The sequence below is a fragment of the Zingiber officinale genome, chromosome 4A, assembly GCF_018446385.1.
Source record: "Zingiber officinale cultivar Zhangliang chromosome 4A, Zo_v1.1, whole genome shotgun sequence".
Lineage (NCBI taxonomy): Eukaryota > Viridiplantae > Streptophyta > Magnoliopsida > Zingiberales > Zingiberaceae > Zingiber > Zingiber officinale.
Genome location: NC_055992.1, coordinates 120550230 through 120622083, shown reverse-complemented (window position 1 = coordinate 120622083; position 71854 = coordinate 120550230). Strand labels below are relative to the sequence as shown.

General features: G+C 41.1%; 3 protein-coding genes and 1 pseudogene across 5 annotated transcripts in view; 2 read left to right on the top strand and 2 right to left on the bottom strand.

The window, feature by feature from the left end:
• The window catches only part of LOC121970812 (alpha-soluble NSF attachment protein-like), a 10602-nt gene extending 70 nt beyond the window's left edge, over positions 1-10532 (top strand). The window contains exons 1-9 of the mRNA XM_042521782.1: positions 1-111; positions 6417-6466; positions 6557-6629; positions 6786-6865; positions 7235-7386; positions 8436-8595; positions 8674-8721; positions 9199-9279; positions 10236-10532. The exon at positions 1-111 is cut by the window's left edge and continues 70 nt beyond it. Coding sequence (XP_042377716.1) covers positions 1-111; positions 6417-6466; positions 6557-6629; positions 6786-6865; positions 7235-7386; positions 8436-8595; positions 8674-8721; positions 9199-9279; positions 10236-10316 — 836 coding nt within the window. The 3' untranslated portion in view covers positions 10317-10532. The remainder of the gene's footprint in view (positions 112-6416; positions 6467-6556; positions 6630-6785; positions 6866-7234; positions 7387-8435; positions 8596-8673; positions 8722-9198; positions 9280-10235) is intronic.
• Positions 10533-11656: 1124 nt separating this feature from the next.
• On the bottom strand, positions 11657-17495 carry LOC121970811. 3 transcript variants are annotated; one of them, XM_042521781.1, is made up of 7 exons: positions 17340-17495; positions 16805-16913; positions 16478-16647; positions 15940-16388; positions 15585-15840; positions 12927-13373; positions 11657-12827 (listed from the first exon to the last, which is right to left on the bottom strand). In XM_042521781.1, the coding sequence occupies exons 3-7, from the start codon at positions 16583-16585 to the stop codon at positions 11895-11897; spliced, it is 2193 nt and encodes a 730-aa protein (XP_042377715.1). In that variant the 5' UTR covers positions 16586-16647; positions 16805-16913; positions 17340-17495; the 3' UTR covers positions 11657-11894. The 3 variants fall into 3 exon arrangements, with proteins under 3 accessions (XP_042377715.1, XP_042377713.1, XP_042377712.1); XM_042521779.1 differs by having other exon boundaries at positions 11657-13373; positions 16805-16937; XM_042521778.1 differs by having other exon boundaries at positions 11657-13373.
• Positions 17496-20309: 2814 nt separating this feature from the next.
• On the bottom strand, positions 20310-33700 carry LOC121972709 (annotated as a pseudogene).
• A 394-nt stretch (positions 33701-34094) lies between these two features.
• LOC121970810 (F-box/kelch-repeat protein At1g55270-like) lies at positions 34095-41846 on the top strand. Its single transcript, XM_042521777.1, has 2 exons — positions 34095-34359; positions 40052-41846. The coding sequence occupies exons 1-2, from the start codon at positions 34294-34296 to the stop codon at positions 41303-41305; spliced, it is 1320 nt and encodes a 439-aa protein (XP_042377711.1). The 5' UTR covers positions 34095-34293; the 3' UTR covers positions 41306-41846.
• Positions 41847-71854: the final 30008 nt, after the last annotated feature.

Below are 71854 nucleotides of genomic sequence, written 5' to 3'. Positions count from 1 at the left end.
TTCAGAAGGCGGAGAAGAAGCTATCGGGATGGGGAATCTTTGGATCCAAGTACGACGACGCCGCCGATTTGTACGAGAAGGCGTGCAATTGCTTCAAGCTCGCCAAAAACTGTACTTTTTCGCCCTTTTTCGTATGGCTCCCTTCTTTTTCGTATAGGATATTTATGCTTGCTTAGAGAAATGGGATTTCAATAATTCTTCTTAGGAATACCTAGTTGTTTTATCTTCTGTGGATTCAATGGAAGCTTTAGTGACGAACGAGAAGATCATAATCAGGAATCAATCCCGATTCTGGTGGACGAGCCGAGTACGGCCAAACATTTCTTGCATTCTCTAATTGGACTCTGCTTTTGCTTTCCACTTAGGGCCCGATAGGTAGGCAAATTTCTAGTTAGGGATCCTTGTCAATCCAAAAGTTTTGCGGATTGAATTACTAGTTTTAACCAATTGGCTTCATCTTGTTGTGGTCAACTGGTCATTTTTATGTGATCACCCCGATCAGCACTTTCTTGTTTTCAACCCTAATTCAAGGAACGCCTTGTTGTTGTCCTGTGTTAACTTGGCTCTTGAATGTGTGATCCATCTGCTGGTACACATCAGATCCTGTAAGTGAAGGCAAAGGAATCTCTGATTATATGGTTTCTCCCTTCTTGTTGGTCATATTTCGGAACTAAATGACCAGATACTATTAATTCCCTCATTCTTAACGAGTTTTGGAAAGCTTATGCTGCATGTATTGAAGAGGACTTGTTTGATAAACTTTGGAAAAACATGCTGTGCATATTCTATCTGCTACAAGCGTAGTCCAATTTTCTAAATGAAGTGAAGAAAATAATATAGTGTAGGAATACAAATGCTATGCCTCTTTGAGTTGTAGCCCAAGACATGGAAAGAGATATTTTTATGTCAACAACAAAAGCTCAATCTCACGACATTTTTGATCTTGTTAGGGTGGATCCTGAGGATTTCGAAGATTTTTTATTGTAAATCTATTTCAAACCGTAATTGAATTTTATGTGATTTTATATTGAATAGAAAAAATTGATAATCATTAATTATCAAATTAATTCTTAAGATCGATCTAAATCAACCCACACACACACGACATGCCAACTATTAAACAACTTATTAGAAATGCAAGACAACTAATAAGAAGAAAGGAAAGACAAATAAAAGTCTATTATTGCTCCTCCCAAAATATCCAAATTTTGATGCCTAATACTCCATAAATAGTTCTAATTGTATAGGAACAATGATCAATTTCAGTACGAATTGTTTGTAAGGGAGTTCTCCCCTCTCTGATCCATTGGACATGTGCAATTTCTTTTCTGTTGATCTGCCCTATAATTTGCACTTTAATACCTTTTGTATCTGTTTGTTGAGCTCATTCAATAGATTTTTTTCATTGCCTTTTGGAATGAAACTCTATTTTTTAATTGTAAAGCTATATATTCCGCAAGAATATTAGGTTGTACTAGGAAAGAGAGAAAAAAAAAGAAGATAACAAGTGTGTTTATTAGAAGGGGCATTTACATATTTATCCTTGTGAAGTTGGGGAATTTCTCATTTGCCACTAAAAACAATTGTGTAACTTTCTATATGCTTGTAAATTAGCTCAGTTTTAACATGTGCAAGTACCATCCTAATAAAATTAAGTTTCAAAGTTAATGCAGTTTAATGCACACACCATTTGCCCTTGCATTACAAAAAACTAAATTAACAAAAAATAACTTTAAAAAAATAACAAATTTAATACTCTTACTTAATTGCTCTTCATTTTATATAAATGGAGATTTGTTTTTTTTAAAAAAAATTCACGTATTTTTTCTAAAATTCAATTGAAATTACTTTATAATGTTTAAAATTCTAGATATAATCTCTTAAGAATTTTAAAAATACTATTTTCCACATGCCTAACTTCCATTAGTATTGTTGTATATGTCATATGCGGCATTATGAAATTCTATTTTATTAAAATAGCCCTGTGCCATAAATCAATTCAATAAATAATTAGCTTATAACCTTTGCATGGACCAAAATGTTAAATGATGCCATCAATATTTTTATTTGAAAAAACAAGGAAATAGGGAACATAACATTCTCAATATATATTAACATAGGAACCCAAGGAACATAACTGAGAGAGACTTAGTCCCTAAAAAACATAGGAGCCGAAGTGCAGGATACAAAAGCCTACAAGAAACAAAGCAAACCAAGAGACTAATATATATAACAAAAGCGTGACTTGAACAATTTGGCTATTAGATAACTCCAAACTGCACTGATGGGATGAAGAGAATTTGCATAGTTAACATCAGCTATTACTCAGAATGTCTTGTGTCAGAAACATCCTTTGCACCAGCCAAAACAAGCAACTGTTTAACAGCAGTGGGTGAGGACTCCCATGGCTGTTGCAATTATCCGTTCTACTGCCTAATGCATTACGTGAGACATTTTAAGGAGGTCTGACGTTATCAGCAATCACCCTCTCTAGTTCCATCACGGTCCTCCTAATCACATTCTGAAATCTGGTTTTGCAATAATTGGACCATGTGACAATCAAATTTCACAACATGTCAATACATCTTGTATTTGCCATGGCTCCCCTCTGCTTCAAATAATCTTGAATTTCTCTCCTTTTAGATTACCCAAATCCAGCATCAACTTAAGCTTCTTAAGAAGATGCAATTCACAGGGGAGCTATGTTCAGATGGTTGTATTGAAAACCACTATGCGCATGTGGCAGATTCTTCAGCAACGTGGACAATGAGTGCCCATACTTGAAGGACCACCCTAAACTTAAAGAGCAGATGGTCCCTATCCTCATTAACCTCACCATAGAGTTTGCATCTAGGATCCTTCACTTGGAACCTTCTTCTCATTAGCCTTTCCACTGTACTGATCTTGTAATGTAGAATAAGCCTGGTTGAAACTCTGACTCTGGATACAGAAAAGGATTTCCAAATGTTTTCTGCTACATCATTGATCATGCCTCCATTAACTAACATAAGGTTTGTTGAATGAGTTGAGAGCTGACCTGACCATCCCCATCGCTATTGAGATTCTTCCTCTACGTCAATGCATATTTTTCCTTCTGAAGGATGCTCTGATAAAATCTATCCCTTCTGCATTATCCTCATAGAGAAGATCCCCTCTCTGAGTGAAATGTAGCCAAAGCTCCTGAAAAGTGGCTTGCTGATTAATTACATACCTGTAGAAGGTTGTATTAGATAGCAAAATCATCTGCTCATCAGCCCATTTGTCCAACAAAAATCTAGCAGTTCAACCATTTTCCATCCATAAATTGATCCATACCTTAAGGAATTCCCTTAATGGGGCCCTCCATATATAGGACTATTGTCTACTTCTATTAGTCTCTGTCCAGTGTTGTTTATCAAATAAGGTAGACTTAACCAGCTTTTTCCATACAAGCTCTGGATCACCCTGGACAAGCTTCCATTCGAGTCCTCCAGATTTGCCAGGTCTAGACCCCCAACAGCTTAGGTCTGATAACGCTACTCCAAGGAGCTAAACCAAAGGATCTTTGGTTTTGCTTCTTTCTATATAAACCATAACAACTCCTTTCTTAGCTTGTTTTATCTCAAGAATCAACCGTTTCTGTACGAGGAATATACTTGTTTGGTATAGAAGTAAATGTGCCATGGTGCTATTGGTTAAGGTCAGTCTTCCTCCAATGGATACATATCTGTTCTGCCATGTTCTAAGATTGCAGGCTGTCTTATCATTTATGCCATGGGCTAAGGATTGATACACTCCGAGTAGGCCTTGAAGAATGCTAGTTAGTGCCATATGGATCTGGGGATTTATTGATAGCCATCTAACTAAGAGCTTGTTGGATTTCACTAATACTGAATGCATTGTTAATTTTAATAGCAGTTACAACTGAAACTGCAAGAGTGTCTCTGAAGAAATAAGTGAACTGACTGAGGATGAGCTTTTGATCAGTGATTTCCCTACAATTGGTATGAGTTTCTAGGATAATGACCCTTCTAAATCTTCCCTGAACTATCTAATGGAAGAAGGATGTATTCTCATCCACTAAATTTTTTCCGGTTTACCTTGGCATGTTGCATAGATTTCAATATCAGGCTCAATTTAGAATTAAGCACTCTTCTTTCTTCCAACTCTGCCAATGATAGGGACCTACCTTGACTATCTATATATAGCTAAGCCAATCTATTCCTTATCAAGTTTCATTGAGGTTTGCCCTCTTCCACCAAGAGCATCAACTTCTGACACCTCTTCTTAGTTTCTTGACCCAATTAGCTGCAGTTGAGCTACCATCCCAATCCTTTCTCCACCAGTCCTGTTCACATTCATTGAAACCGGGATGAAGCATTCATTTGTTCTCAAATTAAACAGCTCAGTTGAAGTAGCCAATCTAGTGGTACACTCAAGCATTATAGGGGAATGGTCAAAGAGAGCACCCCTCACAACCTGATAGAAAATGTTCTGAAAGCTTTGCTTTAATTCAGTGTTTGTTAAGAATTTGTCCAACTTCAGAAAGCTGGAATAGATGCTCTACTTTGGCAGTTAAGCATCTCATTCACTGACAGTGTTAAGTTGAACTCCCCTCCTAGTATATATGACTAACAGTGGACACTTCCTCAAATAAGGACCTTCTTCCCCTCGCTAGACATGAGCGATATATGTTAGACACTGCAATCTTATTTTAGAAACTGAGTTGATAAAAAAATGTTTTAGAGTATGCCCCTGCCTTAAAGCCAAAGCATTTTTATCAACTACAATTAAAGCCTAAAATGAAACCATCAGATAATCCTTCAGCCTCCAAACAAAGCCAATCCATAGTTCTAATTGATTTCTGAGTAGTCAGACCATCAATATTATCTTGGCAACACAGTTCCCTGCAGAAGAACAAAGTCACACTTGTAACTCAATAATAAATGCTTAAGTTCCTGTTTAGCCACCCTAGGCAGACCCCTAATATTCCATGGGACCACCCTTAATCTGGCAATCATTAAAGGAAGACATGCTCCCTGGCAACACAACACCTTAGTCTCTGTCAAAAAGCAATGTGTGTTAGCTCGTTGCTGACTGAGTCCTCAAATCCAACCTGCACTGCTATGTTGATCAACTCATTATCAAACATATGGGGTATGCCGAGATTCTCAGTTTCCTCATTGATGAGCACATCCTTTGGTTACCCTGATTACCAATTGAGGATGTCAATTGTGACCTGCCGTCAATACTTACCAAATAGTGCAACATAATTAAATTCAATAATTTGTTAACACATGGACACAACAATGTCTAATTACCTAGTAATTTAATGCATAATTGGCATTGATTTAGGAAGACAATTGTTGAATGCAACTTTTGGATATGTAGTTTAAAGGAAAAGATATGTTGCCCAAGTCACGTGCATGACTGAGAGGGAGAGGCGCCCATGTGGGCCCCTCTGGGCCAACCTGGCACATGGGTACCCCTCTCAGTCGGGCATGGGAGTCGAGCAATATATCATTCCCTTATAGTTTAAATTCCTAAAATGCTCATATATATTTAACCTCACGGTATTTGGTAGTGATATCAATTGAAGTTTTCTTCCACCAATTAACAAACAAACCTAAATTTCAATTAATCTAATCTTTTATATATACAATTTGCAATGCATGTCTTTTATCAATAATTTATCCTAAATTTCCTAATCTACTGATGGCAACTGCTAAACTTATGTTTGGAGCAGAAAATACTAAAATGTGCAACTTTTTGAAAACAAGTATCTTCTATCTCTGTAGCATAATCAACTAACCTTCATCCTTGTTTTGATAAAATTCTGTATAAGAAATATGGATCAACTTAGCATAGTTAAGCAACCAACTTCACTACTAAGTTAGAGTTTACCGTAATACTAGGACTTGATTCAATTAATGGTGATGTAACCAAATCAAATCTAGACTATCTATGCTGTTCAATTTATTCAACTGCTTTCAACAGGACAGTTCAGGCTAGTAACTTGCATCCAGTTAGATGAGACTGATCTCCTAGGACTCATCTTGCTTAGGAGTCATTTCTCTTTCAGACTAAATAAGATAAAGGGCAATCCGGTGCATGAAGCTCCCACCGATACGAAGTCCAGGGAATGGTCTATTATACGCAGCCTTATCCTGCAGCAACTTTACCAATGCGCCAAGTCTCCCCTTCCTTTAACCAGATCAGATGCTAGTTAGATATTGCGGAGTCAAGTTATGGCATTCAAACTCATCAACTTCAATTTATTTATGTTTAGATTAGTGGATTAGTCTGTTAATTGTCGGGTATTTGTTGTTTGATCTGATGTTTTTGAGCTTTTAAGGTATTTTCTTTTTTTTCAGAAAGAAGCTCTTATTTGTGGTATAATTCTTCTTAATTAACTTGCCTTATATTTACACTAACAGGGGATAAAGCTGGGTCCGTGTATATTAAACTTGCTGACTGCCATTTGAAGGTTATCATATTTGTTAGCTTGATAGCTTGCTTAATTTGGCATGTCATCAATCTAAATGGTGTTTAATTATTCTTTGATATCATCACACAGTTAGAAAGCAAGCATGAAGCTGCCTCTTCTTATGTTGATGCAGCAAATTGTTATAAGAAGATCTCAATTCAAGGTATAGTCATCTGAATATAACTAAAACCACTCTATATTGAGTGGCTCCATGTTTCTTGGTTTTTCTAGTTTATGTAACTAAGCATGAAAAGCGAACAACATTTTGAAACTTTCACCTTGCTATTTGGACCTCAGAAACTTTTTCCATTCTATGCAGATGCAACACAGTCATTAGACCAGGCTGTCAACATTTTCTTGGAGATTGGTAGACTGAACATGGCTGCAAGATATTGCAAGGTTATGAACTATCTGAGAAGTTTTTTTTATTGTTTTACTATAAGTTGATTCAAATTAGTAAGAAAACTCAATTTTAGGAAATATTCACAGTTTCTTGCATCTGTAGTTCTGGTATTTAATTACATAGGTGGGGACTTCACTGTTTTACAGCTAAGGTGTTGACATGGGACATGCCATGCATGTGCTATATCGCATATGGTGCTATCTTGGGAATGAAAACAGTTTAAAATTATGTGTTTGGAATAGAATTGTAGTTAAGATCCATGATGATGATTGTTTCCTGATTTAAGTTGATAGTGTGCTTGTATAACTATCAGCTGTTTCAGATTTTAAGTTCTTTTACTGAGATTCCACATCATCATCACACAGGAGCTCGGTGAGTTATATGAACAAGAACAACATCTAGAGAAGGCTATTGAGTACTTTGAACGAGCTGCTGATCTATTTCAAAGTGAGGAAGTGACAACTTCTGCTAACCAATGTAACCAAAAGGTTGCACAATTAGCCGCTCAACTAGAACAGTAAGTATAATTATTTTGTATTTTATTCTAACATATTAAACTGTGAATCTTAATGTTTTGGTTGTTTTTTATCTATTAATTAGCAAATAGGAGTATAACATAAACCTTTTGTTACCAATGCTCTTGGAGTAATCATTTTGCACATTGTATGATGTAATGCTAGAATATGTAGGTTTCACCCTGCCTTTGCACCTTCAGAATTACATTATCTCTTTAACTCATTGATTTACTATAGTAAACTAATACTTCTTTGTGCAAATGTAAAATAAATTACATTTATCTATCTTATTAGTTTACCATAGTTAGCTGTTACTTTTTATGTTCATGTGTAAATTATGTTATTTGTTTATGTGATTGTTTAGTGAGTGAAACTATGACAAATAAATGTTTCAGTTAGACTATGTGAAACTCAAGCGAGGAAGAGGAAGATAAAAAATGAAAAACTTGGTTAGCAACCATAAAATAAGATAAAATTTATTTAAATATAATTGATGATATAGTAAGGGATAAAGTCCCATGACGTACAAAGATCCATATAGCTGGACCCATCTAGTGGGAGAAGGTTTGGTTGTTGTTGTTACTATCATTTAGTTTTTAGCGAGTATATTTGTTACTATCATGACATCCAAGAATCAATAATATTTCCAAAATTTGGTCTGGATGATACTATTTATCCAGGGTAATTTATATAACTTAGTCAGTTATACATAGTAGAGTACCTTATCCACCATTGTTCCTTGTACATTCAGTTTGTCAGAGTCTTATCTGCCATGTGGAAGTTGTGTTTGGTGAACAACTCCCTTTGATTTGACCATAATACCATCTAAACAAAGATTTGCTTTCATTCTGTGTCATGTATTTATCTTTTAATTATCTCAAGGTTCTGAAAATATCTATATTCAGTATTTGCAATGTTCATTGTTGAAGACTTTGCAGATCATAGGACTTCTATATACTTTCTAGAATCCTCATATGCATATGTTAATCTTCAAATAGTTTAAGCTTTCCATTGTAGCTATGGAAAATTTAACACATTGTGATCTTTCCAGATATCCAAAGGCAATTGAAATCTACGAAGCAAATGCCAAACACTCGATCAATAATAATCTTCTCAAGTACAGTGTGAAGGGAATTCTTCTTAATGCTGGAATATGTCAATTGTGCAAAGGTGATATTGTTGCAATTACAAATGCATTAGAGAGATATCAGGTTTGTTTGTTTTGGTTGATAATTGATGTTTGTTTTTTTTGTGTGTGAAATATCATTAACCTGACTGTTCTTGTGCAGGAAATTGATCCGACTTTTTCAGGCACACGGGAATACAAACTTTTATCTGTAAGACTCCATTCTATTTTTGGATGATAAGTTTGTTTGATTTGTCATTTACAGATAGATTCTTTGCCTAGTTGACCAAGTTCCTACAATTTCTGTTTGCCAGAAGACTTGACATAATCTATTTTACCACAGACAAGGTTAACTAAATGTGTATCATAATGAATGCTTATCTAGTTTTGGTTATATTCTCTCAAGGATGCAAAATTTGTTTTTGATAAAACAGCTATAGAAGATACCAACACAATTTTACAGATATTATGTAACAGATTGAGCGTTCTTGCTTGTTTTCTTGCTCAGAAACGCAGAACAAGCTATCATTTAAGAAGTCTTTTATTATTTGTCTATGGTACAATGAATTTTGACTAGTTATGGTACGAAAATTAAGATATAATGTCTGAAGCTTCAAGTTTTAGCTATTAACATGGCAATTAACCTATTCATTTTTCCTCTTTTTCTTTGATACCATTTCCATTTTAGGCATTAGCGGATTCAATGGACGAAGGAGATGTTGAGAAATTTACAGAAGCACTTCATGAGTATGATAGTATGACAAGGCTGGTATGTATTTTCTATTAATGTTAGGTGTTTGGTTAAATGACTGGAATGATTATGGGTATGAGTTTGATAGTAAAGTGGAATGGGAATAGAAATGGTTATGGAAATGAAACCCACCTAGTTATATAAGTTTGGTTGATTCCTATAAATCTAGAAATCATTCCCAAATTATCATTCCTAAACCCACAATCCAAACACGGTCTTTTACTATCATTCCATTCCCTCATTCCTAAACCCACCAACCAAACACCACATAAATTCTTTGTTCTTCTCATTGGTCCGGCGTGTTTCAGGTAGCAAGAACCTAAAAAGTTGATAATTTCTTACCAAATGCGTGAGTAACGGATTTGAGTTCAATACTAACTTGAGATAATAATTGCTTCATTAGAACAATACCAAATAGTTTGAGATTGCAACAGATGTTTGAATTCGGTTTACATATGCTGATTGGAATTAGAACTTATGATTTGTTTTATATATCTATATTCCTCTATTAATTTGTTAAGGAGTTCTGATATCCTACACAATCGTCAATGTTAAATTCAAGAAGCCCTAATTTCACAGATAAATCTTTTCCAACCCCAACTTCTTTCTTTCTCTGTTTGTTCTTTCAAACTACAACTCTAAAGTTACTCCTGATTATGATATATATATATTTATATATATCATTGGAGGCGCCTCCCATGTAGAGAGGCGCCCATGCACGTTGCGCACGGATGTCGTCCATGGATTTGGAATTTTCTGATATACTTTGAAGGCTACAATTTGTTTCACATTGCAATAGGCTCTTTCATCTGATATGCGAAAGCCATTCTATGTTTCTTCATAACCCTACATAAAGCTTTTTCATATTTTCACTATGGCGTTCTTTAGTCTTTACTCTCCTGGCAGCGTTACATAGCATTTTTGCTGTTTAAACTTGTGATTTTGCTGATAATACAAATCTCAATCGACAATAGGATACTTGGAAAACCACGCTTCTCTTACGTGTGAAGAACACCATCAAAGCAAAGGAAGAGGAGGAAGATGATCTCACCTGATTCATTCCTGGAAGAACTAGCATTGCCTACATCTTCGTCTGCACTCGCACATATTATATCTTCCTCGTTTCATTCACTTGTTCATGGTTATGGCAGTCTGAAGAATTTGGTTTCAGTGTACGAGGTTAATACGGTCAGGTCATGTTAAAATTTTACTCTTGAATGTTGTGGATCAACTACTATTAACTCGGAAGATGGGTATTTCCCTACTATTCACATGCATTGGTCGGTGGGATTTCTTTGTTTACTTGGATGTTCAAAAAATAGTATGCTATTTAAATTCTAGAATTAAGTAGGGGGACAAAGTCCTACAAAGACCTTTGATTTTTCAGTCTTATCAGGATTCTTCATGTTTAGAAACTCCCAAGTAAGCCCTTAGTGGTGGACAATCTTCAAAATACTTCCAAGGAACTCTCTTATTTCTTGTGTTCTTTGTATTCTTCATACAATTCTTCTCATTGGCTTAAAGATGTGTGTGTGTTCTTGGTTTAACATCTCACCATGCTTATTGGTAGTTAACCTTGGCCTTTGAAATAGAGAGCTTAGTCCAAGAGGTAAATCCGAACTTAGTGTGGTACACCCAAATTCTAAGAAAATGTGGTTTTGCAAATTCTACTATTGAAACTTCGATAAACATAAACATTGAACATCTGAAGCATTTTGCATAATGTGACTACACAAAATGTAAGGGGAGTTTTAGTACATCAATAAAGTTATTGTCATGTGTCTTTGAGATTACGAATTTGAGTCGTAAAAATAATCTCCGTAAGGTTACGGACAATTAATTCAATGTGCATGTACTAATAGGAGCTTCGTGGATGGATCTTCTTTTTTTTACTACATAAAATCATTTAGTAGCGACTAAATAGATATTTGAAGTAGTTTATTGTGCGCTTCCATTCAAATGCACAGGAGTGTTTACATCACTCAGAAATTTAAATGATTCTTCTCTGTTGCTTATTAAATTCGGCACTAGTGGATTTAGATGGTCATTTTTCACATTAATTCAAATAGAGTTCGAATAAACGATTAAGAGGTGAGCTCTATTTGGATGAAAAGAAATAAGTAGGCATTTACTCAAATTGATGTAAGAGTCCCGATGCTAGAATCTTTGAAGCAATGTGCCTTGTAAAAACATTGAGAAACATTTTAACAATCTTAAATTTGAAAAATACAACAACGGAATTAATTAATTCTAGGAGATATTTTAAGAATACAAAGGAGAAAAAAAAATCTAAAAGCCTGTGCCAAAATAACTGAATTGAAACTTGAGGGAAATTTCCCAAAATATATGAAATTAGGAAGGCAAAAATGAAGTTTTCTGAAAACTAACGCTGAGATTGAGTATCATGCAAACTCCTTGGCATTTCAGGCATCTCGGCATATCAAAGATCACAGTTCGGTTAAGGGTTCAAGAGATAGCAAAATGTTACAACACTTAAGCACGCCACAGCCTTCGAATAATTTTGTTTTGGCAGCTTCTAGGGCAAAATAGACACTATGGTTTCACATCAAAGGTCATAACTTAATATCATAATAAGAACAAATCCTCCTAATGATCAGACATTTTAAACTATACTACAGAGTTCGCATACTGGATTGTGCCCCGTTACCACCATACAAGGAGTACTGATCTTGAGGACGCATTTGGTTTCTTGCATCTGTTTGAGGCCTCGAAACCCTGTCACGAAGAGTTGTTCCCCCTCTCGTCAAGTCCGAGTATGGAAGGGAATATCTACTTTGAGAAGGCTCTTCAATGCCAAAGTGTTCAAAATATTGCCGGTGCACTGAGCTTGCAGATCTACTATGGAACGTTGTTCCATCTCTAATTGGGTTTGATGGCAGGGAATGACGGCTGAAAAGAGGAAGTTCCCTGGCTCGAGGATAACTGTTAAAGTTCTGTCCTCCAGAAGGAACACCAGTTCCATTTGAGAAGGGTATTTGGTCTGCTTTCAAGTATGAGTAAGGTAAGGTACTCCTGGTAGAAGCAGGAATGCCTATAACTGGATGGTAATTACCAATATCAAATTTAGTCATGGAATTCTTGGGCCCAGCTTCAAAATAAGGAATCGCTGTGTGATCATCATCACCTGCGGTGATGGCACATCCAGGGCGTGGATAGCTGGCTGCCAAACTTACTCCTGAACTGTAAAAGTCACTCCCTGAGCTCTGTGCCTGAGGAAAAATATCAGTCGGTAGTCTGAATAAGCTGGAAGAACTGCTTGGACCTTTCAAACTTTCACCAAGTATATTTGTCCTAGTATGGCTAGTGCTTGCTGATGGAAAAGTTGCCTTGATGCCTTGACCTGGCAAAGGTAATTTATGGAGATCTTGTTTTAAGGACATCTTGGCTTGGTGAAGAGCTTCCAGGACTCCTCCGAGGTTGTTGCTGGTTGATTGATATGGTTTTGTGTAAGATGGTTCTTGAGTGCTTGATAATGGCCATTTTTGTATCTCTTTCCAGGAATTAGTGGCAGAATTGCTTCCAATTGGTAGTGAATCAATATGGCTCTGTGCAAGTATATCATTGTTATTACTAGATCCACTGTCAGAGGTTTCATGTACTAGAATATCACTCTTCTTATGAAAAGAGCCGGACATAGTGCTTACTTGGGTTGGAAATGCAATCTCGACAAAACAGGCCTCAATGTCACTAACTTCCACATGTTGACCTATTTGAACCACTGAGCCATCAGCACTAGCCATAAAGTTACTTCTACTTTGAGTTCCAGATAGCTCAGTAGGCAGGAAGGCATTTAATTCATAACCTTTTCCTTTGAGCCTGTTGTCAATATTTCCTGAATGTTCATCATTTGATGCATTACCTGCAGGATGTTCACCATCTGACGTATTAGGAGGTTGCACACAATTTGATATGTCGAGCACGGGATTTTTAGATGGACATTCAAGTTCTTGGCTCCCAGGGAGAATCACAATACCATCTGATTTTGCTTGGTAGTTTTCATATGCTATTTTCTCAAAACATGCAAATGCATCTTTCTGGGGTTCAACATTGATCTCAGTGACACGACACAGTATCTCAGATTTGGAGAGGTCCTAAATATTGAGAAAAAGAATGAGAGAAAAATATCAACAAAACTATTAGCCAAAATGTTCATATGCTCCAAAAAACAATAGAAAAAATAGCATTGGCTCAGCAACGAAAATGCAGCTTCTCTGATCACAATGCTTAGGGCCCATGAGACATGGAGGAAGCTGGAAGCAGTAGTTTAAAGTAGGAAAGCAATTTCAACAAGAATAGCAAAGAAGTTGTGTATATATAATTTCAAAGTGGAGAAAGTGTACAAAACTTATTGGATAAGCATAAATTGTAGTGAAGAAAGATAAAAGTAAAAATATAAGTGCTAGATGATAGACTTCTATTGTATACTAAATTTTCTTCATACTAAAAATTATAGGATGTACTTTAAAAGAATTAGTTCTTGCGGATAAAACTTATCGGATATGTGAGGCAAGCAAAGACACAGATAGGAGAAAGATAGCAAACAAACATGGAAAATAGAGTACTGCATTAGGAAACATGAGCCAAAAGCAATAAAGAATTAGTAAATACAAATAGAATGAAACATCTGTGGCTTCACAGGAGTTGCACTATTGAAGCAAGGAGAATGAGTGGTAAAAAAAAGTAGTGCAAGTTCTAAGTAAAGTTAAAAGATCTTGAAGTCACTGTGGCCACGATTGAGATCCTTTCTAGGAACCATAAAAAATTCATCAGAACAGATCATATAATCATAGCATAGGATCATCAGACTGTACCATTTAACATTTTTGCATAAATTGTATTTGAGATTTAGAATTTATGGTATATATATATATATACTATTAATTTGAACATCTAAAAATTGCATCATTGTAGAAAATAAGTGAAACATGTAATACAACGTGAAGGGTTAAAAATTCCACACTATTTCTAAACATAATTAAAATGAGTGTTGTAGTATCATAAAATATTTTTATTGGTCCAACTTTTATTAAAATAGATGATAATGGAAATGGTTAAAAACTTTTTTTTCTACTTGAAATTTAAAATTAAAGAGATGCTTACTTTTTTTAGTGTCTTTCCAATCAAGTCATGATTTTCCGAATCAAGATTCTATTTAGGAATGAGAACATAGGGTTAGAATTATGCAATCAAAACATAATTGAGATCCTAAGATTTGAGTTTTCTAAATTAAATGATTGTGAGAATCCATGTCTTACATTGGAATACTAAGTGAACATAAAATAAGATTGATAGGATTATGAGATCATAGTTGATACGGTGATGAAGAGAGGCCCCATCAAAGAAGGGTCAAAGAGAGAAAAGGCCTGGTAACATGGAGGTCAATGTCAAAAATAGTCAAAGGCCTTGGTCGGTCGATCAGACTAGACAATCGGGAGCCCCCGGTCGGCCGGGCGAGGATGCCGAACGGCTAACCTCCGGTAGCGACGACTGGAGTTAAGAGGTAAACAACAATCCCCGACAAGCCAGTCCTTGCCGATCGAGCAGCATGGCCGGCCGGACAAAGGTAACCACTAACAGTCAAGAAGTAAAGAAGGAGACAAGTAAAGGAGACAAGCCGGCAGCTCCGAACGGCATGACCAAACGAGGGCAGCTAGTTCGAGCAGGATCCGGTCGGCCTATAGTGGGATCCAACTGCATATCTCATCGTACTCTTTTGGAGGCTTGTGTCATTGACAATGGAGCATGTCCAGCAGCCAGACTGTCCTTTAGAAGCTTCCCGCCTGTCACATCAGAGATTTGCATGCTCGCTTAAGGGAAGGTGTCATGGACATTTTTGACTTGTCTTTTCCTAGGATATTTTGGAAAACGTGTGTGCGCTTGGAAATACGTGCACAAACACTGACACTATAAAGGGGTTCCCATCTACAGGTGGAGGAATGCGTAACTTTTTTACTATTCAACACGTTCTTTACTACAACATTCTTACTATTCTCCACTGTGCCGGAAACTGACTTGAACATTGGCAGGCCAATGCCGGAACCCCTTCCCGACTCGACACTAACGCCTTTTGTGTTGTAGGACTGCGCGGAGTCACCGTTTAGTCAACCCCACAACCACGTCCCCAGCTTGCTACCTTCTCCGCTTTCGGACAGGATCAATAGTCAATTAAGATGCTATTTGAAATTTGAGTCTTTTGAGCAAATTTGGATTATAGGTGGCAAACTTGACAACCAGATTTAAACTAAACTTGCAAAACTCTTTGCAAAAGTTTTGTTGCCTCCATATCATAAGGAAAACCTTACCAGATTTGAGCTTTTATTCTCATTGTATTTCTTCTCCCATTCTTGTTGAGCTTTTTCTTCTGCCTCAAACTGACCTATCAGCTGAGCTTGCTGCTCCAGAACTCTCTCCATTTCTTCATCTCTCTCATTCCCAATTCCATCAGCTTCTTTCTTTTCCAAACTTGCCAAAGATGTCAGACTTCCAGAAACTTTCACAGATAAGTTAGCTAAGTCATCACTGTTAATTGCATAATCATCTCTCATCTCTGCGGATGATCTGGTAGAGCACCAACTCAATTTCATCATTTTCAAACTTGCAAAATAAAACAGGATCTAATATGATTCAAGACAATGACGTAAGAGAAAAGGAGCATACCCCACTTCTTTCCGTTTTATTCTGCGGCATGACTTTCCCAAGTTATATTTTGGAGAAGATTCAACATATGATGTAAAACTATTTCGCCTTTGTCTCGGCCTGTCCTGCTTTCCTTTGGTCTTTCTAGAAGAATCTGGGCTGCTACTATGGCTTTTCCATGACAAGCTCCCAACTTGAGAGGATGAATCTTCGAGGTAAGAATTTGATTGTGTATCTCCAACAACAATCCTCTCTTCATTTGCCTTTGTACATACTTCACTTTCTCCAAAGTCTTCCTCACACCCTCTCTCAGCAATGGGACTTTCATCTTTGTCAGAGCTAGAATCGATTGCATCAGAGAGATCATTAATCCCATTAGTTTCTAGAATGGAGACAGCCTCCATTGCTGCCTGTTCCGCTTTCCTCCTCTGGATATTCATAATTCTAAGTTGCTCCTCTAATTCCATGACCTGAATATGAAACATTAACAAACCCACTAAATCATATAACACCCAAAGCAGATTTCACAGCAAGAAACATGACAGCATATACGGCTAACCCTTTTAGCTAATTGGTCAGCTTTTTCCTTTGCAGCTTTAGAAACAGTCCTCTCAGATAGTAATCTAGCTCGAAGGAACTCAATGGTCATTGTTGTCGAGTCACTCATGATGTGTACCAGCAAAAATTTAACAATCTAAATCTCAATATCCTCCAAAATGAATCATTTCTCTGAGAAGGTATCTCAATCAAATTAGGCAAGTAATCAGCAATATCTATGACAATAAGTTAAAAAAAAAAAGACCAAAAGAACAAGGTATTGTATGATAAACAAATGAGCAAGAAATTGGAGAGATAAAAACAGCAATTGAAACAATTAAGTAAAAACCTGCTGAGGAGTCAGTTTGGTAACGAAGAAACTACATCAAAGAGATGCAGATCCAGCCTTTATGTTTTACTCCCTTAGCATCAGCAGATCATCGGGAAGTCCTTTCTAACTGCACCAGTTTACCAACCAGTAACTAGAAAATAAATTCAAAGCTGTTTACTTATGCTGTGGATATCGACAACACCAGATCAAAGCATTAACTCCTAATGAAGACAGACAAGATGAAAGGGAAAAAAGGAAAAAGAGGAAAAGTTTAAAAGCTTCCTCCTTTAAGAAGTAATTTCAAATTTTCGAAAAAAATTCGACACTCGCCCATCTGTGACACTTTAGTTTACCAACTCCATGATAAGAACGCTACAGATTGGCACAACCTTGATTGATCAATAGATCCAAACACAGAGCGAGATTAGAAAGCCAAGAGACTACCTTTAGCACCAAAACCTCCACAGATAAAACGAAGGGATTCCCATACATGAACTACTCCACAACGAGATCAACAAGAACAGGAACCCGACAAAGAGACGCGGTTGAGTACCTGGGAAATCGATCGGTAAGCTTCTACCTAGCGATAGATCAGAGATCGATCAACTGTTCTCCTCTTCCTAATCTTCCCAGTCGCAACCGGTTTCTCACAGAGCGTGCGAGGAAGTCTAATTTTATTCTCACCCACGAATTTCATGTTGACCCTTGAAATTTCAAGGGAAAATATATATTCTTTAACTCTTAACAATTTGCGACATATATCAGTTTATTTTATTTTTTTACCTCTCATAAGATTTTATATTTAATCCAGTAAGTTATATTAAAAAAATATGTAAAATAAGTGAATTGATGGGGGGAATTCAACATTTTAACTTATTGAAAATAAATAGTTTCATTAAATTATTTAGTTTTAGCAGACAAGAATATTTAATTTCACTAAGAATACATCTAAATTAAAATTTAAAATTATTAATTAAATATATATATATATATATATATATATATATATATATATATATATATATATATTTCATTTTTTTTTAAAAATGTATATCTCAAAGAAAGGATGTGTATAATTTCTCTTCATTTTTTTTTAAAAAAAATGTGTAAACGCATTTGTTTAGGAAAATATAAATTCACGTGGACTTGTCAAAATATGATAATTTTAGTATTGCAATAATTTAAAAGTCAAAAACAACACAAAAAAGAACCCAAAAGCAATTGCTAGTTACTGAAAATAAGTTAGATGAAGAAAACTATTTTAACTTCTTTTTCTTAATTTTTTAAAAAATATTTATCATTTAAATTTGAGTATTGTTGAAATTCTTTAAAGATAAAATTTACATAATAACACATTTTGTTAGAGTTGATAATATTAAACTCAGGTAATACATTCTTGACTTAATCTGAAATATCAAAATTGGAATGACCTATGCAAATCGAGACAACTTTGAAAATTTTAAACTACTAAAATTCTAACACTTTGAGCATTTTTATAGTTTAAATGAAGGCCTTTAATCCTAAATAATGTTGGTCCCTTGAGATCGATAAGAGGAGATAAATTATCTAAAAATAAAATGTAAATTTTTCTCAATTTATAGCTTGATTAATATAAATATTTGTAAAAAAAAAAATTAATTAACAAAGAGAAATAAAGAAGAGATAGATTATTTACTTGGTTTGTAATCAAAGAATTGTTAATCCAAGATGTTGAAAGCTCACTGAAAAATCTCCTTCAAGCGGAGAAGCCTCTTACAGCGGTTAAAACACTCAATTACAAAACTAAACAACAGAAGAATCATTTACAAGTGTTGTGTTTAGCTACTGAGATCAAGTCTGTATTTATAGTCTTGATTTGGATGCTTGGAAGGGTTCCGAGCGTCTAGGTGTTGATAGAATTTTATCCACGACGCAACGGATCGCAACAGGTGACATTTCGATAAGATTTTTTGTCCGGGCGCTTGGACCAGGTCCAGACGCTAGGACCGAGTTGAGCTAGCTTTTGACCAAGGCGTGGCCTAGGGCACCCAAGTCCAAGCGCGGGTGGTCCAGGCGCCCGAAATAGTTCCGAGAGCCCAGGTTCAAGCCCTGGGTGGTATGAGCCCCCGGAATAGCTCCAGGCGTTTGGATCAGAGTCAACTCTGTGTTGACTTTTGATTTGGGTCTTTCGCTCCGGCTCCGCTTGCTTGGATGATTTCGACCATTTGGAACAGGACTCATTCGAACCCATTTTCTGACCTTCTCGAGTAACATTCCGCTCTGGCTTCTCGTCCCTCGAAACCATCGTGCGCTTCCTTCTCATCTGCCAGCATACGCTTCCACAACGTCTCGTCCCTCGAACGCACCGAACCCGTTGACTCTCTCCTATGTCGTCCTTCTCACTAGCCGTGTCATTCGCTCGACCTCCTGTGCTTCTAAGTTCCTGCACACTCAAACACAAGACATCAAAATATAACAGGACCTAACTTGACTTAGTTAATCAGGCGTCCGGATCTTAATTCTTTTGATACCCATTTCACAACAAAATTCAGGTTTATCAAGTGCCCGGATCGAGCTAAGCCAGCTTTCGACCAGGCGCGGCTCAGGGCGCCCTGGCTGGCCCCGGTGGTCCAAGCGCCCAGACCATAGTCAACTCTATATTGACTTTTGGTCCGGGTCTTCTGCTCCGGCTCCTTTAGTTTAGTGATTTCGACCATCCGGAATAGGATTTGCCCGAATTCATTTTTCGACCTTCTCAAGCAACCTTCCGCTCCGGCTTCTCATCCCTCGGAACCACCGCACTCTTCCTTTTCATCCGTCGGCATACTCTTCCGTAGTGCCTCGTCCCTCGGACACACCAAGCTTCCGCTCCGGCTTCTCATCCCTCGGAACCACCGTGCGCTTCCTTCTCATCCGCCGGCATACTCTTCCATAGTGCTTCGTCCCTCGGACACACCAAGCTGATTGACTCTCTCCCGTGTCGTCCTTCTCGCTAGCTGCGTCTTTCGCTCGACCTCCCGTGCTTCTAAGTTCCTGTACACTCAAGCACAAGATACCAAAACTTAATAGGACTTAATTTGACTTAGTTGATCATATCAAAATTACCACGGAATACTTACAAATAATTTTAACACTAAAGCTTAATTTAAATAAGCATCCAAGCTAAAATAATTATTTTAATACTTTCACTAAAAAGATAAATAGAAAAAAAGACAAGTAGAATATGCACATTAAATGACATCAATGACACTAGGATTATAGTGCATTTTCAGATGAAAGTATTCTAGAATATCACCAAATTATTCATATGCAATGAAACTTTTCAAAAAAAAAATCCTTGTATTTTAGTAGAAAATAGGAATCAAAGAATGAAAAAGTGATGGTTGCATTCAGCTAAACTCAATGATATTTTTGTATTTTATGTCCAAGAGAAAGGAGAAATGAGCATATAAAATGATGTTTTTTGTGCCTCCTATCTGATTCACTTCCATGGATACACCAATAAAAATTTTATGAGAGCAATGTCTTGCTCACTTGCAGCTAATCATTCATCCACAAATTGGACATCAATATGAATATATTTTCTCATGAGAGCAACCAAAAATGAGCTAATAATGACCAATGTTTGTCGCTCTTCATGCATTTTCTTCTCCGAAAGTGCATTATGGATGACTAATTTCTTCATATGTAGACATCTTTCAACCATCCCAAAAATCTAATGCCCAAAGTTCTCGCTTATAACAATCCATCCTAGTTCTAATGCACATTCTCCAGAATTCTTGCAGCCCATTATGGTATAGCACATATCTAATTTCAGAGCTCAATGTTAGATGTTTATGGTCCGGAAATGAAGCAGGATCAATGACCTTGTACTTGTCATCAAAGACTACTTCCCATATTGAAATTTCCAGTATCGGTATGAGATTTACAAAATAATTTTGGTGGAATTGGGTATATATATATTTTTTCTTTTATAATTTTAGTATAACAAAAATATCAAAATATTGAATAATTTTGATATAAACTATATGAAATTTGTACCATATCAAAAATTTAATATGATATCAAAATATATTTTTTAAATATCAAAATTTTTAATATAGTATACAATATAATATATTTTTTTTTTGATACTATACAATATACCATCCATATTTAGGGAACATAAGCTGGAAGCAATAAAGAATTAGTATATACAAATAGAATGGGAGTTGTGGCTTATCAATAGTTGCACTATAAGGAGAATGATGGGCAAAAAAGAAGTACAAGTTCTCAGTAAAACCCTTGAAGTCAATGTGGTCTGGATTGAAATCTTTTTTAAGAACATAAAAAAAAGTCAATAGAACATATCATATAATCATAGCATAGGATCATAAGAATGTACCATTTAACATTTTTACTTAAATTATATTTAAAATTTAGAATTTATGGTATATATTTTGATATATACTATTAATTTGAACATTTAAAAAATACATATTATAGAAAATAAGTGAAAATTGCATATTATAGAAAATAAATGAAGCATGTAATACAACGTGAAGGGTTAAAAATTCCACAATGTTTCTAAACAAAATTAAAATATCAGTAGTAGTACCAAAAAATGTTTTTATAGGTCTAACTTTTATTAAAATAGATGATAATGAAAATGGTTAAAAACATTTCTTTCTACTTAGAATTTAAAATTAAAGAGATGTTTACTGTTTAAAGTGTCTTTCTAATTAAGCCATGATTTTTAGAATTAGGATATACTTAGGGGGTGTATTCAATGTTGAATTTTTAATTACTTTGAATGACTTTTGTGAATTTTAAAAGTCTAGGTGTATTCAATCTAGACTTTTATAAACTCTATAGAAATCTAATGGTATCCAAATTAGATTTTTATAGAGTTTTAAAAAGTCATGTGGTATTCAAACTCGGCTTTTTAAAACTCTATGAAAATCTTTTGGTATCCAAAATTTTAATAGATTTTCATGGATTCTTTTAGAATTCCTTAGATATAAATTTTAACCAATGAGAGCTCTCCAAAATACTTGGTATAAGTTTAAATATAAAATAAAAAGTCTTCTCCTCACCCTTGAGATTTCTATAGACTTCAAATCATTTTAATTTTTTACGAATAAGTCCTTTCTCTTGCCGCTCCTCGATTTTGATTATTTCTTTGAGCCCCGTCCAGAGCCTACCAATACAATAGTACACAGTCCAACTTGATGCATATTCAACCAAGAATCTTCACACTTTGATCAAATTTAACACTGTTCTCGATGTTATTCCTTCACCACCTTGATCACGTCGATGGTCTACCATAGAGATTACTTTAGGGGTGTGTTAATCTCTGTTATAAAATTAACTATACATGTGTTTTTTTAACATTATTATTATTTATTTATTTTAATTTTATTCTTTTCTTTATTTTTTTTTGTTTTTAAGGTTTACGTTTTTTTTTAATTTACGTTTTTTTTAGTTTAGGTTTTTTTAAAAAGTTTTTTACTTTACGTTTTTTTAGTTTATGCTTTTTTTTTTAATTTTTACGTTTTTTACTTTACGCTTTTTGTAGTTTAAGTTTTTTTTTTAAGTTTATATTTTTTTTTCTTTACATTATTTTAAAGTTTACGATTTTTTTAGTTTACCTTTTTTTAGTTTATGATTTTTTAATTACCCTTTTTTAATTTTTCTTTAATTTTTTTTTAAGTTTACGGTCTTTTTTAAAATAAAATTTTTATTATAAAAAGTTTGGCTTGTGCCGAATTACATAATTTTCTTCGCAAGGAGTGTCGTTCTAATGAATTTCTAGTTGAACCAGATAATGAAGCTTCATCATCCTTACCAGAACAAGTTCATGGTATCGATTGCTTTGATCAATTATCTGATACTCAAGAACAACAACGAGCAAATGTCAATGCATGGAGAGATACAATAGCGAATCGAATTTGGAGCGATGTTTATCATATTGGCAATAACGAAACGAATTTTTCTTTCTCATAAATCCACAAGTTTCCATGAAAACGTTTATAAATGTCTGTAAAAGTCTTGCAAAAAAAATCTATAGAACTCCATAGAATTCTTTTCACAACTACGCGAGATTCTATATAAGTTAATAAAAATCAATCAACTCCACAAAAGTCTATCATTAAAAAAAAGTCAATGAAAATCATTCAATCTCTTGATTGAATACACCCCCCTTAGAAATGAGAGCATAGAGTTAGAATTATGAGATCAAAACATAATTGAGATCAAACTTAACATTTGAGTTTTCTAAATTAAATAATTGTTAGAATCAATGTCTTACATTGGAACACTAAGAGAACGAATCATATTAATAAAGATAAAATTTGCATTAAAAAATTGTAACTCTTTGAGCATCTTTGTAATTTAAGAGGAGGCCTTTAACCCTAAATAATTTTAGCACTAACCAGAGTGTATTTTCAAAAGAAATTATTCTATAGATTGAAACTTTTCAATAAAAAATCACGTAATCAAAATTCAAACATATATTACAATGCTTGCAGAAAATAGGAATCAAGGTAAAATATATTAAATGAAAAAAATGACTGCTGCATTCTAAGATGGTATATTCTATCTGATATGAGTTAAGTTTAGTAGATTATCGGGGAAGAGTGGAAAAAAAAATAACAAAATCAAGCAGGTATAAATATCGGCTGGGATAACATGCTTAAAGAAATATAAGTCAATATCGGCCTGGATAACATGCTTAAGAAAATATAGGTCAATATTGGCCGGGATAACAGGCTTAAGGAAATATAGGTCAATGTCGGTCGGGGTAACATACTTAAGGAAGTATAAGTCAATACCGGCCGGGATAACATGCTTAAGAAAATATAGGCCAACACCGACCGGGATAATAGGCTTAAGAAAATATAGGCCAATATCGGTCGGGATAACAGACTTAAAGAAATATAGGCCAATATCGGCCGGGATAACAGGCTTAAAGAAATATAAGCCAATACCGGTCGGGATAACATGCTTAAGGAAATATAGGCAAATATCGGTCGGGATAACATGCTTAAGGAAATATAGGCAAATATCGGCCGGGATAACAGACTTAAAGAAATATAAGCCAATACTGGCCAGGATAACATGCTTAAGAAAATATAGGCCAATATCGATCGGGATAACATGCTTAAGGAAATATATGCCAATATCGGTCGGGGTAACATACTTAAGGAAGTATAAGTCAATACCGATCGGGATAACATATTTAATAAAATATAAGCTAATATCGGCCAGGGTAACAAATATTTCGAGAATATTTATAAATAAATCTGTAGTATGTGATTGTATAACAGGTTTGCTAATTTGGAGGGAAGAATGTTTCTAGACTTTTCTACCGGCACTAGGCGACAAAGAAGGTACATCTGGGGTACAAAAAAGATTTCTTAAGAAGTTATTTTCTGCAAGTACATGACTTACGTCATTGCATAACAAACTCTAACAAATCGGGGTCCACTTCATGACTACGGAGGTTATATGAAGTGGTATAAAAGGAGAATCCTCTCCGTTGGCCAGGTATGCTCACGCTCACCACACCCACAGCTATCCATTACAAACCCTAATTTCTATTACTGTTCATCTTCTTCCTTTTTGCTTTTCCACACCAAGAGAGATCACTAACTTGAGCGTCGGAGGGCTTAGCCAGGGATTCTCACCCCGGTCTTAGGTCACTGACGATAGTGTTGGCGGTTCTCTGGTGCGTAGGAAGTCATCGTAGTTCCAGATCTTGGCATTTTTCACGGGAGCTTTCCTTTCTTCTTTGGATCTTAGTACAAGGAGGGCATCCTGTGGATTCATTCTCCTGGATCCGCTTTAGGTTTCTCGGATCGGTATTCCACAGGTATTATTCTTCATCAGCGGTGAGGTTTTCTCCCAGCTTTCCATTTTTTCAAGCTTCTCAGACAGGATCACTATCCTACCAAAAATTTATATATTTAAAAAATATATATTGATACAGTATTAAAATTTTAATATATTAAAACTAAATTTTCAGTATGATTAAATTTTTGTACTTAACCTACAGTTTTGATGCGAGATTTAGGCTTTTCTATATGAGTTTTGGATTCTCTTGACTTTAATTCGCATGAGTCACTTATAGGATGGATTCATTTTTGGGGTTTGATGTAAATTATCTCATATTTATGGTATTTTATCTAAATATTTGGATATTCTCTTTGTAAATAATTAAGGGGTCAGGGGCTCGAGTTAAATCACACCAATTTGAGTTCAAAAGCTAGGTTTAAATGAGGAGAACTAATACGAAGCAATTTAGATTATTCATCCAAGATAAGGAGCGAACTGAATCATCCATAAAGATATTGTTACGCAACCGTAAGTGTACGGTTTCGTTGTCAGTAATAAAAATATTGAATTCACAGGGACTGTTGATTAAGCACTAGAGATATCGCAAAGTAAGTTATCTAGACAAACCTAAGATTGGTGAGAAAGGAGAGTAAGAGAGAGAGAAGAGGAAAGTGAGAAGAGAGAGAATTGATTTTGGAGGGAATGAGCTTTGGGATATGGATTCTAGGATTTCAGTTTCATTATAATACTAGGAGATACTACATAGATTGCTTAGTTTCTATTCTCTATGTCAATGCTCTTGCAGGAAGTTAGATTGACCAGTATCCCTAAGTATCACGTAGAGACGATCCTTGTGAAATCCTGTAACGGTTAACCCTCCTGTCACGAGGGCGCCTCGGTAGATCACTGGGATACATATCTAGTAAAGAACAATATGGATAAGGGTAGAGGTTCGGTACGGTTACCTACTTCCTTATGAAGATATTGCCTCTCTTTTCAAGAGAATGTCCTAGACATTCGTGAACGGGTTACCCTTGTCACTAGGGCCCCTTGGGTATATGATCTAGAGCACTCTCTTTACAAGAGCGACAATTCCTAAGGGATTGTCTCTCCTTTTGAGGGAACGTCTTAGACATCCGGAAAGGGTTACCCCTGTCACTAGGGTACCTTGGTCAATATGCTCTAAGGTATCCCCTTTGCGGGATCAACAATCCTCCACATCAATCAATCAAAGAATAGAAATATAAACATCTCACACAAGCATAAACAAGACATTAACAAGTCATCGTATAGAAACGAAGTGAATCTACATAGTTCTACATCTCCATCACATTACAAATACTCCCTAATCCTAGAAGAGGATGTCTACTCCATTGTGGGGGAAGAACAACCCCAAAACATAAAGAAGAACATACTTACAACCCTTGATATGAGAAGGAAAGGAAGACGCGATGCTTGCCGAAGTTTCCAATGTCTTGGAGATACCCCCTTGCTCTGGAGATGGACGGAACGTCGAGGGACGGCGGTGGATGAAGCTCTAGGGTTTCCTCCGAAGGAGAAAACCCTTTCCCAAGGAGAGGGACGAAGTCCCCGAACCAAAGATGCCAAGAATAGGGTTCTTACCCTTTTATATCTCCTCCAAGCCGCCCAGGAAAACCAGGATTACGAGGCGTCCGGTAAACCGAGTTTTTCACCCATTAAATCAGGTTTTCTCGTGATCTCCCCTGAACCAAAGTTGTAGCTCTTGAAATTATTTTCAATCTGATACTTGGATCGAGCCCTGGTTCCAACCGAAAGTTATGGCGGTTCGAAGTTTGGTCTGCGGTCTGGACGGAGGTCCAGTTGAACCCGCGGTTAGGAGGCACGACCATGCCATTTAGCATGGGAAAACAATTCTTTCTCTCTATTAGATCTGAAGCAAAGTTGTAGATCTTGAAGTCAGCTACGTTTCGGTATAAAGAATAGCCTGAAGCTCCAATGAGCACAAAGTTATGGCCAAATTACGATCGGTCTACAATCTACCCAGAATTCAGCATAGCTCTGTTTTGGCGTGGCATAGACTGCGTTCTTCATTGCACGGCCGTGTGGAATCCACACGGCCTCACACGGCTTCCTCTCGGGTTGAGTCACATGACTGTGCGAAGTTGCACGACCGTGGACTTCTTCGTCTCTGCCGAGGTCACACGGTCGTGACCTTTCTCTCCACTGGAATGTTGGCACGGTCGTGTGCTGCTTAGCCACTGTCATGGGGCACGATCGTGCATGGTTGCACGGCCATACCTTGCTTGGCTGTTGGTGGTGAGGCACAACCGTGCAGGGTTGCACGACCATGCTCTGATTCCTCTCTGGATTAGCCACACGGTCGTGCAAGGTTGCACGGCCGTGCTCTCTGCTTTGTCCTGGGGCGTCGACAATCACCATTTTCGCTCCAAAAGTTATTCCTGTCAACACAAAACCAAACAAAGAGCAGATATCCGAACAAAAAAGTATATATGATGAATACATGCTAAAAGAGGCGATCATGCAAGGAATATATATACATATAAAGCAAGTGAATGTGCGTCAAAACGTGCATAAACGATCATACTATTTACGCACATCAGATATGAGTTGTCCAAATTTAAGAGAGAGTAAATAAGGACCTTTGATCTAAATCTGAGCCTTGGATTAGATTTGAAGACATTCTCCACCATTGGATAGGATTTGGAGAGTTCGCAACCATTGATATAGATTTGGGATGATCAAACATATGCCTTTCTTCTTCTTGGGGGCTTCAATCCTTCACTAGCAACCAACTCCACTTGATCTCCTCCATTAATGCTGATCAACACGAGGTCAAGGAAATTTCCTTCCTATGGCGATCATCCATCCACCTTCAATCCACCAACACAATCTATAAAACTTATTCTTCCACAATCCACCGCCAACCATCCATCTTCCTCCTTCACCATCGCAACTTCACTTTGACCATCGAAATTTGATTGCCGGAGAAGAAAGGGGTTCCCTCCTTCTCTAAATTCTGATCAACACGAGGTCAAGGGGATTCCCTTTCTCTGACGATCGTCCATCCATCTTCTATCTATCAACACAATCCAAGCTTATTCTTCCACAATCCGTCATCGACCATCCATATTTCTCCTTCACAACCGCAACTTAGATTTGATCGTCGAAGAAGAAGAAAGTGGTTCTCTCCTCCAAATCTCGATCCCAAACCTCCACATCCTATTTCCGACTGACGACATCCACATTGCACCTCCACCAGTATCACTGTCGCCAAGCTAAATTCATCCTCACTGGAGTTGTAGAAGACGTAAGGGATTTCCCTACGCCTTCAATATATCCTATTAACACATTTTCTTCATCCATTCCGTCATCAATTTTACTCTCATTGGAGTTTCCACAAATCGCCATCATCACTCAATCATCTTCTCCAATCTCAACTAGCTTGGGGTTGCCCTAGCTTGTGTTGTGAGCATTCTTGATTTTAATTGCCTTTCATTTGGTTTGTAGCATAAAGATTCGAATGTTCAATTCAACTTTGGTTAAATTCTGTTAGTATTGAATGTGGAATGTTAGTTTAGACGTTTAATTGCTGCATGTTTGCATGCTTTCGTTAGGATTGATTGCTTGTTTTCTGTCTCTAGTTAGGGTTAAGTTTAATTGTTTGTTTTCCTTTAGATCTCTTTTATATAGGCTTGTATTGGTAGTGAAGGTTATGTAATTTTTGTTAAGAGAATGTTCTGTGTTTATTTGTTCTTTAATTACAATTGTTAATAATTTAAAATATCAAAAACCCCCAGCCATTTACAAATAATTCAATCCAAGAATTTATGGGATACCAATTTTATTTCTTGTTAGAGACAACCCTTACTCTATACTACATTACTATAGAGGGGTTCAATATTAATTTAAATTGTAATCGTATAACGACAAAAGTGATTTATCAATCGTTGATATCAAAATTATTCAATATTTTAGTACTATATATATAATTGAAAAATATTGTTATATTCGGTATATATCGGTATGATTTGTAATTGATAAAGTTAGCCGTCAAAATGATATAAAAATGATTCTCAGCAAACAAGAAGAAATCCTCTCTTTACTATTTTAATGTTTTTGATATTTTTTTCTCAATATTTTTATTTCAAAATTTCCCTTAGACTTTCCTAAGTAACAAAAAAAAACTAAAAATCAATCAAAATTTTCATTTTTTCAGCTTTTGTTTCTCATTTTTTGTTGACATAGCATGCGATCTGTGCACATTTAGCGTCGAGTAACACGTGAAGGATTATTTAAAAATATATTTTTGACTGAGATTTTATGCCCAAACTTTTGAGTCAAAATTTCAAGCCCTAAATCATACTATAAGCAAATAAGTATAAGACTAGTTTAATATTTTTACTAACAAATAAGTATGCACTACATCCATAACGCTAAGCCCATAGTGCATTTTTCAAGAAAAACAATTCTATAATATCACCAAATTATTCAAGGTATATCGTGGATGACTAATTTCTTTAAATTTGACTAAGTTCCAATGAAGTCGAGTTTGAGTTTTGATATTTGAATAATATATTATAGATAATATATTATGAAACATATGAGAAAAAAGTCAAATAGGTCATAAAAAACTGATATTTGATTGGTAAAGTCCTAACTAGGAGTTAAATAATGGTAAAGTCCTAACTAGGGGTTAGGCAATGGTAAAATCCTAACTCAAATGTTAGGCAAGGTAAGTTTTAACTCGAGAGTTAGGCAAAGGGAAAATTCAAAATAAGTCAAGGTGGATCGCACGTTGGTAAAGGAAAACCCTAACTACGGTTAGACAAAGAAAAATCCAAGTGGGTCAAGAAGGACCACACGTTGACAAAGAAAAGTCCAAGTAAGTTAGGAGAACCACACATTGGCAAGGAAAGTCCAAGTGGGTCAAGGAGGACCATACGTTGGCAAGAAAAGTCCAAGTGGGTCAAGAAAGACTGCACGCTGGAAAGAAAAGTCCTAACTGCGGTTAGACAAAAGAAAGTCCAAGCGAGTCAAGGAGAGCCGCATGCTGGCAAAGGAAAACCCTAACTGCAGTTAAGCAAAGGGAAGTCTAATTGGGTCAAGGGGGACAACATGTTGGCAAGGTTAAATTCTAACTACAATTAGTCAAGAGAAAAATCCAAGTGGGTCAAGGAGGACCGCACTTAGTGATCGGAAGTACAATGAAAAGTTGGTAAAGTCTAAGTAGGTCAAAAGGGTGACCAGACACTTGGTGGAGAAGTCCCAACAGGTTACGATTGACCAGAGATTGGGCAAGGGAACCCTAGACTTGGGTTAAGCAAGTTAATGTAGGATCGGAAAGAACGCTAGAAGGGGGGCATGCATAGCGATCGTCGAAAATTCAATTAAAAATAGATACGCAACAAAAGAATAAGAAGCAATGCTAACACGACCAAATTTTTACTTGATTCAGAGCCTTCGACGACTCCTACTCCAAGGCCCGCACTCGTCGAGTGCTTTCGTTGGGCAATCCACTAATAGTTCGAAATTATTACAAATTTCAAGTACAAGAACTATAAAATAGTGTTACCGACAATAAAAAGAAAAGAATCTTAATCGTCGGTTGTCGGAGGAACTTCACAGCGTCCCAAGAGCTTTTTCGGAGCACCGAGCAAAAGAGAAAGTCGTTGCAGTTGTTGTTCTGAAGCTTCGGGTCGAAGACCTTTAAATAGGTCCATTCCAGGCGCCTGGAACCCCTTTGGGCGCCTAGACCATTTGGCTCGGCCAATCGACGCACTCCACATAAGTTTGTGGATCAATTTTCGAGTTCAGACGCCTGGATCAAGTCCAGGCACTCGGACCACTTAGGCGCCCATGGCCTTGCCCAGGCGAGCCTGGTCCAGGCGCCGGGACCCCTTTTCTTCATCCTTTCCAACTGCAAGAAAAGGTTAATCCAGGCAATCAAAAAAATATATTTTATCATGCAAAACAGAGTTAGCACAACATAATAGATTATGAGTAGTAATTAGATCCAGTCAAGGTCCCAGCTTAGGTTTCCCAAATGGACCTAAGCTGGACCGACGCCTACAGTTCCCTCAACGGGGAACACATCCTCACTGGATCTCTCCTTCAGTTGCTTACTTTTACTTACCACTTGCAGTCACTCGACTTGCACTCACCAGGTCTCCCAGCCAATTATCAGGTCCGCAGACCCAACTGGACTTTGACCGGTTGTCAGCTCCCACGGACCCAACCAGACTTCCCACCAAATATCGGGCCCTACGGACCTATCTGGACTTCGCACCAGCTATTGGGCCCCGCAGACCTAGCTAGATTTCCCACCAGTTATCGGGCCCCTGGACCTAGCTGGATTTCAGCCTGGTGACAGGTCATTCAGACCAGTCAACTCTTGTACACTTGGTAGAAACGTTAGACAAACAACCGATCTAACTTTAATCTATTTGTCATACATCAAAACTAGACTGTTAGTGCAATCTGCACCAACAGTTAGGGTTGGGCAATCGATCAAGCAATCGATTGAGAGCTGCGTCTGATCGATTCAGCACATCTTTGCGCGACGCGCAATCACCTGAAGTCAATTGATTAAGTAATCAATTGAAGGGGGATTTCGCAAAGCACCGTGTTTTCTGTACTGAATCAATTGGAAAAGTACTTCAATTGATTGAGAGAAGTTCACAAAGCGAACAATAGACTTCTGAATCAATCAAGTGATTGATAGAAGTCGAGTAATCGATTGGGCAATCGATTGAGAGGAGTTTTTGCGAGAACACAGAGGCATTCTTGATCGATTGGGTAATTGATCAAGAAGTGATAAATCGATCAGGTAATCAATTGGGAGACAAAAAAAATGAGCCGTTGTGAGGTTTGGACGACTGAAATCACTCGAATCTAACATGGCAATTGATAGGAGATAAGACCAATCGATTGAGAACTCTAGATCGCGACATATAAAGGCATTTGGTGAGATTCAAACGTAGTTCTTCTTCTCTACTCTTCACCGCCTGTTCTTGGAAGATTCAAGACAAAGTGCTGTTGTATTTCTGAGTTAGACATCTATAAGTTGAGATCAAACAAGGTGTTCATTATACTGTTTATTCATTTCCTTGTTGTATTTTCTTGGTGAGAGCTTGTATGAGTTTTCTCCACCTCCAGAGTATTTCCGAGAAAGAGTATTTTCATAATGGAAAATGTACTTTGTATGGATTCTGGGATTAATTATCTTGTTGAGGTGGATAACAAGTAAATCTGGGTGTTAGTATTGCTTCGAATGTTTTCCGTTGTAACTCATCATTGAAGAGCGATTGGAGTTAATCATCCCATCCCCCCTCCCCCCAGCTCGCCGGAGTGTCTTAACACAACATTCTCTAGTGTCAATAAGTCTTGTAGCTCATTATGATGTAGCAACCCATCTCTAATTTCATAATTCAATGCTAGATGTTTAAGTTCTGGAAATGAACTAGCAATATATTCAGGATCAATGACCTTATACTCATCATCAAGCACTACTCCCCATGGCCTCAACCTTCTCCGTTTAGATGCTTTGGAGATCATTTGGTAAAATTTGGGCAACACTATCATGAAGTTACTTACATCGGCATCCATCAAATGGTTTATGTTCTCACTGATATCCAAATCAGTGCACCTTGACATCTTTGATCTTCAGATGCTTAAGAGTATTTTTGCTAATCAGCTCAAAAAAATTAAGGTTCAAGACACTTAAGTGTAAACTCTCAAGATTATCTGCCATCAAAATTATCTTATCAACAACTACTAACTTTGCAAATATGCATTTCAAGATAGGACTGCTTAGCTCAATTAAAGATTGAGAACCTGAAGTGAGAATTTCTATGGCATCAAGAGTCAAGGACTCTATTCTCGGACAGACAGCTATGAATAAACTCGGATTCAAGGAAGAAATACTAACATGTCTCAAGGAGAGGGATTTAAGACAAGTAAACCTCTGATAACTTGGTGCAACTCTGATTATAGACTTATGATTTAGATCTAAAGCCTCCAAATTCTGTAGACAACATTTCTCTGGAACATTCACATATGGAATTGTTCCAACATTGTAGGAAAAACTCCGCAATATTTCTCTGGTGTGCATAAGCCAAGCAATGATTGAAGCAGCTGCAAACTCATGAGCACTGTCCACATGAATTGAAAGACACTGCAATCCCTCCGTTTGGAATATGATCGATCTCATAATGACCTCTAGCTTACTAGTAGCAATATTGCTGGGCCAATAATCAGATCTTTAAGGAAAGTGTACGAAGATGCTTCTCGAAGGCTTTTCTCCATTTTTTGCAAGTTGAAGATGCAACAACAACATCTCTAGCAGTTCCAAAATGAGTTAAGAGGAAGGCAGACTAAATTAGTAATTTGAAAGAAAGACAAACTAAATTCATTTGAAGGAAAAGAAATCCCACCAATTGCTGAAAATCTAAAATCATAAATTTTCTTTTAAAAAAAATGTAGAATACAAGATTTTCCTAGCCTCCATAATGATCAAATAAGTTCATACAAACATGAAAATCTTCCCATCAAATTAATTCGCCCTTGGAAAAGAAATGATCATTTGAATCTACAAATCAAAACTTCAATCATTCGAACCTAACAAAACAAAAAATTTCCGCATCTGGATCGAGCGGCATACCTTCCAGTCTCCGTGAAACGGCTGACGAGAAACGAATTGATGCAGAGCAGAATAGACTGATCTAAGATTTAAAGCAGACTTGGCGACAAATGCTGACGTCGAGATACACAAGAACAGAAGGGGGTTTGATGCAGGTTAGATCGAGTCCGGATCCGTGGATCATTTTTTGTAATTCAGAGGATGATCCCTAAGCATATATTGATAGGGATGAATGATTCCCACCTATTTTATAAGCGGGGGTCATATATTCCATCAATATGACCGTAAAAAATAATCCAAAAGATTTACCCTCGGCTAGAACAGGCAGATGATCGAGGGTCGTCCAGGTTTTATTGAATTGGTTGGTACTCGGGAAGGGATCCTCTGATCCAGGATCCATGGATCACCCCTGATCCCTTGTTCATTCATTGGTGGAATGAACTAGATCTTACCTGTTTAACAGGTGGGATCCAATTCATCCAACTAATGAATGGACAAGATCTCTTCTGGTCCAAAATTTTTTGGACCAGAGGATCTAGCCTCTTGATACTCCCGCAATCCCAACCCTCGTCTTGTACGAATTTCGGCCCAATAGAAGTCTCCTAAAAATTACAATTTATTTTTTTTTAAATAATAACTGCCTAAAAAATCTTACTTTTATTTTTTTAATAATGTAGATCCGTACTTTTATTTTTTTTTTTAAAATATAGATCCATTATATTAATCATCTTTTTTTTTTTTTCGATTCCATAGATAGGGAGGAAAGTGTGTAAATATGATGGTGTAATTTTAGAAATAGGGTAAATTGAAGGGGTAACACGGAAATTATTGTAATGCCGACTAAATGGGCTTGGTATACCAAAGCAAGAAATAGTCAGTGGAGTAGACCAACGAGAGAGAGAGATGAACGCGCTTGATTAAGGAATCGGGAAGAAGCGTGAAGCAGGATTTGGTCGGGAATCGGGAAGAAGTGTGAAGGTTTCGTGACCAAATCCTCCCCATATCTATCTTTTTCCCCCTTTCCGCTTCTCGGGGATCTGCTGATCATAGTCGGGAGTTTTTCGTTGGAGGTATGGAAAGGACGGCGCCGGAAAGCTTGCGCAACTCGCACCGCGTTGTTCGCGTACAAGCTCCGCTGGTATATTTCCTCTTCGCTTCCTTTTTCCTATCGGGATTTGTTGTCTATGCAAGGATTTTTAGGTGAGATCCTTAGAGAATTCTACTTGGGGAATTTTTGGTGAAATGGTTGGCAAAAAAACAACTTTCCCCCCTCTTTTATCTGTTTTTTGTGCGATTTACGGAAGATCAGTGGTAAGTTGGAGATTCGTAAGTCGATCTTTTTCGCCGATGCAAATAAATCATGCTCTTTTGAATGCATAGTATGGTCATGACCTAAATCTACTTGTTTTGGAGCGGAACAAGGGATGCGTTTGTAGTCTGAAAAGCTGTGCTGTCTAAAGTGTTTTAGGTCGCTACTCTTTAAACAATTAGGTCGCTACTCTTGAAAGATTGTTGTATTATGTGGCGTAGTTTTTACTTATTGCATGGTTTGCATTCTTGTGGTTCTTATTGTGATGCAGCACCAAATTCGAACTGTTAGAAGAACGAAATTGGTGAAGCAAATAAGAAAATAACCTCACCTAGAGGAAAAACTCTCACACAGATAAGTCAAATTGAAAATTATATTAATTAAAAAATAATTAAAATATATGACTAAATTTATTTAGAGCATCCACATTGCTCCGGGTGTTATAACATCCCTTGGTGTTAAAACCATTGTGAAGGGGTGTTACGCATTCAAGATGTGGCCCACCCCATGAGTGTATTGTTTTTTTTTTTTTAATTTTAATTATTCAAAAAATTTATAAATTTTAAAATTTAAAATTGAATAAAATGGGTAAATAATAAAACATGAGTGTATTTTTTAAAAGTAAGATTATTATTAAAAATAATAATAATAATTTTAATATTTTAAAATATATTTAAAATGTATTTATTTAATATGATATAATTTTAAGATGATTGAGTAGGCTGTGAGACCTATAAATAATGAGTGTTAATGTTAAAAGAAATGTGGTGAAAGAGATATATTGTTATAATGAGTATGTGGCAATGAATCCCATGCTTTTTGATGAGGTGGTGGGTGTTATAATGTGAGTGGGTTGTGGATGCTCTTAGACTACGCTCAACAGTAAATATGATAATAAATATTCTAAAAAAATAAATAAGCCAGTCTAATAGGGATTACAATTATTTCTTCTTTTTTCACCAAAATAGAAATATTAATTACCAAATAATAAAATTTAAGTCTCTCATTGATTTATTTCAAATGCTCAAATCTTGAATGATACGGGATCTAATGAGTGAACCTAGGAGATGGCGTGACACTTGAAGTCAAGATGACATGGCGGTTTAAGTCAATGGAGGAGAAGGCCCCCCATTTGACTTCCTCATTTACCCAGCCTTAAGGCTTTCAGGTCTAGTCAGCCGACCAGCTTAAGTGTCGGTCGAATATACAAAGTCTCGTACTCTACCTACAAGATAACCCATCTAGTTATTTAATAATCGACCGAGTTGTGGGCAGCTAACCTTATAGGGCTGCCGGTAGGTCCGACCCATCTCTCAGTCGATCGGTCATAGGTTTGGTTAGAATATGGGGCGGCCTCCTCGAGGCTCACGAACCTCTTTATGTGAGCCCGCCCGGGCAAAGGGTCGTTAAGGTTTGAAGCACTTATCTCCATATTACTACCCGAACAGACTTCCAGGAGTGTTAGGGTCGAAATGTGCTAGGGGGGGGGGGGGGGGGAATAGCTCGTCGCGCTTGATTGCTTGCTTCGTTGTTGTTGATAGGCAGCGGAATAAGACTACGAAGCACTCTACATTGCAAGACAAGGATTTACTTGGTATCCACCTCAAGAAGAGGTGACCAATCTAAGGATCCACACACGACTCGCTCTCCACTAATGAAATACTCCTTCTCGGTCGCAGCTGGAGGCAGAGAAGCCTCGTACAAACCCACACAACAATAATACAACACACGCAAGAAGAAAATACAAAGATATAAAGAAAAGACTCCTTCTTCTTGCTTACTTGTTGCTTGTTGTTGTCTCTTGAACCTTGGAAGTGCACCAACACTTGCCTCCAAGAACCTTCAAGAACTGACGGTGAGAGCTCGGAGAGAATCGCTGAGATCGCACACAAGTCGTTGTGCTCGTTGGAGAGGAAAACTGCGAAGAAGACGCTTGCCAACGGCTATAACCTGCGCAACGGTCGGATCCCATTGAATGACTCTCAATCGATTGAGGAGGCTTTGAATCGATCGGCTGATCGATTCAGAGCGCCTCTGTGCTCTCTGGAAAGCGTCTGAATCGATTGCCCGATCGATTCAGCCTTTATCGCGCGATTTCCAGCCCCCCAATCGATTAGAGGTTTCAATCGATCAACTGATCGATTTAGAAGCTTACTGTTCGTTCAAAAACTCTCCCAATCGATTGACCAATCAATTGGGGAAGTTTTGATCGATTACCCAATCGATCAAAACCATTTCTGCACCAAATCGCGTCAACCAGTCGATTGACCCCCCCCCAATCGATTGGCAAGCAGAAAAATGTGTAGAGCTCGAAATGAGCTTCGTTTCGTATCTGAAATCACCTCATTCCGAGTCAAAATTTATAGCCTTCGGAAGTTTACTACGACCGAACTTCCTAGTTCCATGCCAACTCCCTATTGGACTTACGATTGTTAAGTGTTAGGTCAACTTTTGACCCATCTGGACTTTCTCTTTGCCAATTTCTCGTTGGACTTCTAATCACCAAGTGCGGTCCTCCTTGACCTACTTAGATTTACCGTCTCGTGCCAAGTGTTCGGTCCTCTATGACCCACTTGGACTTTCTTCCACCAGATGTCCGATCACCCTTAACCCATCTGGATTTTCTTGTGCCAAGTATCCGGTCAATCCTTTGACCTACTTGGACTTCCAAACACCAGGTGTCCGGTCAACCTTGACCCACCTAGATTTTCACGTATCTGGCTTCACTCACCAGATCTTTCCATCTGCCTAGCTTCACTCATTAGGACTTCCCATTTGTCTAGCTTCACTCACCAGGTCTTTCCATCTGCCTAGTTTCACTCACTAGGACTTCCCATTTGTCTAGCTTCACTCACCAGGACTTTCACCTAGCTTCACTCACTAGGATTTTCACCTGGCTTCACTCGCTAGGATTTTCACCTGGCTTCACTCACCAGGATTTTCCATCTACCTAGCTTCACTCACTAGGACTTTCACCTGGATTCACTCACTAGAATTTTTCATCTGTCCGACTTCACTCACCAGGACTTACACCTGTCTGACTTCACTCACCAGGACTTTCACCTAGCTTCACTCACTAGGATTTTCCATCTGCTCGGCTTCACTCACCGGGACTTACACATGCCTGGCTTCACTCACCAGGACTTTCACCTAGCTTCACTCACTAGGGTTTTCACCTGGTTTCATTCACCAGGATTTTCCATCTGCCTAGCCTCCAGTTAGGACTTTCCCAGTCAGGTATCCAGTCAACCCTTTGACCTACTTGACTCTTCTTCACATCTAACTGGTCAAGAGGGGAATTGTATCAACAATCTCCCCAAACGGACGATTGCATCCACAATCTCCATGTATTGTCAAACATCGAAACCCAAACATCAAGACTGCTTAAGCCAACCCAAGCTTAGTCAACCAGGTCAACCTTGATCTAGGGATATCGCACCAACACGGAGCACAGGACATCCTAATTATTTCTTAAATAGATCTCTGATATGACTAAGACATTATATTTTTATTCTCCAAGCGAAGGACTCACTAATGTGCATAACATAACTGAACGGCTTAATGCCGAGACAAATATAAAGGCGACTGACCTTACAGGTCGACCAAGATACATGTAGTACAATATGCGGCAGAACGAACTATACAGCATGTGACTAGGACAGCCAACCTTAAAGACTAGCTGGGACATACTCAGTAGACAACTCCTAAGTCCTAACAGCCTGTCAGCATAACAACAATGTGTAGAATATTCTTCTGGAAACCTCCTCATGGACCATCGTGTCTCCTATCAGTAGATCAATTATAACTACATATTCCTTCAGCAACCTCATTAATAACAGAAGCCACAAACGACAAAAAAGGTAAACATGTGGGTAAAGGGAAAATTCCTCGGATAATTACACATTACTGAGGTGGTACAATTCCCTTTACCCAACAAACTCTGACACATTTTGCCACCTCACGACTACGGAGGTTAGGTGAGGAGGTATATAAAGGGGAGTTCTTTCCACGGCGAAGGTACGTTCTTTGAACATTTGTAACTTTACTCTCGGGTACACGTTCTTACTGTTCTTCATCTATCTGTTTGGATCGGTACTGACTTGAGAATCGGAGGGCCTTCACCAGGGATTCCCTCTGGTTCCTAGGCACCGACGTCTGGTTGGCTCTGACACATTCTGCCACCTCATGACTACGAAAGTTAGGTGAGGAGGTATATAAAGGGGAGTCCTCTCCGTGGCGAAGGTACGTTCTCTGAACATTGCAACTTTACTCTCGGGCACACGTTCTTACTGTTCTTCATCCACCTGTTCAGATCGGTACTGACTTGAGTGTCGGAGGGCCTTCGCTAGGAATTCCCTCTGGTTCCTAGGCATTGATGTCTACTTGGCTCGTTTCTTTGCGCACAGGATCAAGGAAAAGCTTCTTCTCGAAGAGAAAGGTCTCTTGTCAGTCAATCACCTGTCCACCGTGCCCAGCGTGTCATCTCTGCACTTTTTAAACAGGATCATTGAATTTTTTTGTTCTCAAGATTTTCAATATCTTTCCTTTTATTAAGAATGAACCAATAACAACCACCACAAAGCCCACGGTTCACTATATGGATCCTTTTACATTATTGGTCTCTATTCCTTACTATATCATCATTTATATTTAAATAAATTTTATTCTATTTTATTATTTTTAACCAAATCTTCCTCATTTAACTGTTCATAGTTTTTTTTATTGCAGATGAATAATCTGAAAGTTATCTTTTTAAAAATTATTTTCTTTCCTGTCATATTTGTTTCTTTGTTTGCATTATTCTTTTCCTTGTTTGCGTTATATTGTCCTCAAAGACAAGATACCCATCCCTAGAAATAGGTTTACTATGAGCCCTCCGCATGGTGGGAAGTATTTCATATGATAAACTAGGTAAAGGATAATCTTTATTCTGAAAATGTGACAAATTTTGTATGTTGTTTATGTTTTTTCATGGGACTAGTTATTAACTTTTAGAACTGATTACACAGTCCTGGAATTGGAAAATGCCATTCTGATTGAATCCAACTGATATAACCTTTAGATAGATTTTTTTGCCAACGTTATTTTTTTTTTCCAGTTAGACTCATCATCTAAGCCTGCGCTTGTCATATTTATCTAGTTTACTTTCACCAGCTACATTCTCGGATAACTGATTTTTGATAATGCCTCGTATCTGATTGATTTTTCAGTAACTCAGAGAGAGTTAACCCTCTGTTATATTTGAGTCAAATTTATTGTAGATTGCAAGCATAATCATGGTGCTGAATTACTGAATCTAAATTCTTCGTTGCATTGCATCATTGACATTTAGCGCCTTTAACCACTGTAAGCATTTAGTCATTTGTTGGATAGTTTTAGGTGCTTGGAGCATGCTTATACTTTTCCTATTGCATTGCGATGATGGGAGATCTACACGTGTTTTCAAATATTGTACTTGTTTGGTGTTTCATGCCCTAAAAGAAGCAACCCATGAAGTGTTCCATTGTCATGCTAATTGCAGGTCGATTCCGTTTCGTGTTACTGTAAAGTAGACACTGGTTTGAAAACAGTTGCAGGGGCTAGAAAGTTTGTTCCTGGAGCAAAGCTATGTGGCCAACCTGAAATTGTGCCCATGGGACCAAGAAAACGTATTGCACGGAAGGAGAGAAACAAAAATCAGGGACCCCTGTTACCTGGTCTTCCTGATGATCTTGCTATTGCCTGTTTGATTCGGGTTCCTCGAGCTGACCACCATAACCTTCGCTTAGTTTGCAAAAGATGGAACCAACTCTTATCTCACAATTACTTCTATTCCCTCCGGAAAAATCTAGGGATAGCAGAGGAATGGGTATATGTCATCAGGAGAAACCGTGATGGAAAGATATCTTGGCACGCCTTTGATCCTATCTATCAAATCTGGAAACCACTGCCACCCCTCCCTCCAGATTATTCTGAAGCACTTGGTTTTGGTTGTGCTGTTCTTAGTGGTTGCTACCTCTACTTATTTGGAGGTAAAGATCCATCAAAGGGATCAATGAGGCGTGTTGTTTTTTTCAATTCTCGGACAAACAAATGGCATAGAGCTCCAGATATGCTCCGAAAGCGCCATCTTTTTGCCTCATGTGTTGTAAACAACTGCCTTTATGTTGCTGGTGGTGAATGTGAAGGGAACCAAAGAATTCTTCATTCAGCTGAGGTATATGATCCTAACAAAAACAAGTGGACATTCATTGCTGAAATGGGCACTGCAATGGTGCCCTATGTGGGGGTTGTTTATGAGGGCAAATGGTTTCTCAAAGGGATTGACTCTCACAACCAGGTTGTGAGTGAAGTTTACATACCTTGTACCAACTCCTGGTCCGCCAATCATGGCGGGTTGATTACCGGCTTGCGAAATCCCTGCCTTTCATTAAATGGAAGGCTTTTTGCAACAGATTGCAGAGATGGCTGCAAGCTTAGAGTCTTTGAATGGGCGACAGATTCTTGGAGCAAGTTCGTCGACAGCAAACATCATCTAGGAAATTCTCAGGCCTATGAAGCTGCATCATTTGTTTCTCTTGATGGTAAGCTCGGTATCATCCGAAACAACATGAGCATCGGTATTGTTGATGTTGCAAATCCAGGAAATAACATAGAGACAACTAGTGCTCGTGTATGGGAGGCAAATGTAGGGAAAGGACAACTGAAGAACTTTGTTGCAAGTCTTTGGTCCTCAATTGCAGGTCGTGGTGGATTGAAGGGTCATATTCTGCACTGTCAGGTGCTTCAAGCTTGATAACTCATGGAAGAAGTGGAAGTAGTTCCTTGATCGACCCACTACCCACTAGTGTTACTACATTGTCTGGTGGCTTTTAGCTGCAAGTTCTTCGCTCTCTTGCATATCATGGTTTTCTTTTGACATCTCAAGTATTCTATATTGGATGGTTGGAGAATGCTATTACTCCATCAACTTGTGGGAACAAAAAGATGCATCATTTCAGACTGGAACTAAGTAGGAAATTTTGCAATATTCTATGCGCAGTTTCCGCACTGCATTGAATGGAAGCAGCAGCAAGGAAATCCACAAAGTGTGAGTTGGTGGTTGTAGCTGTTTCCATTCTTGATTGCAGGCCAGCGATATATAGTATATTTGAGTGATGCCGTCCAGCCTAAATTTACAAGTATATGCATTGTTCTTATGCACATCTTGATTTACTCAGATCATATAGATGAAGTTTCATTGGAAATTGTCCACTTGTATTAATCTCCTCATATTATCTTTATATCCTGTTTTACATTGTAGTATCTGTTGGAAATTTTTTATTAGATCCATTCAACATGATCGAGTCTAGTCAGTTATTTCATTGTAAGTTGATGCATTAATGGTATCAGACACGTTAATGGCCAAATCAAAACAGATAACCATTAATCGTACTAGATGTTGGTGTTTCGATCCATCCGACAAAGGAAGCCATTAATCGCGAGAGTTGATGGTTGCCAAGTTCCGAGCCTATAAAAGCAGGCTCCTCCCTTGAGAAGAAACAAACTCCTGCACATTCGTTCTTTTCACTACCTTTCTTTAATTTGTTCTTCCTATGGATAGTATTAGGATATTATTCAGTTTATCACATGCAAGTAGTGCTTAATTGCGAGCGTGGTGAAGTTGTTATATCCTTGGAAATAGACATCTAGTGAAATCCCTAAGCACCATCAGATTGGATGAATTTATTTTTAAAGAAATTGTCTAACATAGACCCCAATAGTGCTCAACATACCTTTCCACTCAGCTGACTGAACCTACTCGGAACTTAGAGCATCTGCAACGGCGTTAATATTGGGAGTAAACTCGTTATAATCTGTGTGATCATCTCAGAAGCTCTTTTCCACGCTTCTGAGTGCATACCAGAGTCACAAGGACTTACAATCAAGTAGGTTTGAGTAGATAATGTTAAATTGTCGACTCTAGTGAGCCGAGCCACGCGCGGAATAGGTGAGTCGCGGACACCGTGAGTTGTCGAGCGGCGCCACGTTGCTGCTGAGAGTTGTTAACAGGATGTCGAGAGCTGTAATACGAACTCAGAGTGGATGCTGAGTCCAACAGAGCGTTGTGTCCTTAAAACAGATTCGGCCCCTCCTTGGTGCTCAGAGGATTAGGTGGGCGTCTGTTTCCATGATAAAATGGCAAGATCACGAGCACAACCGAGCACTGGTTGTCGTGACGATCTAAACTAGATCCGAAAACTATCACTATTTCTGTCAGCAAAATGAGTGCACAACAGAAGGGAAGGAAACATGGGGATTCAAAGAGGAATGGAAGCACATGCTCACTTGTGCTCTTTTACACAACGCTCACTTGAACTTTTCTCACACAAAACTTACTTGAGTTTTTCTGTGCTTTCTTTTCATTCCTCTCAAAGGTCTTATATAGACCTTGTCTGTTCTTGCCAACAAGTTGGCTTGCAAGCACAACGAGCAAGCCACGTTGTGGCTTGCATGCTTGCCAACGAGCGTGGCTTGCATGCTTGCCAGCAAGCAAGCCACATGCTTGCCAACGAGCAAGCCATGTTGTGGCTTGCCGGCTTGCCAACAAGCCACAACGTGGCTTGCATGCAAGCTTGCCACATGGCTTGCAGGCAAGCTGACGACCTTCCTTGTCTTGTATGCTGGCCAACAAGTTGTCTTACGTGGACATATCATGTCCTGACTGATTTTATGAGCAATGGGGTTCACAAAAAGACCCCTCGGGTTGATGTCATCCGGGTCCTGGATTCTCACCCCCTTTGTTCCGAATCAGTTGGAAAACTTCACTTTCTTTGTGGGACTGAAACCCACACGTCGTGTTTCCATTCAAAATTTTCCAACAGTTAATGTCAGAGGTATTAACATCGACGTGACGTCTTTTTTTTAATACTGTAGAGGTATTAACGCCGACGTGACGTCTTCTTTGAATACTGTAGCATTAACGCGTTTAAATTTATGAACGCGTTAATACTGCATATGGCAAAAAAAATAAATAAAAAACAAACATTAACGCTTCACACATTAAAAGCACTGCAGATGCTCTTAGTCATTCGGCCTACTTGGCCACTTCATCCACTTAGCACTTTGCCACTTGGCACTCAACCTACCCGAGCACGAGTCCGGATCCTCTGCGCCCGCCTCCCGTGCGCCCTCTGCGCCCGTCGCTACGCGACAAAAAACCCACGCGCTAAACACGTGCGTTTCTCCGATCAGCAAGAATGCTGATCGGTCAGCAGACCGATCAGCAGGAATGCTGATCGGTCTTGCTGACCGATCAGCATTCCAAGTAAATTTTTTTTAATTTTTTTTTTTTTTAAAAAAAGTATTTACTCTTTATTAGGATTAATATGGATCGAAGTATATTGGACTTGTATAATTATTATATATATTAGAAACATTTTTATTTATTATTTTATTTTAAAAAAAAAATTAAAAAAAGTTTGCTTGGAATGTTGATCGGTCAGCAAGACCGATCAGCATTCCTGCTGATCGGTCTGCTGACCGATCAGCATTCTTGCTGATCGGAGAAACGCACGTGTTTAGCGCGTGAGTTTTTTGTCGCGTAGCGATGGGCGCAGAGGGCGCACGGGAGGCGGGCGCAGAGGATCCGGTCTCCCCGAGCACTCAACCAATTAGGTAGATCGACACTCAGCCACTTGATAGCTCGGCTACTGTGCTAGTTCGACTGCTCAAGCACTCAACTTAATCGGGTTACTTGGCACTTAGCCCACAACCCACTCAGCCTGCTTGACAACTTGGACACTCGGTAGCTTGGCCTATTTGGCAGCTTAGCTCTCTCAGCAGCTGGCCTACTCGGTAGCTCAAGCATTCGGTAGCTCACTCAGCACTTGACCTACTCAATCAGCTTGGGCGCTCGGCATCTTTGCCAACTAGATAGCTTGGTTGCTCAGTCAAGCCCATTTCGATAGACCAAAGTCTGAATTTAAATTTCAATAATTTTAAATTCAATAATTTTTCATTTATTTCAGCTGACAAATCTTACTCTTTAAGATTGCAGGAGATAAATAGGAAATTACTAAATTTAAAGTTACGAAAATTAAATTCAAATTTAGAGATGGACTTGAGTAAGCTGCCAGAAAAGGACAAGCTACTAGGGAAGGGTGACCAATTTGATTAAGTAGGTTGAGTGTAGAGTGATCCGAGCTATTGAGCGACCTGAGCTATTGAGTAGGCTAAGTGTCAAGTAGGCCGAGTACTGAGTAGGACAAATACTGAAATGAATCAAGCAGACTAAGGTTGTGTTTGGTAGGGGTGATAAGATTATGATTATGTTTTCAAAAAATTGTTAATATGTCGTTTGGTAGGATTGATTAGAGATATGATTAGGGTTGACTAAGAGTGAGATTCACAATCCCTAGGTATGAGAAGTGATTAATAATCCTATCCTAATAACCCAATTTTAATCATACACCCCTACCAAACGCAGCCTAAGCGTCGAGTCATCCGAGTACCAAGCAGACAAAGTGGTAGCGTAGGTTCACTCGTCCAAGTAGATTGTGTGGGCTGAGTAGACAAAGTGGCCGAGTGAGAAGGTATGTTGAATACTACCGAAGCTTATGGTAGACAATTCTTTTTAAAATAAATTTATCCCCTTTGGCGGTACTTAAAAATTTTGCTGCACGTTTATTTCTAAAAATACAATGGTTTGACCATGTTTGCAACCCAGTATTGATTGTATGCGGCAAATTGAGATGAATTTGAATGCTATCTCTGGGAAGATTTGGCCATTAATGTATCCGTTTCAATTTTAGGCAGCGAAAAAAGCAATTCAAGTAGTAAAACATTAATTGTGCTAATTGGACAATTTTTAGTACAATTTGAAGTCTAAATTTGCACTTCTTGAGGGTAGAGGCGCACCTGAAAAAAAAAACCTTTCATCCATACAAATTTATAATATCAAAAATTATGATTCAATATAAACTAATCATATCATTTCAACTCTCAATGTACGATTAAACTCTCATTCACATTGCTCATTTCATCCTCACCAAGTTGATCATTAAGCAATCAGTACACATTAATAGATCTAGGAATTTAAACATGGAGGGACAATTATTACGCGGAACAAAGGATAATTTTCTCTATCTACACTAACGGAACTCTGCATTTGAGAAGGGTATCTGGCCTTCTTTCAAGCATGACTAAAGTAAGGTACTCCTGCTAGAAGCAGGCTGAACAGGCTGAGCTTTGTGCCTGAGGAAAAGTATCAGTCAGTAGTCTGAACAGGCTGGAAGAACTGCTTGGGGATTTCAAACTTTCACCAACTATATTTGTCCTAGTATGTCAAGTACTTGCTGATAGTAAAGCTGTCTTGATGCCTTGACTTGGCAAAGGCAATCTATGGAAATCTTGTTTTAAGGACATCTTCGATTGGTGAAGAGCTTCCAGGACTCCAAGATGTTTGTTGGCTGATTGATATGGTTTTGTGTAGGATAGTTCTTGAGTGCTTGATAATGGCCATTTTTGTATCTCTTTCCCGGAATTAGTGGCAGAATGGCTTCCAATTGGTAGAGAATCGATATGGCTCTGTGCAAGTATATCATTGTTATTACTAGATCCAATGTCAGAGTTTTCATGTGCTAGAATATCACTCTTCTTATGAAAAGAGCCAGACAATGTGCTTACATGGGTTGGAAATGCAATCTCATCAAAGCGGGCCTCGATGTCGCTGACTTCCACATGTTAGCCTACTTAAACCACTGAACCATCGACACTAGCTAAAAAGTTACTTCTACTTTGAGTTCCAGGTAGATCGGTAGGCAGGAAGGCATTCGATTCTTAACCTTTTCCTTTGAGTCTGTTATCAATATTTCCTGAATGTTCATCATCTGATGTATTAGGAGGTTGTACGGCATTTGATATGTCAAGCACAGGATTTTTAGATGGCCATTCAAGTTCTTGGCTCCCAGGGAGAATCACAATACCATCTAATTTTACTTGGTAGTTTTCATATGCTATTTTCTCAAAACATGCAAATGCATCTTTCTGGGGTTCAGCATTGATTTCAGTGGCATGACCCAGTATCCCAGATTTTGAAGGACCTAAATATTGAGAAAAAGAATGAGAGAAAAATATTGACAATACTATTAGTTAAAATATTTATATGCTCTCATTCTGTCCGAGAGTCGAGTCGATGGATGTTGGGACGTGACGCTTTATCCTGTTTTCGGATGACCTCTAAGATGACGTGGACCTCCGGTGAAACTACAGCAAAGCCGAGTCGGGAAGGGGTTCCCGGCGACGGCCCTCCGACGCTCAAGTCAGGCAACGGGGAGAAGAAGCAGAAATAGAGTAACGAGACTGTAGCTGTAGGTGCAGCGGAGGTCGGCAAGAGGGGAGTGAATTGCCTGCACAAATTAAAATTACCCTCCTCGGATCTTTCAACTCGAAAGTGCAATAGCAATAATAAAAATTAACTTAAAACAATAAAGCTAAACAGAAGGATAGAGAAGATCGGGAGTTAACTTGGTTACAACCAAGAAGGTTGTTAATCCAGGGCGATGAAAAGTGCACACTAGAAAAATCTCCTTCTCTGAAGGCAGAGAAGCCTTTTACACTCTTACAACTCAGAACTATTGCTAGGAATTGATTACAGAGTTGATGGAACAATTGATTTCTAATTCCTAGTTCCAGAGGCCTTTATATAGCCTCTGGAAATTCTATCTCGGATGTCCGAGGCACCTCCAATAGAGGTCCAAGGCGTCTCCATCGAAGAGTGGATAAAACTTTATCCGAAAGCTCAATGTTGACTTCTGCCAGGTCCGAGACGCCTCCAACAGGCATTGAAGGTGCCTTCAAGCTGGAGGGGCCTCCAAGCTGGCTGGCAGTTTTTTCCAGCTTGCTTGCTTCTTTGCTTCGTCTTCCGAAGTCTCGTTCTTTTGGGTGATTCCAACCAACCGAAATAGGGCTCACCCGAACTCAATTTTCGGCCTTCTCCTCGAGCAGCCTTCCTCCCCGGCTTAACGTCCCTCGAACGCCGCGCACGTTCTTCTTGCCCACCGGTATACTCTTCCGCAGCTCTCTATTCCTTCGGACGCACCGAGCCCGTCGGCTCCCTTCCCGTGCTGTCCTTCTCGTTAGCTGCGTCTTCCGCTCGACTTCCTGCGCTCCTAAGTTCCTGCACAACTTGACACAGGGGTCAAACACAAAGCAGGACCTAACCAACTTGGTTAATCACATCAAAACACCCGCGGGGTCAAACAATCTCCCCCTTTTTGATGTTCATCAACCCAAGTTCAAATTAGGGTAAAAATATACAAATAGTAATTTTAAAAAGAATTACTAAACTAACATTTTAAGCATAAATTTATAATAAGTAAAATTACAACTAAATAAAAGTTTAAGAGAAATTTTTTTTTGAAAAAATTATTTCCCCCTAGACTTGTACTAATCTCTCCCCCTTTGATCACAGCAAAACGGGATAATAGTATGATATTTAAAAATATTTAGCAGATTTTTAAGTTAGAAGAATTTTTAGTAAGATGAATTTTCCAAAATTTTCTAAACAAAATAGAATTTTTCAAAATAATTTCTAAGTCAAAAATTAATTTTTAGAATTTTCAAAAAATTTCTAAGTAAACTGAATTTTTAGAATTTTTCAAAAATGTTAAAAAAAACTTTCAGTATTATTTAATTCTAGTTTAATGTTTTTTCAGAAAGTTAATTAAACATTTTATTTCAATATTTCAACTTCCAGGTCGTGGTGAGACACTAGGCTTTCTTGGTTATTGGAGCAATAACCACTTCCTTAGACAAAGCTTCATAAAGAAATTCTTTGTTTAATTTTCTCTCTTGAAAACCTTAATTAAATAAATTAATTTAGCACAGATTTCGGAATCCAATAGAGGTTCCTTCCTACAGGATTATTCAAAAATTTAGGGGTAGATATTTCTTAGGCACTCTTCTAAGTTGACCCTGATGGTTTCTAATGTACCAATTCAATTTTCCATAAATTCTAATTTTTTATTTTGGAAATTTATTTAAACATGCATTATTTTTTAATTTTTCAACTTCAATTTTTAATTTTTCATTTTCTGATTTTAGATTATCGTACATCTCAAGTGGGCATGCTTTTGCTAATTTCATTTTCAATTCAGTATTTTCTTTTTCTAATTTAAACAAATCTTTAAAAAGAGATTTGATAAATTTAAACGATTGAGTAGGAGTTAGAGCACATACCTTACTTACCTGACTCGGTGATGCTCCCCCTTCATCGTCGCTTTCTTCGTCTGAAGTTCCTCCCCCTTCTTCTATGCTCATTTCTGAGCTTGACTCTTTTTCCAGCTGATGGCGTGCCATTAGCGCTAACCCCGAGAACTCTTCGAGGTCTGATTCGGAGGATGAGTCTGACCATGTCGCTTTCAAGTTTTTGTATTTGGAGGATTCTGACTTCTTGTACTTTACCTTTTCCTTTTCTTTCTGTTTGCTCTTCAATTTCGGGCAGTCATCCTTGATGTGCCCTTCTTCATTGCAATTATAGCAACGGACTATCCTTGTCTTTTGATGACGTTTACTCGACTGCGATCTATATTTGTTAGATTTGAAAAACTTATTAAAACGTCTTACCATTAACGCAGCTTCGTTTTCGTCAATCGATGCGTCAGAGTCAGAAGCGTTTGTTTTTGCCTTTAAGGCAATGTTCTGACTAGTCTTCTCTACTCCATTGGGCTCTGCAACTCGAGATTCATGAAGTTCAAAAGTAGAAAACAAATTTTCTAAAGTACTTACCTCGAAATCCTTAGAGATGTAGTACGCATCTACTAAGGAGGCTCACTCTGGAGTTCTGGGGAAGGCGTTGAGCGCGTACCGGATTGAGTCCCAGTTCGTTACTTCTTCTCCAAGGTTGGTTAGTTGAGTTATTAACTCCTTGATCCTTGCTTAGAGTTGTGCTACCTTCTCGCCGTTGTTCATCCGAAGGTTCGTTAACTGGGTCCGGAGGATGTCGCGCCTCGCTAACTTAGCTTCCGAGGTACCTTCGTGAAGCTCCAGGAATTTTTCCCAGAGGTCTTTCGCGGAGTCGTAGCTTCCAATTCGACTTATCTCTTGTGGTGGCAGCACGCTAAACAGGTGAAATTATGCCTTTCCGTTGGCGACAAAATCAGCTTGCTCCTTCTTGCTCCACGTGTTTTCTTCTTTATCTTTTGGAACTACATAGCCATATTTCATAATTAAGCAAATGTCAAATTCTGTCTTGAAAAATACCTCTATCCGGCGTTTCCACGTCGCGAAGTCTCCATCGAACTTCGGGGGATGAATATTCGCTCCGGCCATCATCTTGATCGTTGTGCTTCAGTCGGCGGTTAGTCCTTCTGAGGCGGTCTGGCATGATACCGATTGTAGGTGCAGCGGAGGCCGACAAGAGGGGGTGAATTGCCTGCACAAATTAAAACTACCCTTCTCGAATCTTTCAACTCGAAAGTGCAATAGTAATAATAAAAAGTAACTTAAAACAATAAAGCTAAACAGAAGGACAGAGAAGACCAGGAGTTAACCTGGTTACAACCAAGAAAGTTATTAATCCAGGGCGATGAAAAACGCACCTAGAAAAATCTCCTTCTTTGAAGGCGGAGAAGCCTTTTACACTCTTACAGCTCAGAACTATTGCTAGGAATTGATTACAGAGTTGATGGAACAATTGATTTCTAATTCCTAGTTCCAGAGGCCTTTATATAGCCTCTGGAAATTCTATCTCGGATGTCTGAGGCGCCTCCAATAGAGGTCCAAGGCGCCTCCATCGAGAGAGTGGATAAAACTTTATCCGAAAGCTCAACGTTCACTTCTACCAGGTCCGAGGCACCTCCAACAGGCATTGAAGGCGCCTTCAAGCTGGAGGCGCCTCCAAGCTGGTTGACAGCTTTTTCCTGCTTGCTTGCTTCTTTGCTTCGTCTTCCGAAGTCTCGTTCTTTTGGGTGATTCTGGCCAACCGAAATAGGGCTCACTCGAACCCAATTTTTGGCCTTCTCCTAGAGCAGCCTTCCTCCCCGGCTTAACGTCCCTCGAACGTCGCGCACGTTCTTCTCGCCCACCAGTGTACTCTTCCGCAGCTCTCTCGTCCTTCGGACGCACCGAGCCCGTCGGCTCCCTTCCCGTGCCGTCCTTCTCGCTAGCTGTGTCTTTCGCTCGACTTCCTGCGCTCCTAAAGTTTCTGCACACTTAGACACAGGGGTCAAACACAAAGCAGGACCTAACCAACTTGGTTGATTACATCAAAACACCCGCGGGGTCCAACAGTAGCTACAGTGAAGGATATCGCATACCTCCGTCGAAGTCTAGGGGTCCTTATATAGGACCCCGATGAGGTGAATGCACGCGCGCCGAGGCGTGAACGCTTCCCCAAGCATACCTCAAAATGAGTGTATCAGAAAAGTACATCTGACGCCATACCGCAATCGTCCAAGTATATCTCCGACATGACAATGGAAACTTCCACTGTACGATCTTCTGTCTGGTCCTGTCGCCGATCATGCTGTCTGTCGGCTGCGCATGTCTCGAGAAAGATATTGCCAGCTGTTTGTTTTGTCCTCTTTTGTCTCTTGTCTGTTACTAGGCCGAGCGGGAGAGCCGCTCAGTCGCATACTCGGACGGGCATGCAGCCTTAGTCGTTCGGTAGCTCGACTGAGCGGACGTGTCGCTGGCGCATCGACTCTTTTATACGAGAACCCCTGAGCATCGAAAACCCGACCTGCGATCGAGTTGTCTTCGTGCCGGCCTGGGCACTATCACGGTTGATCGGCGAGGTGACCTCCTCGCTTGGCCAGAACATTGACTTGCCCATCTTGACTTTGACTTCCACGTGTTGTTGACCACTGTACGGTCGGACCCCCTCCTTCACCACTGGATCACATGCCTTCCCCTCAAGTCTAGTCGAAGGAGGCTGAAAGTCTGACTGACTGGACTACTAGTTTGGTGGTGTAGCGGCCGCTCGGCCACTGAGGTAAGTGCTTCTCCGTTCGGGCATTGTGAGGGTTCCAGGCAATCGCTCGGCGGCCTACCTGTTGGGCCTTGAAAAGTTTTGCTTGCCACTGAGTGCCTTATCGACCCGAGGGCGATTAACGCTGACGTCTTCAGGATCTCCTCATAATTCGTGCAAATCCCTGCCATTAAGGTCGAGCATGCACCCACGCCCGCGTAATGGCGTTCATTAAATGTCGCACCCTGCCCTATCGCCATGTGACGCCACCGCCGTCATCGTACGGTGAGGCCGTCAACTCCGAGGGGACGGGCGGCGGTTTCGAATTCAACGGTCGGATGCCAACTTCGATCTCCGTGACCTATATCGGACGGCTAAGGCTGACCGAGCCTGATCTTTATAAAGCATCAGCGCCGACTTCTGTTCCATCGTTGCTGCCTCCGCGTTCTTCATCGACTTCCACGACCTCCAGCGCTCCGGCGATCTTCTCCCTTCCTCTCCTAAGTTTCCTTTTGTAAGCTCTCTGATCCTTTCTCGTTTTCGCGTCTACTTCCCTTTGCTTTCTTGGCGTCGCCTCTCTCGCTGCTTTTTCCATCAATCTTTTCGACGAACCTTCTGTGTTTTCATTTTCTGATCATGGCCAGTTCTTCCGACCCCTCTCCTAGCCTCTGGTACCAAGCCATGGAGAGTCGGTTTGACTCAGGAGATGCCTCTAATCTGATTAATGCTTATGACATCCCTGCCGACCACAAGCTTACCCTAGCCGAGCCATCTGACCGACCCCATGACCCGCCAATCGGCACTGTTACCTTCTTCCGCGACCAATTCATAGCTGGCCTTAGGTTTCCCATCCACCCATTCATCATAGAAGTGTGTAATTACTTTCGTATTCCGCTCGGCCAACTTGTGCCCAACTCCTTTAGGCTACTGTGCGGCGTAGTTGTGCTCTTCTGAGTGCACAACATCCCCCTTAAGTATGAGATTTTTCATTATTTTTATTATCCTAAACAGTTCGAGATAGACACCTTCTTGTTTCAATCTCGGATCGGCTTAGTTTTCTTTAATAAGATATCTACCTCCAACAAGCACTGGAAAGACTATTTTTTCTTTTTGAGTCTTCCCGAGTCGCTACCTTTCCGAACCCAATGGCAAACTGCTCTGCCACCTCCCCCCGACCTGAAAAGGTATAGAACCGAGCCCGCTTTTCTACACGCGGCTAACCTGCTAGCCGGGCTGAAGCTGGACATTCATAAGCTGCTGCCCGAAGGGATGCTGTATCTGTTTGGCTTAAGCCCGATCCGAACGCGGCTTCCGAACGACCCTGGTAAAAATAACTTTCTCTCCTTTTCTTTGGGTCTAACTGATTTTTTTTCTCTTTCTTGCAGCTGCGACCATGATGAAATTAGTGGTGCTCGGCATGCTAAAACACAAGGCTACCGAGATAGAGGCGGCTGCAGCGCAGGAGGCGGAGAGACTTGGCATCGCCCCGGTCGGCTCTCATGAAGGCGAGAGCGAAGAAGCGTAGACGGCGGGCGATGGGTCTGCCGCTCGAACCGCTACTACCGATGCAGCAGGAGAGACCGCTCCATTGGGTACTCAACCGGCCATTCGGCCCGAGAAAGTCGGGTCTTCCGATGACGAACTTCCGTTGGTTGGATGCAAACGCCACCGAACGGGCACACAAACCCGCTCAGCCACTTCAGCCGTACACGTGTCCGAGTAGATGGACGATCCCCCTCCATTAGCTCCGGCGACTGTGGAAACGCTATCTTCCGACCGAACCCCATCTCAAGGTGATTGGCCTTCCGATCCCATCGCTGCTCAGCCACTCAGCTCACTTCCTCCTGCTCGACTGACGATCAGGCGATCTCTCATCCGTTCCGATCCAGTCGGCCAATCCTCTGCCCCTTCAGCGTCTGCTCAATCTGTCCAGGGCCGACGTAGGACTATTAAGGCCTTACTCCACCTACCGACAGAGGAATATCTGCAGACGACCGAACAGCCGGCGAGCCCCGAGCACTTAATAACCATCCGGGGACCCCTCGCGAAAGTTTGGGAGGACACTCCAGCGCATGGCTCTGATGCCTCTGGGGCCGCTCAGCAACAGCCACATACAACAGGCCACCGAGGTAACTGTTATTATAACCTTCTCCTTTTCCTTTCGGTTCGGCACTGACCCTTTCCTTCCGATCTGGTTGTAGTATCGGGTGGAAAACATTGCAGTAAGCAACCACCTGGCGCTTTTAGAAGAGGACTTCAAAAAGCTCAAGGTCTCTGGTGGGGCTCCCCCTCAAGGCCCCCCTTACACCGTGCTAAAGGCTGAGCTTGATAAGATCAAGAAACTGTTGGAGGCCGAGCAACACAAATCTTCGGGCCTGCAAACTATGGTGGACCGGCTCGAGACCCAAGTGAAGACTTATTACAAAAAGATCGACTTGGCTACCTCCAGGAAGAATAGGGCCGTCACCGACCTGGAGGTGAAGAATGTCGAGGCTCGAGCGCTCGAGCTGAAGGTCAAGGAGTTGACTGATCTACTTACCGCCGAGAAGGCTGGCCTCTCGGCGGAGGTGATCGCTCTCCAAGCTTACCTGAAGACCCTTCAAGATGCACTGGAGGCTTCTCGAGCTGCCCTCAAAGAATATCAGGAGGCCAAACCTAGTCGTTTTACTGTCATGCAGCAGAACTACATCTGTTCGGAGAAATTTGTTGAGAAAGCTTACGCCCGGCTCGTCCATGCATTCGAGTTGGCCATCACCACTACGGCTGACTATCTGAAGACAAAGGGCCGTCTTCCTGAGGATTTCATCATTCCGATTCGTGACCATGCCGAGCTCCTTACCTCGATCCCAGATGAGATTTTTGGTTATCTCGAGTAAACTTGCTGTTATGTATTGGTCGTTCAACCTATCTTATGGCATGTAATGGCCGCTCGACCTATTTTGATGAATGAACTTTCTCAGGCTTTCTATTGTTTGCATGTTCTGTCGTTGAGTGGGTTCTGTTCCCTCGATCGTTACCAAATTTGTGAGAGCCTCTTCTTTTGATCTTCGAGCTGCTGCTTGACAAGCGAATACCGGACCACCCCTTTTTCACAGGGCCTATGTCAACTTGAAATGATGCCAAGGCAGAGCCTTATAGTCGCCGCTCGACTCTAGAGTTTAACGTTGCCGCTCGACCGTCATCGCTCGACGGTCTTCGTGCCAGCGGGTTTATAGTCGCCGGTCCGACTCTAGAGTTTAACGTCGCCGCTCGACGGTCTTCGGGCCGGGGGGTTTATAGTCGTCGGTCCGACTCTAGAGTTTAACGTCGCCGCTCGACGGTTTGATGGAGCTTGGCCGTTCGGCACATACGTTGTTTTTTGATTTCATTCCTGCATTCAAAGGGAGCCGAAGAACGGAAAGTACATATAATGGATTACATTGGCACACCTTTCACCCAGCTCGGTACGGCTAGAGATGGTTAGCGCTCCATGGTCGTTCTAGCTGCTGTCCGTCTTCATCTTCAAGGTAATATGCGCCCGATCAGAGCTTCTTGATGATCCTGAAGGGCCCGGCCCAGGGAGCCTCCAGCTTGCTTACATCGCCGACCGGCCTCACCTTCTTCCATACTAGGTCGGTGACCTGGAACGCTCTAGGAACTACTCGCCTGTTGTAATTCTACTTTATTTTTTGCCGATACGCCAATAACCGAACGGCTGCTTTGGCTAGCGTCTCGTCTATCAAGTCCAGCTCCAGCTGCCTTCGCTCGGCGTTATCCACGTTGTACTGTTGCACCCGATCGGATTCTATTCCGACCTCGTACACCAAGTGGAAAGGAGTGGCCCCCGTTCCCTCCTTAAGGGTCGTGCGGATCGCCCATAATACGCCCGAGAGCTCGTCCACCCAGCTGCCTCCGACATGGTCGAGCCGAACTCGAAGAATCCGAAGGATCTCCCGATTAGCGACTTCGGCTTGTCCGTTGCTTTGCGGGTAGGCCACGGAGGTGAAGTGCTGTTGAATGTCGTACTCCTCACACTATTCTCGGAGATGCTGATCGACAAACTGCCAGCCATTGTCGGACACGAGCCGACGTGGGATGCCGAACCGACATATTATGTGTTGCCAGATGAACTTCTTGACCATTTGCTCGGTTATTTTTGCCAGTGGCTCGGCCTCGACCCATTTGGAGAAATAGTCCACCGCCATGAGTAAAAATCTCCGCTGCCCGGTCGTCATAGGGAACGGTCCCACAATGTCCATGCCCCACTGGTCGAACGGGAAGGATACTATAGATGCCTTCATTTTCTCTGTTGGCCGATGGGAGAAATTGTGATATTTTTGACAGGAAAGGCAGGTGGCGACGGTCCGAGCGGTATCTTCCTGGAGGGTCGGCCAAAAGTACCCGACTAGCAGAATCTTCCTTGCCAACGAGCGACCGCCCGGATGCCCTCCGCAGGATCCTTGATGCACTTCCTGTAAAATGTACTCTACATCTTCCGAGCTGACACATTTTAGCAGCGGTCTGGAAAAAGCCTTTATGTAAAGCTGATCCCCAATGAGGGTGAACTGACTAGCTCTCTTCCTCAGCAACTGAGCTTCTTCCCGATCGGACGGCGTAGCTCCAGATCGTAAAAATTCCATTATGGTCGTCCTCAGTTGCTCGGAAATGCGAGGCCCTCCATCCTGTCAATGTGAGACACTAAGGATACCTGCTCGATCGGTTGTTGGATGACGATCGGTGAGATCAAACTCGCAAGTTTAGCTAATTCATCTCCCGCCTGGTTATCCGCTCGGGGAAGTTTCTACATACTAACTTGTTCGAAGCCGGCCCTGAGCTTTTCGAAGGCCTCCGCGTACAGCTTTAGCCTCGCGTTGTTTATTTCGAAGGCTCCCGAGAGCTGTTGAGCGGCCAACTGTGAGTCTGAATAAATTAGAACTTTACCAGCTCCTACGTGTCGAGTGGCTTACAGACCAGCTATGAGGGCCTCATACTCCGCCTCATTGTTAGTTGCGCGGTAATCCAGCCGAACGGACAGATGCATACGATCTTCTTGTGGTGAAATTAACAGAATGCCGATGTCGCTCCCCTGCCGCGTGGACGACCCGTCCACATACACCTTCCAAGTGGCTCCGGGCTCAGGATTTTGTACCTCGATGACGAAGTCCGCCAACGATTGTGCTTTAATGGCCACCCGGGGCTGGTATTGTATGTCGAACTCACTGAGCTCTGTTGTCCATTTGATCAATCGTCCAGACGCCTCGAGATTAAGAAGTATTCTTCCTAGAGGGTTGTTCGTCATGACGACAATTGTGTGTGCTAGAAAGTAAGGCTGGAGTCTCCAGGCGACAACGACCAACACGAAGGCAAGCTTCTCGAGGCCAGTGTAGCGGTATTCAACATCCTTTAAAATGTGACTCAGAAAGTACACTGGCTGTTCTTTGCCGTCCGACCATACTAACGCTGAGCCAACAACATGTTTAGTCGAGGATAAGTAGATGCAGAGCGGCTCGCTGATAGTCGGCTTAGCTAATACAGGTAAAGAGTTTAAATAAACCTTCAACTCTTTGAACGTCTGGTTGCATTCTTCATCCCAATGGAACTTGGTGGCTCGGCGCAGAATTTTGAAGAAAGGCAAGCTCCAATCGACCGTTTTGGAGATGAATCGCGACAAGGTCGTTATCCGACCGGTAAGGCATTGTACTTCCCTTAAGTTTCTGGGAGGCGGCATGTCCTGTAGCGCTTTCACTTTGCCGGGATTCGCCTCTATGCCCCGCTTGGTAATGATGTACCCCAGAAAGCGACCGCTCTTTGCTCCGAACAGACACTTCTGGGGATTTAGCTTAACTCCGTATGTCCTCAGCGTCTGAAAAGTTTCCTCTATATCTGCACAAAGGTTGGCCGCTCGACTTGATTTAATATGTATGTCATCAACAAATACCTCCAGGTTTCGCTCGATTTGCTGCCGGAACACCTTGTTCATGAGCCGCTGGTATGTGGCACCGGCGTTCTTTAGTCCGAATGGCATCACATTGTAGCAGTAGGTGTCGTCCGCCGTGATGAAGCTTACTTTCTCCTGATCTCCTCGGGCGAGCGGGACTTGGTGGTATCCTTGATAGACATCCAACATGCATATTAGTTCGCACCCAGTGGTGGAATCCACCATTTGGTCGATTCGGGGCAGAGGATAAAAGTCCTTTGGGCACGCCTTGTTCAGATCTCGGAAGTCGATGCAGACCCTCCACTTGTTGCCTGGCTTGGAGACCAACACCACATTCGTTAGCCAGCTCGGGAATTGCACCTCCCGTATATGGTCGGCTTCTAGGAGCTTCTCGACTTCCGCTCGGATGATGACGTTCTACTCGGCACTGAAGTCCCTTTTCCTCTGCTTCACGGGCCATACGTCTGGCCGGACGTGGAGCTCATGCTGCGTGTGTAACACCCATAAGATCCCTAGCAATTTCATATAAACTATTGCATGATTAAAATGGGCTTTATGTAGACTTTTCAAAAATAAAGAGCAAAAAGAACCAAAAAAAAAAAAAAAAAGGAGGAATGACCAAGGTTTGAACCTTGAACCTCTTGGTAGGTGGTTGTATGTGATAACCAGTAGCCCCAGTAGGGGTGTGCTGTTAGGAAGAGAAGGGAGATTGTAGTTAAGGGTGGTGAAAGTGAAGGCCCCCTTCACTTAGAAGGAAAAGTTTGAGTTTCCTTCTTCCTTCCCAATGAAAAGATGGTTTTGTCTTCTTCCTTCATTTAGCATAAATAAGAGAAAGGAAAGGAAAAGTTCATTTTTCCTTCTTTCTTCCTCCTCCTTCCTTCTCCCACCGAAATCCCAAACCCATCTTCTTCATTGCCGAAACCAAGCTAAGGGGTCTTCTTCCTAGGGAAAACTTCTCAAGCAAGGGTATTTTTCCTTAGCGAAAGGAAGTAAGTATTCCCTCACATGCAGTACAAGTAGCTTTCATATGCTTTATGCTTAAAGGTTGCTTGAAAAACCTAGGGTCTTACCTTGTAAAGTTTCGGCCAAGATAAAGCTAAGAGGTTACCTATGGTTATTAAGAGTTTTCATGCTTTATGTTGTTTAAAAAAAAAAAAAAGAAAAAGAAAAACTTGGGACTATGCTTTTAGGGTTTCGGCCAAGAAGAAATAAAGGCCTTAAAGGAAGTTGTTAGACATATACTATGCTTGCTTAAGCTTCCTCATGATGTATGACTTTCTATATAATGTTAGTTTAAGTTTCCATGCCTTATGTTGCATTAAAAACCTAGAGTCTTACCTTTAGGTTTCGACCAAAGGAAATGAAAAGGTTTAAACTATAAGTGCTTATGCTTTCTCATGATGTATGACTTTCTATATAATGTTAGTTTAAGTTTCCCTGCCTTACGTTGCATTAAAAACCTAAAGTCTTACCTTTAGGTTTCGGCCAAAGGAAATGAAAAGGGTTAGAGAAAGTTTTTAGACTTAAACTATGTTTGCTTATGCTTCCTCATGATGTATGATCTTCTATATATTGTTAGTTTAAGTTCCATGCCTTATGTTGCATTAAAATTTGGAATCATGCTTCTAGAGGTTTCGGCCAAGATTTGAACATTAGGGTTAGAATCTCGTTTATGTCTACTAAGAGTCTCACTTGCTATACTATGTATGGTGTAAAAGTTTCATGCTTTAAGTTGTTAAAAGAAAACTAGAATCATGCTTACATGTTTCGGCCAAGACAAGGGAATTAGGTTAAGAAGCTACCTAGGGTTTCTAAAGGTCTCACATGTTATGTTAAGTATTATGAGAACTTAGGTTATTGATCCCATGCTTTTATGTTGCTTGAAAACCTAAGATTCATGCTCTCAAGTTTCGGCCAAGACAAGAAAATGAGGTTAAGGAGCTACCTAGGGTTTCTAAAGGTCTCACATGTTATGTTAAGTATTATGAGAACTTAGGTTATTGATCCCATGTTTTTATGTTGCTTGAAAATCTATGATTCATGCTTATATGTTTCGGCCAAGTTATGATTTAGGATTTGTAGGAAGTTCAAAACCCCAACCATGCATGATAATGACTCTTTATGATGTGATATGGATTTTATGTCACCATGTTATATGTTATGTGCACTTATGCCATCATGTTATGCTTTCTCTATGATATGCTATATGTTATGTGCACTTATGCCATCATGTTATATTTTCTCTATGATATGCTATATGTTATGTGCACTTTATGCCATCATGTTATGCTTATGCAAGACTTATGTATGATGAAAAGCCTAAGAGATGCTTCCCTTAAGTTGGGATTAAGAGCACTCTTCATGATATGACAAGAACATGATATGCCATGATATGACAAGAACATGATATGACATGATATGACAAGAAACATGATATGCCATGATATGATAAGAAACATGATATGCTATTTTACTTTTGTATGGCTTGTACCGGGGATGAGCTCCTAAGTTGCCTCTAGGTCGATGGTTAAAGAAACGAGTCTAGTAAGGGATGCGCTCCTAAGTGCCCCTAGGTCGATGGTCAAGGAAACGGGCCTAGTTCTTAATAGGTTCGAGATTAGCTACCTCGGATCTATTTAGGATGCACGCAAATTCATGTATGTGGTACAAAGCCGGGCCCTCATATTGAGATTATGTTTAAGTACTTATATGATATATGTTTTCAAAATGACATCTTGCATATACTCATTTCATGATACATGTTTTCAAAAGGACATCTTGCATATACTTATTTCATGCTAAATGATTTTCTTTATGCTTTAGTAAGATGTTTTTTGAAAATATGTCTATGATGCCTAGATGATCATGCTACTACTTTATGTTTATGCTCTCACATGCTATGTTATGATTTGCTTAAATGAGTATGACACTACTTTATGCTAGCATGCAAATTTTATATCTAGATGTTGGTTAAATGAACATGTCACTACTTTATGTTTAAATGCATGATTTATGTTTTTGTGAGTAGGAAAGGATCTTACTAAGCCTATGTGCTTATAGTTTAATTTTCCTTGTACTGCAGAAAAGGGAAAAGAATGGTTAAACTAAAAGGGAGCAGCAGGAAGGGCAAAGATGTGTGTGGCAGTGGCATGGTGGAATAGATCTGCTTTATGTTTATATATGTTTTAAAGCTTTGCATGTAATCCTATTTTGCTACATAATGCTTTTGATGGATGATACTTGATGGTTTATACTCATTATGAACTTTTGTTTTCATGTTCCATGTTAGTATGCTTTATGCTCTAGTAAGTAAAATATCATGTATCACGTAGCAAGTAGTAGATGTTAAATCAAGTTATGAATGCTAGCATGTTCACATGTTAATATGATACATGATTACATTGTTCACATGACATGTTTTTGATATATGCTTTATGATAACGGACATGCTTCTATGATGATATGATTATTAGTTTTTATTTATTTACTTCCGCTGCCATATATGCATGTATGTATGTTTCAAGTAACCCCGTCCTTCATAAGCAGTGGAAGGGCGAGCGTTACAGTTTGGTATCAGAGCAAAGTTTGCCTTTCCACTACACACACATCAAACCTCCATCCTGCCGCTCCAAGTAAGAATTTCTATGCCTACTCTATTCTTTTAATTATGATAAGGAATGCTTTAGTCTAAGTATGCATGAATATAAGTTAGAATGGTAATCTTATGCTAGCCTTGTTGTCGTTGATGAAGATAAGAATGGCTAGAAGACGTAATACCAGAGCCGATGAGACAGTACCTCCACCTGATCTGATGCATATAGTTACCGAGCTCCAACGACAGGTTACAGAACAACAGCAGGTGATTAATGCTCTGATGAATCAGCAGGGGAACCCTGCTACCCCACCAGTGAATCAGAATACGATGCCAGTCGTACCTACAGCTGTACCAGTACAACCCGTGGGCCCTGCCCTAGTGGTTCGACAGGAGGCATACCTGATTTAGTGACAGAGACTGAAGTCGGAAGCCTTCTCTGGTACTTGTGAACCATGGGACGTTCAAGCATGGTTCAAGACTGTAGAGAGTATAGTAGAGCTATTGGACTGGCCTGAACATGAGAAAGTCAAGTGTGCATCATTCTGCCTTACGGGAGATGCCAGAATGTGGTGGGACAGAGTTAAAGCAAAGAGACAAGTAAATCAAATGAGATAGACAGACTTCGAAACTGAATTTTTCGAAGAATTCTTCCACATGCGTGTGACAAACAAGCACTACGACGAGTTCAACGAGTTTCGGCAAGGTGACCTATCAGTTAATGAAGCTGTGAAGAGATTCAACTGACTCGCGCGCCTATGCCCAGAGCTGGTCAGTACAGAAAGAGAAAGGGTCAGACTCATGCTGAAGATGCTCAGACCCGAGATAGCTCTGAATGTGGTCGACGGAGCTAATAGACCACAGACCGCAGAAGAGCTAATCAGCAGTGCCCTGATCACCGAACACTACTTAAAGGTGCTGAACGAGGACAAGAGTCAATCCCAGTCGGGAAGACATAAATGTTGGATCGAGAAGCGCTAGAGGGAGGGGGGGGGTGAATAGCGCTCGTGGCTATTTCCATTTTATCGATTATCGGAATCGTAAATTAAGAGCAAACGCAGCGGAAATGAAATAAATGCAAAGAAGGAACACAACGATTTACTTCGTTCGGAGCCTAGATCGACTCCTACTTGAAAGCCCGCGATCCTTGATCGCTTTCTGTGGGCAACAACTATAAGCATGATTATTACAAACTAAGTATTACAATAAGTGCAATAAATAAATCTATACCAATTACGGAAAATGAAATCTCGGAGCTCTGGGTCGTCGGGCACGAGTAGCAGCACTTCGAAGCGTCTTTTGGAGCAGCACGTGAATGAGAGAAGGCTTAGAATTGTTGATCGGAGGTGCTGCTCGAAACCTGCTTTTAAAGCATGCTGGAGGCGCCTCCAAGCTCGTCCGAGGCACCTCCAGTTCGCCCGAGTCGCATGCGTGGATCAGTGATGAACTAGTCAAAACCTATCTGCTAGAGGGCGCCTTCATGGGTCTTCAAGGCGCCTTCCAAGGTGCCTCCATAACCCTCCGAGGCGCCTTCAGCCCTGTTTCACGGCCAACTCAGCTTTTGCACCCGAGGCTCCTCCAAGCTCCATGGAGGCACCTCGGACACTGTTCATCCGAGGGAAGACTTCATTATTTTGTACCTGCAAGACATGTTAGTCCCAAACAATATCCTGCAACACAAAGTTAGCACATAAAGCAATAAATAAAGTAACAAAATATTATCGATAGTCATCAGACTATCCGGGTCTGACTTCGGATTTCCGACCGGAAATCCTAGGTCGACCCGACGCCTACTGTTCCCTTAGCGGGGAATGCGTCCTCACCTACTCCCCTCAGGAGAGATTACCTGATGCCAGTGCGATCCTCCAGATCGACTAGACTTTTGCTCGACGCTTGATGCTCCCGGACTTTCTGCTGGACTTCTGCTTCCCAGCTGGTCCAGTTTTTCACCTGGTTCGCGACACCAGGACTTTCCACCTAGGGTTACCACCCCCTAGGAGTTTTGCCTGAAGCACTCAACCCACCAAGACTTTCCGCATAGGGTTACCACCCCTTATGACCTAGGGTTACCACCTCCTAGGGTTTTCTTCCACCTAGGGTTATCGCCCCCTGAGACCTAAGGTTACCACCCCTTAGGATTTTCACATGCCTAACCGTAATTAGGACTTTCCTGAAACACTCAGTCAAGCATGTTAGATCACAAACCAACTTAACCTTGAATCCTTTGCCATTATCAAAACTAAGGTTCGATCGTCGGATGCTTCCCGCACCAACAATCTCCCCCTTTTTGATAATGACAACCGAAATTCAAAGTTAAGTAAAAATATGCAATAAAGTATAAGCACAAGGAAGATAATCATAAGCATGATAGACACATCAAGTGTGAGACTAAGCAAGATAAGCATAAGCATAGCTCCCCCTTAATATAAGTTCCCCTTTTATAGCTCCCCCTTAATATAAATTCCCCTTTTAAGTTTAAATTGGGTTGATTCACTTTGAATTTCTCTACTCTCCCCCTTTGCCATATATCAAAATAAACTAGTTTGAAAAACTTAACTTTTTAAAATAAAATTTAGTAAAATTTGTTTTAAAATCTTAACTTAGGCAAGAGGCAAAAAGAGTAAGTGAAAACCAACAGCTTAAAATTGGTTTTAATAGCAACATTTTTTGAGAAGAAAATTTGCTAAGGAACATAGTTTAAGTGCAAAATTTTATCAATTAATTTTGCTAAAAAAGATTTTTCTTTGTAATATAGAAAAAAAAACTTTTAGTATTAAGCAACTCTTTTTAATTTAGTCAATTTTGAAAACTTAGGTTTTTAAAGAAGGATAAGAACATTTACACTTAACTTTTTATAATTGTTTGTCACTGAAAAGATTCTTAGCTAAGTTTTTATTTCAATTTTCACTTACCAACGTACTATTTGTGTTAGAGTCTTAGGTGAATTTTAAAAAATTGTTGGAAAGATACTTAGCTAAATTTTCAAAAATTTATAAGAATACTTATTAAATTTTGAGGAGTTTCCAAAAATTTTCCAACTTCAAGAATTTTCCACCTTAAATAGAAAAGATTTGAAAGTTTTAAATTTGAAAAAGTTTTTGAAAAACTGCTTAGAGAAAATGAATTTCAAAATACTTAAGGCAAAGGAGAAGCAATAACCTTAATGTCCAATAGATTGCAAATTTTGTTTTAGTAAGGTATCAGAGCCCTAAAGTCCAAGCATGAGTAAGCCCTAAAAAAATCAAGCACTTAACTTTTTGCCCACATGTCTAACCATTAGTTACTAGTTGTTTGCCTAGAGAGCAACAATTTTCACTTGGTTAGTCAAGTCAAGTCAATTGATCCAGTTAGCTTTGGCTAAGGCTGGATTACTTGACTTGATTACTGTTAATAATGTATTTAACGCCCAGACCCATATTGATGCATAGAAATAAGCATACTTGAGTCCAGGCTGTACCCTATGCATCTCACACCATTCTATATTTTTCAAACACAAGCAAGGTATACCTAGGTGTTTATGAGATGCTCTGGCTAAATCATGGGGGAACAGGATTTCTAAGGTAGAGCCTAAACTAAGTCCAACTTTTGAAAGTCTAGTAAAACAGGTGATCCTGTTCGAATGCTGAACCAACGGACGCTGGGCACGTGGCGCTCCCCGACTGCTGGTGTGGATCTTCGACTGGTTGCGCGAAACTCCGGCGAACCTGCACAGAAGTTGGGCCGGGAAGGGGTTCCCGACGGCGACCCTCCGACGCTCAAGTCAGGCAAGCAAGCAGTGACAAGTGGCTCTCGAAAAATTAGAACGCGTACCTCCGGCGAAGTATGAGGCTCTTTATATAGGGCAGCAGAGAAGCAAGTGCACACATATCGAGGTGTACACGTGTCCGTAGCTCATACCCCAGTAAGGGCTTGTCAGTGAGCTTACCTGATCCATACTGCTACAGTCCAAGCATGTCCTCGATGGGACAGCGGAACCCCCTATCACATGATTTGGAGTATGACCATATCACGAAGCATGCCAGCATGCCAGCTGTCAGTAGATGTCCCTTGTCTTTTTCCCCGAACTCCTGCCGGTCGTCCGACCGGCCCACGTCCACCTTCCGTCCGACCGGTCATATATGATGGTCCACTCGAGAAATTATCGGTATTGTTTTGTGGCGACTGTTAGCAGTATGCTTCATGTCTTCGGCCGAGCGTGAGGTCCGCTCGGCCCTACGGTCTTGCTCAATGAGCGCCGGAACCCCGACTTCCATAGGGGTGCCTTTTGCCATCGGCTAAACACCGAGCGGCCGCCCGGTGGGTCAGACCCCTCTCTCCGGTCGGCGTAGTTGGTCCGACCTTCTTCGATGGAGCGCCCGACTCTTTGACTTCCACGTGGCGTTGACCCCTTACAACGAGGGTCCCCTGTTCTTACCGCCGGATCACTTGCCTCCCCTTCAAGTCTAGTCGAAGGAGGCGATTAATCCGACTGACTAGACCGTGAATCTGGCCGAGCGGCTCCTTAGTGCTAGTATCCTCCGATCGGCCTACCGCAGAGAAGGCCTTGAGTGAATCGATAGTGGCCTTCATCAGATCTCCTCGTAATTTGCGCCAATCTTCGACATTAAGGCTGGGCATGCGTTCATTAAATGCTTCGAATAGTCGAATGCCACGTGGCGCACTGTCATCATCGTACGGTGGCGGTGGCATGGTGCTTTGATGGGATCGAAGCGATTCGAAATGGACGGTACGATGCACGCTTTGATTCCCGTGACCTGGATCCAACGGTGGAGGCCGCCCGACCTCCACCCTATAAATTCTTCGTTTTCTTCTCTTTCTCTCCTTTGCCTCCACGATTTCGACCCCTGCCCCTAGCACTTTGGAGCTCCGGCGATTCCGCTTCTGCTTTCCGACGACCTCCGGCGCCTCTTTTCCACTCCTTCTCATCGTAAGGCCATCTTTCCTTGTTTTCGGTGCTTTCCTTACATTCCTTTTCCATATTTTCATCCTCGGGATATCCTTTCGTTCGCTGTCTTCCTCCTTTTGCCTTTTTGCCCTTTTTGATTCCTTCCGATCGGACCATGGCTAGTTCTTCTCATCCGGAAGACCAGTCCCTTGGCCCATGGTACACCACCATGCAGTCCCGCTTCGACCGGCGTGACTTTGATATCCTGACTGATAATTTTGATATTCCCGACGATTTTGAACTTCTTTTAGTCGGTCCCTCCGCTCGGCCACACAAGCCGCCGCGCGGAGCATTCTGTGTTTTCCGCGACCAGTTTATCGCCGGTCTGCGCTTCCCTGTACATCCTTTCATCATAGACGTTTGTAATTTTTTCGGTGTTCCGCTCGGCAGTCTGGTACCCAACACCTTTCGTCTCCTCTGTGGTGTTGTTGTTTTATTCAAGATTCACAACATCCCCCTCCGACCGGAGGTCTTTTTTTATTTTTATTATCCCAAGCAAGCCGAGCCGGGCACCTTCATGTTCCAGGTTCGACCCGGCTTAGTCTTCTTCAACAAGCTACCTACTTCCAATAAACATTGGAAGGATTATTTTTTCTACATCCGTATGCCCGATCGGGCCAACTTCCCGACCCAGTGGCAGGTCAGCCTACCTCCCACTCCCGAGCTGAAGAAATTCAAGACCCGACCGGACTACCTCCATGCTGCAAATATGCTAGCCGGTCTGCGCCTTGACATCAATAAGCTTCTTCACGAAGGAGTGATGTACATCTTCGGCCTGAGTCCCATACGGACTCCTCTTCCGACCGGCTTCGGTAAGAATTTTGCTTTGGCATTTGTTTTGATTGCTAACTGATTTCTTTTCTTTCCTTTGCAGCGGACATCGTCATGGACTCGGTGATGGCCGGCGTTTTGAAGAGAAAGGCGGCAGCTCTGGAAGCCGCGGCGGCCAAAGAAATGGAAGCGCTGGGTATCCAGCCGGTCGGATCCCATGAAGGAGAGAGCGGGACTCAAGCTGAGTCGGCCGCTCAAGCTTCTCAGCAAAACGTGGCCAGCGGAGCCACCCCTCCTGGAGAACCAACTGCCCCCGAGGAAGGTTCCGCTCGGGAGGAGGAGCAACCTCTGCAAAAGAGGCGTCGAGTGGAGACTCCGCTGCGCTCGGCTACCTCCGCGGTCCAACCATCCGAGCGGGTCACTGCGACTGCTCGGGGCAAGGCGCCAGAGGCCAAAACCATTTCGTCCGACCGGACGCCTTCTGACTGGGACGAGCCAGCTGCTCCAGTTGAGGCAACTCCGATCAGCACCCTTCCGCCCGCTCGTCACTCAGTCCAGCGCTCGACCATTCATTCCCAGTTTTCTGCGCCGGCTTCTGATCCCCTTCCGACTGCCGGTCGGACGCCCCCCGGTCATGGCCGCACGATTCGGGTTACTCTTCATCTTCCGACTGAAGAGCTGCTGCCGGAGGCCGACCAACCGACTACGCCTGAGCATACTATCACCGTGAAGGGGTCTCTCGCCGAGATGTGGGCCGACGCTCGGGCCCGCGTCGCCATGATCCCCATCGGGAATTTGGCTAACAGCCATATGCAGCAGGCCACGGGGGTAAGTTTGTAATCCACTAACTTTTGTATTCATTCCTTCCGACCGGCCACTAACAACTTCTAATTTCTCTCGTCAGAGATGGGTGGAGGAAATTGCGGTTTCCAACCGCTTGGCCTTGGTGGATGAAGAGTTGCGACAACTGAAGGCAGCAGTTGGTCCGTCCGGTCCTCAGGGCCCTTCATATTCCGAGCTGCAAAAGGAGCTGAAGAAAACTCAAAATCTGCTGACGGCCGAGCAGAAGAAGACAGCCGATCAGGCCCACGCCCTGGCCGAGTCCGAGCGACAAGTCAAGTCGCTCGACACAAAAATAACCTTGGCCACCACTCGGAAAAATACAGCTATCTCCGATCTGGAGAAAAAGAACGTGGAGGCTCGGGGCCTGGAGCTGAAGATAAAGGAGTTGACAGAGCAGCTCGACAGGGAGAAGGCGGGCCGCTTGGCCGACGCGGACAAGCTTCAGAGTCTGAATGAGGCCCTTACTAGCTCCCAGGCGACTTTCAAAGAATATCAAGATGCCGAGCTGAGTCGAATCGCTGCCTTAAGACAGAGCTACATCCGCTCGCCTGAATTCTCGGAGAAAATATGCGAGCGGATGTACACAGCCTTCGACTTGGCTATGACTGCCACCACCACTTATCTGAAGTCTAAGGGTCTTCTTCCGGAGTCGACTACTATTCCGGCCGGCGATCAAGTGGCGCTTCTGAATAACATTCCCAGGGACCTCTATGATTATATTGAGTAGTTTTCTGTAATTCGGCCACTCGCCCTGATATCATCGTTTTTTGTAATTGGGCCGCTCGGCCTGAAGCTTTACCTTTAATGCAATGTTTTCCTTGTATTTGTTGTCTCCTTTCATAACCAAAATGTGTGTTTATCCGCTCGCCCATTATTACTTCTCGTGCTCCCCCAAAAGGGGTTTTAACAAAGTAATCGTCGTGATCTCCCCGCTCGACGAAATATACCGTGTTCTTTGATGGTAGAGCTCGTTTACCAAGTGCCAAGTACTTTTGGATACTGGGCCAATCGGAGCGTAGAGATGATTGAACGATATCGAAATCGCGTGCCTTGGGACATTAGATGCTTTAATCTGCTCGGATTATTTATAGACGCCGGCTCGTCTCTCGATATTTAACGTCGGAGTTCGACGGTCTTCCGCTCGGAGGGTTTATAGACGCCGGCTCGTCTCTCGATTTTTAACGTCGGAGCTCGATGGTCTTCCACTCGGAGGGTTTATAGACGCCGGCTCGTCTATCGATATTTAACGTCGGAGCTCGACGGTCTTCCGCTCGGAGGGTTTATAGACGCCGGCTCGTCTCTCGATTTTTAACGTCGGAGCTCGACAGTCTTCCGCTCGGAGGGTTTTATAGACGCCGGCTCGTCTCTCGATTTTTAACGTCGGAGCTCGACGGTCTTCCGCTCGGAGGGTTTATAGACGCCGGCTCGTCTCTCGATTTTTAACATCGGAGCTCAACGGTCTTCCGCTCGGAGGGTTTATAGACGCCGGCTCGTCTCTCGATTTTTAACGTCGGAGCTCGACGGTCTTAACGGCTAATCTTTAACACAGCCGCTCGGCGGGCATATTAGCCATCCTTTAATTCATTTCTGCTTCATGCATTACAAGGACATGGGCGACTAGAATATACACAAAAATGAATTACATCAGTGCACCTTTTACCCAGCTCGGTAAGGCTGGAGATGCTTTGCGCTCCAAGGTCGGTCCAGCTGTCGTCCGTCTTCATCCTCCAAATAGTAAGCACCCGAGCGGAGCTTTTCGATGATTTTGAAGGGACCCGCCCATGAAGCTTCTAGCTTGCCGACGTCGCCGACCGACTTCACTTTCTTCCAGACAAGATCGCCGACCTGGAATGATCTTGGGATTACTCGCCGGTTGTAATTCTGCTTCATCCTTTGACGGTACGCCATCAGCCGGACAGATGCCTTGGCTCTCTCTTCTTCGACTAAATCCAGCTCCATGTTCCTCCGCTCGGCGTTGTTGTCATCATAATTCTGGATCCGAGCGGACTCGACTCCAACTTCGACAGGAATAACCGCTTCGCCGCCATACACCAGGTGGAAAGGCGTGACGCCCGTCCCTTCCTTTGGAGTCGTTCGGATGGCCCATAGGACGCCCAACACTTCATCCACCCAACTTCCTCCCAAATGGTCGAGCCGAGCCTGCAGAATACGAAGAATTTCCCGATTAGCCACTTCAGCTTGACCATTGCTTTGGGGATATGCTACGGACGTGAAGTGTTGCTCGATGCCATAGCTTTGGCACCAATCTTCAAGCAATTTTCCTCTGAACTGCCGCCCGTTATCAGAAATAAGTCGTCGGGGGATGCCGAACCGACAGATGATGTTCTGCCAAATAAATTTCTTGACCATCTGCTCGGTGATCTTGGCTAGTGGCTCGGCCTCCACCCACTTGGAAAAATAATCGACCGCCACTAGCAGAAATTTCCGCTGTCCGGTCGCCATAGGAAATGGACCCACGATATCCATTCCCCACTGATCGAACGGACATGAGACTGTTGATGCCTTCATTTCCTCTGCCGGCCGGTGGTAGAAGTTATGGTACTTCTGGCACGAAAGGCACGTCGACACGGTCCGAGCGGCGTCTGCTTGTAAGGTTGGCCAGAAGTACCCTGCCAACAAGATCTTCTTAGCCAGCGATCGTCCGCTCGGAAGGCCTCCGCATGATCCTTGATGTACTTCTTGGAGGATGTAAGCCGAGTCCTCCGAGCTCACGCATTTCAATAGCGGGCGTGAGAAAGCCTTCTTATAAAGCTGATCGCTGATGAGTGTGAACCGACCGGCTCTCCTCCTTAGCAGCTGGCCTTCATTCTGATCGGACGGTGTGGCTCCCGAGCGCAGAAACTCCGTGATGGGTGTCCTCCAGTCGCTCGGAAACGTGAGGCCCTCCATCTGGTCGACGTGCGCCACTAAAGATACTTGTTCAATTGGCTGCTGGATGGTGATCGGCGTTATTGAGCTTGCAAGTTTGGCTAACTCGTCAGCCGCTTGGTTCTCTGCTCGGGGTATCTTCCGGATATTAACTTCTCTAAAGTCAGCCCTGAGTTTCTCGAAGGCTTGAGCGTAAAGCTTGAGCCGAGCGTTGTTGATTTCAAAAGTACCTGTGAGCTGCTGAGCGGCCAACTGGGAATCCGAATGAAGCGTTACCCGACCGGCACCCACATGCCGTGCTGCCTGCAAGCCGGCTATGAGGGCCTCATATTCTGCTTCATTGTTCGTAGCTTTATAATCCAGTCGGACGGATAAGTGCATCTTTTCTTCTTGAGGGGAGAGCAACAGTATCCCAATCCCGCTTCCGAGCCGAGTGGATGATCCGTCCACAAATATTTTCCACATAACTTCTGGCTCTGAATTCTGCACCTCAGTCACAAAATATGCCAAGGACTGCGCTTTGATTGCCGAGCGAGGCTGGTACTGGATGTCAAATTCGCTTAACTCCGTCGTCCATTTGATGAGCCGCCCGGACGATTCTGGATTTAGTAATACACACCCGAGCGGGCTATTGGTTTTGACAATGATGGTATGCGCCAGAAAGTATGGACGAAGGCGCCGAGCGGCGAGAACCAGAGCGAAAGCCAGCTTCTCGAGCCCAGTGTAGCGAGATTCAGCATCTTTTAAAATATGACTAAGGAAATACACAGGCTCTTCTCCGCTCGCCCTCACTAGTGCCGAGCCAATTGCTTGCTCGGTTGAAGACAAGTACATATAAAGTGGCTCACCCGCAGTCGACTTGGCTAATGCCGGGAGAGAGTTCAGATATGCCTTCAAATCTTCGAACGCCTGGTCGCATTCTTCATCCCAATGAAACTTATTGGCCTTGCGCAAGATTTTGAAAAAAGGAAGGCTCCGGTCGGCAGTTTTGGAGATGAATCTGGACAGAGCAGTTATCCGACCGGTCAAACGCTGCACTTCCCTTATATTTCTTGGAGGCGGCATGTTTTGTAGAGCTTTCATCTTGCTGGGATTTGCTTCGATGCCCCGCTCGGTCACTATGTACCCCAAGAAACGCCCTCCTTTTGCTCCGAACAGGCACTTCTGGGGATTTAGCTTGACTCTATATTTGCGTAGCGTTCGGAAGGTTTCCTCCATGTCTTTGAAGAGATCGGCTGCTCGAACGGACTTGATGAGAATGTCGTCCACATAAACTTCCAGATTCCGCCCGATCTGCTCTTTGAACACTTTGTTCATCAAGCGTTGATAAGTGGCTCCCGCGTTCTTCAATCCGAACGGCATCACATTATAGCAGTAGGTGCCGTCGGCCGTCACGAAGTTGACTTTTTCTTGATCTTCACGGGCGAGCGGCACTTG

What these genes read in the sequence shown, in the direction of transcription:
- LOC121970811 (XM_042521779.1), bottom strand. Translation starts at nt 16,585, where the DNA reads ATGAGTGACTCGACAACAATGACCATTGAGTTCCTTCGAGCTAGATTA. An exon ending in CTGACCAATTAGCTAAAAGG is followed by an intron (nt 16,389 to 16,477) that starts GTTAGCCGTATA and finishes TTTCATATTCAG; the next exon opens with GTCATGGAATTAGAGGAGCA. An exon ending in ATAAAACGGAAAGAAGTGGG is followed by an intron (nt 15,841 to 15,939) that starts GTATGCTCCTTT and finishes GTGCTCTACCAG; the next exon opens with ATCATCCGCAGAGATGAGAG.
- LOC121970810 (XM_042521777.1), top strand. Translation starts at nt 34,294, where the DNA reads ATGGAAAGGACGGCGCCGGAAAGCTTGCGCAACTCGCACCGCGTTGTT. An exon ending in TTCGCGTACAAGCTCCGCTG is followed by an intron (nt 34,360 to 40,051) that starts GTATATTTCCTC and finishes TGCTAATTGCAG; the next exon opens with GTCGATTCCGTTTCGTGTTA.